Source organism: Hypanus sabinus, unplaced genomic scaffold, assembly GCF_030144855.1.
Source record: "Hypanus sabinus isolate sHypSab1 unplaced genomic scaffold, sHypSab1.hap1 scaffold_176, whole genome shotgun sequence".
Classification (NCBI taxonomy): domain Eukaryota; kingdom Metazoa; phylum Chordata; class Chondrichthyes; order Myliobatiformes; family Dasyatidae; genus Hypanus; species Hypanus sabinus.
In genome coordinates this window covers 468,189-540,277 of record NW_026779845.1, presented here as the reverse complement: position 1 = coordinate 540,277, position 72,089 = coordinate 468,189, and the positions used below count along the sequence as shown (strand labels likewise).

The following is a 72,089-nucleotide window of genomic DNA, read 5'->3' as shown; positions in this document are numbered from 1 at the left end:
CCATTGAGGTTTGCCTGAAGTGGATTTGTCAACATTGGAGATAAGGTAAGCACCTTATCCCCCACCTGGTAGTTTCTTTCGCAAGCCCACTTATCAAACCAACATTTCATTTTCTTTTGAGAAATCTTTAAGTTTTGGGCAGTACTGACCGGTTTCTGGGAGGAATCATCCCCACTCTGTGATAATAATACTCCCTCGGCAACCAGAAAGGTCCACACAGCAGCACAGGTACTCCAGATCTGGGGAAGACAAGGATTGAAGGGCATGGACATTCCAGGGTTCCAGCAAGCATTAATGACCATGAAGCAAAGCATACCCGAAATCCTTTTCTCTTCCCCAATAGGTTGATATATTCTGGGTCTGCAGACCCGGGAGCAGTTGGGACAGAGGGACAGCTGGGATGCTGGCGTTTGGGTAGTTGAATCCTTCTTGCATCTTCTCTTCTTTTCAGCAGTCGCTCTTCTGGGTTCCTCAAAATTCTTGGCTTTTCCCTGGATCAGCGGCTGCCGCTCGTTGACCTCCAAATTTGCCTGAGAGAGCTGCTGCTTAATTTGGTCCTTGTCCGTCTTGCGTGGGCACCACGATCTCTCTTGCCCAGAGAGAGTTCCCTGTAGAGTAAAGCTGAACTGTAGTCTAATAACATCATTCTCACATAAGCATCCCTCTTCTCCAGATGTTTAAGGAGGTGTGCAGAACAGTGACTATTGTGTCGTCTGTCAATCGGTTGTGGCTGTAGGTGAATTGTAGTTGGTCCAGTGTGGGTGGCAGCATGCGGCAGATGTAGTCCTTGACCCGCCTCTCAAAGCATTTGCTTATTATTGAGGTGAGAGCGACAGGACGCCAGACGTTCAGACATGTTGCCTTCGTAGTTTTAGGTACAGGGACAATGGTGGATGTTTTGAAGCAGGACGGCACCCTACACTTGGAGAGGGAGAGATTAAAAATATCCGTAAACTCACCTGCCATTTGCGCCGTGCACATCCTGAGTACCCGCCCTGGATGCCATCCGGTCCCGCAGGTTTGCAACTGTCCACTCGTTGGAAACACCTGCGAACTTCAGCCTCAGAGATGACCAATGTGCAGGTCGCTTTGTCAGCTCTCCTCGTGGGCTCAGTGTTGGCGATATCGAACCGAGCGTATAAAAGATTTGGCTCATCTGGGAGAGAGACGGCGATGCTGGCAGTACCACTGCGCTTGGCTTTGAAGTCCACGATGGTGTGCAGACCTTGCTCTAAGCTGTGTGTGTTGTTGGAGGAGAGTTGTGCCCTGAACCCTGTCTCGGTATTGACGTTTCGCTGTCTGGATGATAATCCACAAATCGGAGCTGCATTTCTTGAGCTCCTGCTGATTACCGGCAATGTAAGCTGTCAGTCATGCAATACATGCTGTTCGCATGGAACTGCTGATCAAAAGTTTCTGGCTTGGGCAGTCCTGACCGGTTTCTGTTGGAAAACATCTCCCTCTGTGATAATAGTGTGTGTGTGTGTGTGTGTGTGTGTGTGTGTGTGTGTGTGTGTGTGTGTGTGTGTGTGTGTGTGTATGTGTGCTGGATGTGTACTGGATGACGGCACGATCGTTGCTGACTATGGGGGCCAATGCTGGATCTGCACAGCCGGGAGCAGTTGGAACATAGATGTCGCTAGGAGTCGGGCATTTCGGTAGTTGGATCCTTCTTGCATTTCCTCTTTCCAGCAGTCGCTCTTCTGGGTTCCTCTGAATTCTTGGTTTTTCCGTGGACAACCTCCATATTTGCCTGAGGGAGCTGTTGCTTAATTTGGACCTTGTATCTCTTGCGTTGGACACCACCATCTCTCTTGCCCTGAGTGAGTTCTCCGTAGATACTGCTTTCGGTAACGTGGAATTGTCCATGCGAGGCAGGTGACCTGTCCAGTGGAGCAGGCTGAGCAGCAAAATGGCTTCAGGGCCTGTAGGTTGCGCATGTAGAGTTATGCATGACGGCGTAATTACATGAAATGTTAAATTAAATAAGTTGTACAGAAATGGAAATAAAAATAGTGATTTGTGAGGCACTACCGAGGGGTTGAATGTCCATTCGGAAACTTGCTGGCAGAAGTGAAGTTGTTCCTGAATCGTTGAGTGCGTGACTTACTTCGATCCTGTGCAGTGGTCCCCATGAACCAGACGGTGATGCAGCCAGTTCCAATGCTCTGCAAGTTACACCTGTAGAAATATTCGAGTGATTTTGGAAATTCCTGATAGCCACTGTTGTATCTTCTTTGTAGCTGTATTGATATATTGGCACCAGGTTTGATCCTCAGAGATATTGACAGCCAGCAATTTGAAATTGCTCACTCTTTCCACTTCTGATCCCTCTATGAGGATTGCTGTGTTGTGTACCTTCATCTTGCCTTTTCTTTAATGCACAATTAGCTCTAAGGATATATTTTCATCAACACAAGGAGGATTCAGCACTCCATACAAGCATAAGCAAATATGATCATGGGTAGACATTGCTGAATGGAAATGACAGGGTCAGGACATCCATGGTCGACTTTACAGACGGATGTCTCATAAGACAGCGCCCCACACCGCCACAGCAAGACTGATGAGTAGCAGTTGCCAAGACTTCACCGCCCTCTCCACATAAACAATGTACATCACTGAGACAGCCGCTTCTGGCTTCTTCCAATAACAGAGACTTAATCATTCCACCAATCCTCCATCACCGCGATTGAAAACTACCCATTTTCTTTCTTGTCATTCTGATGGGTTATCTATCCGCAATTTCACTGTGTTTCTCCCCCAGCCGCTGCCCGACTTGAGTATTTCCCGCATATTCTGCTCCCGTTGTGATGTAAGAGCAATGGACTCCCCAGTGTGCAGCTTTGCCAAAATGCGCAGTGTCCTGCTCTCCAAAGTTCAACATCAGATCAACATAAACATCGTCTGTTAATGAAGTAAACAGTGCTTTAAATATAGTGAAATGTTGTTGTAATGGGAGAGCACTCAGGATTGGAATAGGATATCAGGGGAATGTTCACTTTCACAAATAACTAGTACCTGAATATGAGTATTGGACATTTTCTGGGACATCCATCGCTGTCAATTCCAGTGTCTGTGAACAGAATTTTATTTTATGTCCTAATATCCATGGAAGCACTGAATTAATTCATGTAATCTCAAACACTGAATGTTGAAATGCAGTTATAATATTCTTTGTCAGTTGAGCTATTTAACATTTTGACTGTGTTCTCTGTTCCCATGGAAGATGTTCAACAGAAACACAAGGAGACTCTGCGGACACAGACTGAAACACTGAGAGTGAACACGATCCTGATGAGGGAGAAGGTGAAGGTTTTCCAGCTGGTTGATCGATACGCTGAGCTCACGGTCATTTCTACTGTTCGAGATCGGACACTGGTGGAACATGAGCTGCTGGCAAGAGGCTGAGACCACGAGGAGTGGAGACAGAAACATCTCCGCAGAGAGCTGGAAAAAATCCGGACTGATCAGTTACTCCAGAGCAGCTTTTCCCGGAGTAAATCCAAAACTGTGAGTTCGGCAGCAGTGGCCGGGGTCCCGGGGATCCGGAAAACAACAATGGTACAAAAGATTGTTTATGACTAGGCCACGGGGAAAATATACCAACAATTCCAGTTTGTCTTCAGTTTCAAATTCCGGGATTTAAACAGTATTAACTGTCGAATAAACCTGAGGGAACTGATTCTGGATCAGTATCCTTACTTCGGGAATATCCTGAGATAGGTCTGGAAGAACCCAAAGGGATTGCTGTTTATATTCGATGGTTTGAATGAATTCAAGTACAGAATCGATTTTGCTGACAGTCGTAGAGATACAGAACCCAAGCACCAGTGCCCAGATCCCGAGTGGTGGTGTGAAGTGTCTGACATTGTGTACAGTTTAATCCAGGGCAAGCTGCTCCCAGGGTGTTCAGTGCTGGTGACCACCCGTCCCACTGCGTTACATTTATTGGAAAAGGCAGAGATCAGTGTCTGGGCTGAAATCCTGGGATTGGTTGGTGAGGAAAGGAAGGAATATTTCATCAGGCATTTTGAAGATCAGACGGTGGCGGGAGCTGTTTTCAAACACGTGAAGCAGAACGAGATCCTGTACACCATGAGCTACAACCCCTCCTACTGCTGGATCCTCGCTCTGGCACTGGCCCCCTTCTTCACACAAAGAGTCAGGGACCCACAGCGAGTTCCCAAGACCATCACCCAACTGTACTCCTACTATATTTACAAAACCCTGAAAAACCACGGCCGTGAGATTGAGAACCCCCGTGATGTGTTACACAGGGTTGGTCAGATGGCCTTCAGAGGAGTGTCCGAGAAGAAGATTGTGTTTACAGATGGAGATTTGATCAAGTACAATCTGCAGCCTTCCCAGTTCCTGTCCGGGTTCCTGATGGAGCTCTTGGAGAGAGAGGATTCTGCCCGGAGCGTGGTGCACAACATTCCCACACCTCACCATCCAAGAGTTTGTAGCTGCTGTCACACAATTTTTTGAATCGGGAGCAAGTTACAGCTTGTGATTCAGCTGGGAGCTCAAAGAATTCGACCGTGCAGGTAGGATTTAAGCCGACCTGGTCAATACCTGTGGAGGAGGGGGAACTGCGCAGGCGCGAGTGATGTCAGCGTCGAGCCCGCACTTTAAGAGGCAGGACTTCTTTTCAGAGCGGGCAGCGGAGTCCGTGGAAGCAGAGTCCTGGGCTTTGGCTAAGTGGGCTTCGGCGTAAGGGGACTTCGGTAAGCCTGTGTGATTGCTCGCTGAGGGGAAGAAGGTAAGGTCGCTAGGTGCTTTTTAGACTTATTCTATTAATTCATTTCAGGAATGGGGGAGACAGTCAGAGCAGTGCTGTACTCCGTATGCAGGATGTGGGAAGTCAGGGTCAACACAGTTGTCCCTGATAACCACACCTGCAAGAGGTGCGTCCAGCTGCAGCTCCTATCAGCCCGAGTTAGGGAGTTGGAGCTGGAGCTGGATGAACTACGGATCATTCGGGAGGCAGAGGCAGAGATAGATAGGAGTTATCAGGAGGTAGTCACACCAAAAAACCAAGAAGTAGGCAGATGGGTGACGGTCCAGAGAGGCAGGGGAAGCATGCAGAGAGAGCAGAGCACCCCTGCGGCCATTCCCATTAACAATAAGTATACCGTACTGGATACTGATGATGGGGATGACCTACCAGGAATGAGTTGTAGTGGTCCTGCCTCTGGCACAGAGGTTGAACCCTCAACTAGAAAGGGGAGGAGGGAAGAGAAGAGAGCGATAGTTTTAGGGGATTCTATAGTCAGGGGGGCAGATAGGAGATTTTGTGGGGCAGATCGGGAGTCTCGGATGGTATGTTGCCTCCCTGGTGCCAGGGTCCAGGACATCTCAGATCGGGTGCAGGCTATTCTTGAGAACGCGGGCATGAACCCAGATGTAGTGGTCCATGTAGGGACCAACGATGTAGGTAAGGTGAGTGAGGGGGTCCTGCTTAGAGAGTTCAGGGTGAAGCTGAAAGGCAGGACCTCCAGGGTGACAATCTCGGGATTGCTACATGTGCCACGTGCGAGTGAGGCAAAGAATAGAATAATTATGCACATCAATACGAGGCTGAGAGCATGGTGCAGGAAGGAAGGGTTCAGGGATTTGGATAATTGGTCTTTGTTCCAGGGACATTGGGATCTGTTTCGAAGGGACGGTCTACATCTGAACCGGAGGGGTACCAACATTCTTGCAGGAGTGTTTGCCAGTGCTGCTCGGGGGGGTTTAAACTAGATGTGCAGGGGGCAGGGATCCAGATCCAGAGGGTTGGTCAGAAGGAGCATGGGGTTAAATGTGTAGAAGGTTTGGGTGATCTTGAGAAGGTCATCAAAATCCAAGGTGCAATTAGCCCGATGGAAGTTCAAGGAGCTGGGTTAGGTACAATAGACAGTGTTTTAAGCAAAGAGAGGAGGAATGGGCTAAGAATTCTATACTTGAATGCGCGTAGTGTCAGAAATAAGACAGATGAGCTTGAAGCTCAGATGAAAATGGGGAACTACGACATTGTTGGGATAACGGAGACATGGCTGCAAGGGGATCAGACCTGGGAATTGAGTGTACCAGGGTATACGTGCTATCGTAGAGCCAGAAATATGGGAAGAGGGGGTGGGGTGGCCCTGTTGGCGAGGAATGAGAGGTCCTTAGCAAGAGGTGACTTGGGAACAGGGGAAGTAGAGTCTGTGTGGATTGAGCTGAGGAACAGTAAGGGTAAAAAGTCCCTAATGGGTGTTGTGTACAGGCCCCCAAACAGTAGCGTGGATATTGGGTACAAGTTGATTAGGGAGTTAACATTGGCATGTGCTAAAGGTAATGCAGTCGTTATGGGAGATTTCAGCATGCAGGTGAACTGGGAGAATCAGGTAGGTGCTGGACCCCAGGATAGGGAGTTTGTGGAGTGTCTAAGGGATGTATTTTTGGAACAGCTTGTGCTTGAGCCAACCAGGAACGAGGCTATTTTGGACTTGGTGATGTGTAATGAACAGGAATTGATAAGTGATCTTGAAGTAAAGGAGCCATTAGGAAGTAGTGATCATAACATGATAAGTTTTTATCTACAATTTGAGAGGGATAGGGGCAGATCAGAGGTGTCAGTGTTGCAATTAAATAAAGTAGACTACGGAGCCATGAGGGAAGTGCTGGCCAAAGTTAAATGGGCGGATGCACTGGCAGGAAAGACAGTGGATCAGCAGTGGCAGATATTGTTGGGGATAATACAAAAGATGCAAAAGCAGTTCATTCCAATGAGAAGGAAGGATTCAAAGAGGGGGAAGGGGCCACAGTGGTTGACAAAGGAAGTCAGAGATTGTACAGCATTAAAGAAAAAGAAGTATGACAGGGCTAAGATGAGTGGGAATACAGATGATTGGAAAAGTTTTAAGGAACAGCAGATCTTAACTAAAAAAGCAATACGGAGAGAAAAAATCAGGTATGAGCTCAGTCTAGCCAGGAATATGAAAGGGGATAGCAAAAGCTTTTTTAGCTATGTGAAGAGAAAGAAGATAGTTAAGAACAATGTTGGACCCTTGAAGAATGAATTGGGAGAAACTGTTATGGGAAACAGGGAAATGGCAACGGAATTTAATGCGTACTTTAGATCTGTCTTCACCAGGGAGGACACAAGCAATCTCCCAGATGTATGGATTGGCCAGGGTCATAAGATATCAGAGGAATTGAGACAGATTGACATTAGGGAAGAAACTGTGATGAGTAGACTGGTAGCACTGAAGGCTAATAAATCCCCGGGTCCAGATGGTCTGCATCCGAGGGTTCTAAAAGAGGTGGCTCAGGAAATTGCGGATGCATTGGTAATCATTTTCCAATGTTCCTTAGATTCAGGATCAGTTCCTGAAGATTGGAGAGTGGCTAATGTTATCCCACTTTTCAAGAAGGGAGGGAAGGAGAAAACGGAGAACTATCGCCCTGTTAGCCTAACGTCAGCCGTGGGGAAGATGCTTGAGTCCATTATTAAGGACGAAATAGTGGCACATCTTGATGGCAGTAATAGGATCAGGCCGAGCCAGCATGGATTTACCAAGGGCAAATCATGCTTGACTAATCTCTTGGAGTTTTTTGAGGGTGTAACAAGGATGTTAGACGAGGGTAAGCCAGTGGATGTTGTGTACCTAGATTTTCAGAAGGCATTCGATAAGGTGCCACATAGGAGATTGGTGAGTAAAATCAGAGCTCATGGCATTGGGGGCAGGGTTTCAACATGGATAGAAAACTGGTTGGCAGATAGAAAGCAAAAGGTAGCAGTGAATGGGTGTTTCTCGGACTGGCTGGAGGTGACTAGTGGTGTACCACAAGGCTCTGTATTGGGACCACAGCTCTTTACGATTTATGACAACGATTTAGAAGAGGGCATTGAAAACTATATCAGCAAGTTTGCTGACGATACTAAACTGGGTGGCAATGTGACATGCGAAGAGGACGTTAGGAGAATACAGGGAGACTTGGATAGGCTGGGTGAGTGGGCAGATACTTGGCAGTTGTCATTCAATGCGAATAAATGTGAAGTTATCCAATTTGGAAGCAGGAACAAGAGGGTAGAGTATTGTCTGAACGGTGTAGAGTTAGGTAAGGGAGAAATGCAAAGAGACCTGGGAGTCCTAGTTCACCAGTCAATGAAGGTGAATGAGCAAGTGCAACAGGCAGTGAAGAGGGCAAATGGAATGTTGGCCTTTGTTACAAGAGGAATTGAGTACAAGAGCAAGATGTCCTTTTGCATTTGTTCAGGGCCCTGGTGAGACCACACTTGGAATATTGTGTACAGTTTTGTTCTCCAGGTTTAAGGAAGGACATTCTGGTAATTGAGGAAGTGCAGCGTAGATTCACTAGGTTGATTCCTGGGATGGCAGGGCTGTCTTACGCAGAGAGATTGGAGAGATTTGGCTTGTACACGCTGGAATTGAGGAGATTGAGAGGGGATCTGATTGAAACGTTTAAGATAATTAAAGGATTTGATAAGATTGAGGCAGGAAATATGTTCCAGATGTTGGGAGAGTCCAGTACCAGAGGGCATGGATTGAGAATAAGAGGTCAGTTATTTAAAACATAGTTGAGGAAGAGCTTCTTCTCCCAGAGAGTTGTGGAGGTGTGGAATGCACTGCCTCGGAAGACGGTGGAGGCCAATTCTCTGGATGCTTTCAAGAAGGAGCCAGATAGATATCTGATGGATAGGGGAATCAAGGGATATGGGGACAAGGCAGAGACTGGGTATTGATAGTGAATAATCAGCCATGATCTCAGAATGGCGGTGCAGACTCGAGGGGCCGAATGGTCTACTTCTGCACCTATTGTCTATTGTCTAATTCCTGAATCCACATCCCGGGGATATCCTGAGATTCTCAATGAAGCCCACAGCACGACAGATGGACGATTTGAGGTATTTCTCCGTTTTGTTGCTGGTCTCTCCTCCCCAATGACAGCTCGGGGCCTGGAAGAGTTTCTGGGTCCATTTCCTCATCAAACAACCTGCCGGGTGATTGACTGGGTGATGGAGGAGGTTAAACGTCAGAGTGGAAAAACGGGGAGTGAAGCTGGTATAAGGAGCCTCCTGAACACATTACGCTATCTGTTTGAGTCTCAGAATCGTGGACTGGCTCAGGCCGCACTGGAATCTATGGAAACACTTTCATTCAGTGGAATGACACTGACCCCGATTGACTGTGTGGTCCTGTCACATGTCATCGGACTGCGTGATACAATAAAACACCTCGACCTGGAGTACTGCTTCATTCAGACTGAAGGAATCCAGCGGCTGGGACCCGGGCTGCACAAGTGCCAGGAGTTGAGGTAACTTGATGTATTTCTCACTCTGAACTGTGAAACTGTTCTATTGTGTTGTTTCAATGTAAAGGGATTTAGTTAAAACTATATTAAATGAGGTTCTGAAGAATTGTGATAAACGCCCTGGTGATTGGCCACTAATTCCCCAAGTACAGGAGGTTTCTGTGATTCCTTGTTAGAGACTTTGTCAGATCAGAGAACACCGGCCTTTGGTTTAATGATAATAAATCACAGGAATGGCCGTGTTTTTCTCAGCCTGTGACACGTCCATTGACAATGTTCCTTCTCACTGTTACTGACACCCAGACCGACACTGACTGCATCAGGTGGGTCAGAGCTTCACACCCCCTTCCCGGTGAGGGACAAGAGACCGTCAGCAGACTGTCCCAGTGAGAAGGAAAGAAATGCCATTGTGAGATTGTCCTCCCCTGCCCGTCCCCTTGTGTGACTATCACCATCAGTCCACCTGTGTGACTGTGCTCACTACGAGATACCCAGACCACATGGGCACATCTCCTCTCCCGACTGTGGGTCTCAGTTCAAACCCACCTCTTCCGTGCCGTCTTTTTCTGCATCCTCTCGTCTTATAGGGTTAAATTTTCCCATCCTCCTTCCTCCTGTGGGATCTCTCTTCCCATCGAGTTTTCCTCAGGTGCGGGCTCTTCCACCATTCCCATCGACAGTCTCCCAATCATAAATTTTCCTCACTGTGGGACTTTCTTCCATCATTCATCCCTGCCCCTTCTGATGCTCTCAGGCCAATAACAGAAATGAGAAATGAGAAATGAGTCAGAAATGAGACAGAGTATGTGTATTTTACAGGATCACACCAACAGATTAAATTACTGATATTCGGTGAATACCCTGGAGCTGGGCAGAGAGGGACGTTGACAGTCATGGTAACACCGATCAGTGATTTACTGAAGGGTATAGTGGTTCCTGAAATACCTGATTGAGAGTAATTCCCTCAGACCCTCATCAATTCATCAATTTGTTCAGCAATCTGTCTGTTTGTGTTTAGACTTGCGGGGAATGACCTGGGAGATTCAGGAGTGAAACTGGTTTCTGCGGCTCTGAGGAACCCGGAGTGTAAAATACAGAAACTGGGGTAAGTACCAGTCTGTGGGAGATTGTGTTTACAGTCACTGGGTGTCTGACATTGAACATTAATGTGATCAGTAATTGAGATACAGGTAAACTCTGGGAATTTGTACTACCTCCTCTCTCAGTGTCCTTCACCTTCTCTCATCTCCAGGTTGGACAATGTCGATCTCACAGTTTCTGGCGCCGAGAATCTTGCCTCCGCTCTCGGAACAAACCGATCACTGATGGATCTGAACATGGATCGTAATAAACTGGGAGATTCAGGAGTGAAACTGGTGTCTGTGGCTCTGAGGAACCCAGAGTGTAAAATACAGAAACTGGGGTAAGTACCAGACTGTGGGAGATTGTGTTTACAGTCACTGGGTGTCTGACACTGAACATTAATGTGATCAGTAATTGTGTTACTGATAAACACTGGGGATTTGTACCGTCTCGTATCTCACTGTGTACTTCACCCTCACTCTCTGTCATCTGCAGGCTGAGAGATATCAGTCTCACAGATTCTGGTGTCGAGGATCTCGTCTCCGCTCTCTGTACAAACCCATCACTGATGGAGCTGGATCTGAGTGAAAATAAACTGGGAGATTCAGGAGTGAAACTGGTTTCCGCGGCTCTGAGGAACCCGGAGTGTAAAATACAGAAACTGCTGTAAGTACCAGACTGTGGGAGATTGTGTTTACAGTCACTGGGTGTCTGACACTGAACATTAATGTGATCAGTAATTGCGATACTGATAAACACTGGGGATTTGTACCATCTCCTGTCTCTCTGTGTCCTTCACCCTCACTCTCTCACATCTCCAGGCTGTACAATGTCGGTCTCAGGGATTCTGGCGCCGAGGATCTCGCCTCTGCTCTCATTACAAACCCATCACTGACGGAGCTGGACCTGGGATTAAACTCACTGACAGACCGATCTGTCCCCGCTCTCCGCCGCCTCATACTGACCCTCCCGGGTCTGGAGCGGATCTGGTGAGTGTTTGTGTTAATGTTCAATGTGATGAATTATCAGCGGATCCGTGGGTTTTCTGGTGATATTTATCTGTGAGTGTTGTTGAAACATTAACCCCGGTCCCTGTTACTGACACTGTTGTGTAATCAGTTTATTTCATCTTTATTCTCCCATCTGTTTCAGGCTGCACTGGAATCGGTTCAGTCCAACAGGAGAGAGGGAACTGAGATCTCTGCAGGAACCCAGACCAGGACTGAGAGTGGAGTTGTGAAGATCTGAATGTGTGAACATCCCTGCTCGCTGGATGAGGACATGTTGGCCGATTTCCTGCAATACACGTTTACTTTCTAACTGTTCTAACAGATCCTAGCTTCAGCCGAGCTCTCTGTGATCTCAGAGGCGGTGCCGCAGTGACGTGATTCCGCGTCCTATCCAGTTCACACATTCCTTAATTTGCATTTGTCATGATGAAATCAATAAACCGCTGTAACTTCCTGCGTTGCTGTCGGACCTGAATCTCACTAGAGGAGAAACAGTGACCTGGGGTTACTGCTGCCCCCGCACTCGGTGAACTGCAATAATGGTTCTGAGCTCCTCACACTGGTACAGCAGCGTCTCAGAGACGCGGCGCCCACAGACAGTTAACATCTAGTGTAATGTCAGACGTGATTTCACTGAGGTCCCAAGTTCGAATAGGATGCGGGATGGAATACCGGCATTCAGCACAGGGTGAAGTTCCAACCGCATCGTCCCATCACACGCTCCGGTGGTCAGATACAAAGTGAATCTCCCTCAACATCATCCCATCACACACTGCCGGAGACAGACACAGAGTGAAGCTCCCTCCACACCGTCCCATCACACACTCCCACGGTCAGATACAGAGTGAATCTCCCTCTACACTGTCCCATCACACACTCCTGTGGTCAGACTCAGAGTGAAGCTCCTTCCACACCCTCCATCACACACTCCTGGGGACAGACATGGGGAGAAAACACGTCTCTGCAGTGTGAGATATACCAAAAGAGTTCTTGAGTTGAAACAGATTACAAACGAAAGTCTCATTGCGTTCATCTTGGAGCAGTAGCACAGGGAACCACACACACAGACGCACACAGGGAACCACACGCACACACACACACACACACACACACACACACACACACACACACACACACACACACACACACACACACACACACACACACAATGAAGTGGTACAGCTGCGCCTCAGTTCCAGGCTGAGATTGTCCAGTCCCCAGGATCTCTTCAGACCCCATCCCCATCAAGGCTGACCACCGCTTCCTCGCACCCGAGATACGCCCACATTCCGGACCCCAACCTTCCCCTACACCTCGTCCCATTACACACTCACAGGGTCAGACATTGAGAGAAACTCTGTCCACACCATGAAATCACCCACTACCGGGGTCAGACACTGAGAGAATTCCCTCCGCACTGTATAATAACACTATCGCAGGTCAGACATTGAGAAAATCTCCTTCCAGACTGTCCCATCGCAAAATTCCTCTGTCAGACACAGCGTGAGGCTCCCTACAGATCACCCATCACACACTCCCGGGGTCAGACACACAGTGAATCTCCCTCCACATCACCCATCACACACTCCCAGTGTCAGTCACAGAGTGAAACTCACTCCACATCATTCAAACACACTCCCGGGGTCAGACACAGAGTGAATCTCCCTCCACACCGTCCCATCTCACACTCCCAGGGTCAGACACAGAGTGAATCGCCCTCCACACCGTCCCATCACACACACCCAGGGTCAGACAGAGTGAATCTTCCTACGCACCGTCCCATCTCACACTCCCGGGGTCAGACACAGAGTGAATCTCCCACCACACCGTCCCATCACACGCTCCCGGGGTCAGACACAGAGTGAATCTCCTTCCGCACCGTCCCATCTCCCATTCCCGGGGTCAGACACAGAGTGAATCTCCCTCCACACAGTACCATCTCACACTGCCGGGGTCAGACACAGAGTGAATCTCACCCCACACCGTCCCATCACACACTCCCGGGGTCAGACACAGAGTGTATGCCCCTCCGCAGGGCCCCATCACACTCTCCACGGAACAGATAAACAGTGAAGATCCCTCTTCAATATCGCATCACACAGTCTCTGGGTCAGACGCAGAGTGAAGCTCCCTCCGCATCGTACCATCACACAATCTCTGTGTCAGACAGAGAGTGTGGTTTACTCCACATCGTTCCATCAGAACCCTCCAGGGTCAGACATTGAGTGAAGCTCCTTTTATATCGTCCCATTACATACACGTGGGGGTCAGAAACACAGTAAATCTCCCTCTCCACCATCCCATCACACATTCCAGGGTTCTAAGACAGAGCGGTTCTCTCTGCACCATCGCATCGCACACTACCGGTGTAAGACACAGAGTGAACCTACCTACACCTCGTCCCATTACACACTCACAGGGTCAGACATTGAGAGAAACTCTGTCCACACCATGAAATCACCCACTACCGGGGTCAGACACTGAGAGAATTCCCTCCGCACTGTATAATAACACAATCGCAGGTCAGACATTGAGAAAATCTCCCTCCAGACTGTCCCATCACACACTCCCGGGGTCAGACACAGAGTGAATCTCCCTCCACACCGTCCCATCACACACTCCCGGGGTCAGACACAGAGTGAATCTCCCTCCACACCGTCCAATCTCACACTCCCAGGGTCAGACACAGAGTGAATCTCCCTCCACATCATCCAAACGCACTCCTGGGGTCAGACACAGAGTGAATCTCCCTCCACATCATCCAAACACACTCCCGGGGTCAACACAATGTGAATCTCCATCCACACCGTCCCATCTCACACTCCCAGGGTCAGACACAGAGTGAATCTCCCTCCACATCATCCAAACACACTTCCGGGATCAGACACAGAGTGAATCTCCCTCCACACCGTCCCATCACACACTCCCGGCGTCAGACACAGAGTGAATCTCCCTCCACACCGTCCCATCTCACACTCCCGGGGTCAGACACAGAGTGAATCTCCCACCACTCCGTCCCATCTCACACTCCCAGGATCAGACACAGCGTGAATCTCCATCCACACCGTCCCATCACACACTCCCGGGGTCACACACAGAGTGAATCTCCCTCCACACCGTCCCATCACACACTCCCAGGGTCAGACACAGAGTGAATCTCCCTCCACACCGTCCAATCACACACTCTCACGGTCAGACACAGCGTGAATCTCTCTCCACACCGTCCCATCTCACACTCCCGGGGTCAGACACAGAGTGAATCTCCCTCCACACCGTCCCATCTCACACTCCCGGGGTCAGACACAGAGTGAATCTCCCACCACTCCGTCCCATCTCACACTCCCAGGGTCAGACAAAGAGTGAATCTCCCTCCACACCGTCCCATCTCACACTCCCAGGGTCAGACACAGAGTGAATCTCCCTCCACACCGTCCCATCACACACTCTCAGGGTCAGACACGGAGTGATTCTCCCTCCACACCGTACCATCTCACACTCCCGGGGTCAGATACAGAGTGATTCTCCCTCCACACCGTCCCATCTCACACTCCCGGGGTCAGACACAGAGTGATTCTCCCTCCACACCGTCCCATCACACACTCCCGGGGTCAGACACAGAGTGAACCTCCCTCCACACCGTCCCATCACACACTCCCGGGGTCAGACACAGAGTGAATCTCCCTCCACACCGTCCCATCTCACACTCCCGGGGTCAGACACAACGTGAATCTCCCTCCACACCGTCCCATCTCACACTCCCGGGGTCAGACACAGAGTGAATCTCCCTCCACACCGTCCCATCTCACACTCCCGGGGTCAGACACAGAGTGAATCTCCCACCACTCCGTCCCATCTCACACTCCCAGGGTCAGACAAAGAGTGAATCTCCCTCCACACCGTCCCATCTCACACTCCCAGGGTCAGACACAGAGTGAATCTCCCTCCACACCGTCCCATCACACACTCTCAGGGTCAGACACGGAGTGATTCTCCCTCCACACCGTACCATCTCACACTCCCGGGGTCAGATACAGAGTGATTCTCCCTCCACACCGTCCCATCACACACTCCCGGGGTCAGACACAGAGTGAACCTCCCTCCACACCGTCCCATCACACACTCCCGGGGTCAGACACAGAGTGAATCTCCCTCCGCACCGTCCCATCACACAGTCCCGGGGTCAGACACAGAGTGAATCTCCCTCCACACCGTCCCATCTCACACTCCCGGGGTCAGACACAACGTGAATCTCCCTCCACACCGTCCCATCTCACACTCCCGGGGTCAGACACAGAGTGAATCTCCCTCCACACCGTCCCATCTCACACTCCCGGGGTCAGACACAGAGTGATTCTCCCTCCACACCGTCCCATCACACACTCCCGGGGTCAGACACAACGTGAATCTCCCTCCACACCGTCCCATCTCACACTCCCGGGGTCAGACACAGAGTGAATCTCCCTCCACACCGTCCCATCTCACACTCCCGGGGTCAGACACAGAGTGATTCTCCCTCCACACCGTCCCATCACACACTCCCGGGGTCAGACACAGAGTGAATCTCCCTCCACACCATCCCATCACACACTCCCGGGGACAGACACAGAGTGAATCTCCCTCCACACCGTCCCATCACACACTCCCGGGGTCAGACACAGAGTGAATCTCCCTCCACACCGTCCCATCTCACACTCCCGGGGTCAGACACAGAGTGAATCTCCCTCCACACCGTCCCATCTCACACTCCCGGGGTCAGACACAGAGTGATTCTCCCTCCACACCGTCCCATCACACACTCCCGGGGTCAGACACAGAGTGAATCTCCCTCCACACCATCCCATCACACACTCCCGGGGACAGACACAGAGTGAATCTCCCTCCACACCGTCCCATCTCACACTCCCGGGGTCAGACACAGAGTGAATCTCCCTCCACACCGTACCATCACACTCTCCACGGAACAGATAAACAGTGAAGATCCCTCTTCAATATCGCATCACACAGTCTCTGGGTCAGACGCAGAGTGAAGCTCCCTCCGCATCGTACCATCACACAATCTCTGTGTCAGACAGAGAGTGTGGTTTACTCCACATCGTTCCATCAGAACCCTCCAGGGTCAGACATTGAGTGAAGCTCCTTTTATATCGTCCCATTACATACACGTGGGGGTCAGAAACACAGTAAATCTCCCTCTCCACCATCCCATCACACATTCCAGGGTTCTAAGACAGAGCGGTTCTCTCTGCACCATCGCATCGCACACTACCGGTGTAAGACACAGAGTGAACCTACCTACACCTCGTCCCATTACACACTCACAGGGTCAGACATTGAGAGAAACTCTGTCCACACCATGAAATCACCCACTACCGGGGTCAGACACTGAGAGAATTCCCTCCGCACTGTATAATAACACAATCGCAGGTCAGACATTGAGAAAATCTCCCTCCAGACTGTCCCATCGCAAAATTCCTGTGTCAGACACAGAGTGAGGCTCCCTCCACATCACCCATCACACACTCCCGGGGTCAGACACACAGTGAATCTCCCTCCATATCACCCATCACACACTCCCAGTGTCAGTCACAGAGTGAATCTCACTCCACATAATCCAAACACACTCCCGGGGTCAGACACAGAGTGAATCTCCCTCCACACCGTCCCATCTCACACTCCCAGGGTCAGACACAGAGTGAATCTCCCTCCACATCATCCAAACGCACTCCTGGGGTCAGACACAGAGTGAATCTCCCTCCACATCATCCAAACACACTCCCGGGGTCAGACACAATGTGAATCTCCATCCACACCGTCCCATCTCACACTCCCAGGGTCAGACACAGAGTGAATCTCCCTCCACATCATCCAAACACACTCCCGGGGTCAGACACAGAGTGAATCTCCCTCCACACCGTCCCATCACACACTCCCGGGGTCAGACACAGAGTGAATCTCCCTCCACACCGTCCCATCTCACACTCCCGGGGTCAGACACAGAGTGAATCTCCCACCACTCCGTCCCATCTCACACTCCCAGGATCAGACACAGCGTGAATCTCCATCCACACCGTCCCATCACACACTCCCAGGGTCAGACATAGATTGAAACTCCCTCCACACTGTCCCATCACACACTCCCGGGGTCAGACACAGAGTGAATCTCCCTCCACATCAACCATCACATACTCCCAGGGTCAGACACAGCGTGAATCTCCCTCCACACCGTCCCATCACACACTCCCGGGGTCACACACAGAGAGAATCTCCCTCCACACCGTCCCATCACACAATCCCAGGGTCAGACACAGAGTGAATCTCCCTCCACACCGTCCTATCACACACTCTCACGGTCAGACACAGCGTGAATCTCTATCCAGACCGTCCCATCTCACACTCCCAGGGTCAGACACAGAGTGAATCTCCCTCCACACCGTCCCATCACACACTCCCGGGGTCAGACACAGAGTGAAGCTCCCTCCACACCTTCCCATCACACAATCCCAGGGTCAGACACAGAGTGAATCGCCCTCCACACCGTCCCATCACACACACCCAGGGTCAGACAGAGTGAATCTCCCTCCACATCATCCAAACACACTCCCGGGGTCAGACACAGAGTGAATCTCCCTCCACACCGTCCCATCTCACACTCCCAGGGTCAGACACAGAGTGAATCTCCCTCCACATCATCCAAACGCACTCCTGGGGTCAGACACAGAGTGAATCTCCCTCCACATCATCCAAACACACTCCCGGGTTCAGACACAATGTGAATCTCCATCCACACCGTCCCATCTCACACTCCCAGGGTCAGACACAGAGTGAATCTCCCTCCACATCATCCAAACACACTCCCGGGGTCAGACACAGAGTGAATCTCCCTCCACACCGTCCCATCACACACTCCCGGGGTCAGACACAGAGTGAATCTCCCACCACTCCGTCCCATCTCACACTCCCAGGATCAGACACAGCGTGAATCTACATCCACACCGTCCCATCACACACTCCCAGGGTCAGACACAGATTGAAACTCCCTCCACACTGTCCCATCACACACTCCCGGGGTCAGACACAGAGTGAATCTCCCTCCACATCAACCATCACATACTCCCAGGGTCAGACACAGCGGGAATCTCCCTCCACACCGTCCTATCACACACTCTCACGGTCAGACACAGCGTGAATCTCTCTCCACACCGTCCCATCTCACACTCCCAGGGTCAGACACAGAGTGAATCTCCCTCCACACCGTCCCATCACACACTCCCGGGGTCAGACACAGAGTGAAGCTCCCTCCACACCTTCCCATCACACAATCCCAGGGTCAGACACAGAGTGAATCGCCCTCCACACCGTCCCATCACACACACCCAGGGTCAGACAGAGTGAATCTCCCTCCACATCATCCAAACACACTCCCGGGGTCAGACACAGAGTGAATCTCCCTCCACACCGTCCCATCTCACACTCCCAGGGTCAGACACAGAGTGAATCTCCCTCCACATCATCCAAACGCACTCCTGGGGTCAGACACAGAGTGAATCTCCCTCCACATCATCCAAACACACTCCCGGGTTCAGACACAATGTGAATCTCCATCCACACCGTCCCATCTCACACTCCCAGGGTCAGACACAGAGTGAATCTCCCTCCACATCATCCAAACACACTCCCGGGGTCAGACACAGAGTGAATCTCCCTCCACACCGTCCCATCACACACTCCCGGGGTCAGACACAGAGTGAATCTCCCACCACTCCGTCCCATCTCACACTCCCAGGATCAGACACAGCGCGAATCTACATCCACACCGTCCCATCACACACTCCCAGGGTCAGACACAGATTGAAACTCCCTCCACACTGTCCCATCACACACTCCCGGGGTCAGACACAGAGTGAATCTCCCTCCACATCAACCATCACATACTCCCAGGGTCAGACACAGCGGGAATCTCCCTCCACACCGTCCTATCACACACTCTCACGGTCAGACACAGCGTGAATCTCTCTCCACACCGTCCCATCTCACACTCCCAGGTTCAGACACAGAGTGAATCTCCCTCCACACCGTCCCATCACACACTCCCGGGGTCAGACACAGAGTGAAGCTCCCTCCACACCTTCCCATCACACAATCCCAGGGTCAGACACAGAGTGAATCGCCCTCCACACCGTCCCATCACACACTCCCGGGTTCAGACACAATGTGAATCTCCCTCCACATCATCCAAACACACTCCAGGGGTCAGACACAGAGTGAATCTCCCTCCACACCGTCCCATCACACACTCCAGGGGTCAGACACAGAGTGAATCTCCCTCCACACCGTCCCATCTCACACTCCCGTGGTCAGACACAGAGTGAATCTCCCACCACTCCGTCCGATCTCACACTCCCAGGATCAGACACAGCGTGAATCTCCATCCACACCGTCCCATCACACGCTCACAGGGTCAGACACAGAGTGAAACTCCCTCCACACTGTCCAATCACACACTCCCGGGGTCAGACACAGAGTGAATCTCCCTCCACATCAACCATCACATACTCCCAGGGTCAGACACAGCCTGAATCTCCCTCCACACCGTCCCATCACACACTCCCAGGGTCAGACACAGAGTGAATCTCCCTCCACACCGTACCATCACACACTCCCAGGGTCAGACACAGGGTGAATCTCCGTCCACACCGTCCCATCACACACTCCAAGGGTCAGACACAGAGTGAATCTCCCTCCACACCGTCCCATCACACACTCCCAGGGTCAGACACAGGGTGAATCTCCCACCACTCCGTCCCATCTCACACTCCCAGGATCAGACACAGCGTGAATCTACATCCACACCGTCCCATCACACACTCCCAGGGTCAGACACAGATTGAAACTCCCTCCACACTGTCCCATCACACACTCCCGGGGTCAGACACAGAGTGAATCTCCCTCCACATCAACCATCACATACTCCCAGGGTCAGACACAGCGTGAATCTCCCTCCACACCGTCCCATCACACACTCCCGGGGTCACACACAGAGTGAATCTCCCTCCACACCGTCCCATCACACACTCCCAGGGTCAGACACAGCGGGAATCTCCCTCCACACCGTCCTATCACACACTCTCACGGTCAGACACAGCGTGAATCTCTCTCCACACCGTCCCATCTCACACTCCCAGGTTCAGACACTGAATCTCCCTCCACACCGTCCCATCACACACTCCCGGGGTCAGACACAGAGTGAAGCTCCCTCCACACCTTCCCATCACACAATCCCAGGGTCAGACACAGAGTGAATCGCCCTCCACACCGTCCCATCACACACACCCAGGGTCAGACAGAGTGAATCTCCCTCCACATCATCCAAACACACTCCAGGGGTCAGACACAGAGTGAATCTCCCTCCACACCGTCCCATCACACACTCCAGGGGTCAGACACAGAGTGAATCTCCCTCCACACCGTCCCATCTCACACTCCCGTGGTCAGACACAGAGTGAATCTCCCACCACTCCGTCCGATCTCACACTCCCAGGATCAGACACAGCGTGAATCTCCATCCACACCGTCCCATCACACGCTCACAGGGTCAGACACAGAGTGAAACTCCCTCCACACTGTCCAATCACACACTCCCGGGGTCAGACACAGAGTGAATCTCCCTCCACATCAACCATCACATACTCCCAGGGTCAGACACAGCCTGAATCTCCCTCCACACCGTCCCATCACACACTCCCAGGGTCAGACACAGAGTGAATCTCCCTCCACACCGTACCATCACACACTCCCAGGGTCAGACACAGGGTGAATCTCCCTCCACACCGTCCCATCACACACTCCAAGGGTCAGACACAGAGTGAATCTCCCTCCACACCGTCCCATCACACACTCCCAGGGTCAGACACAGGGTGAATCTCCCTCCACACCGTCCCATCACACACTCCAAGGGTCAGACACAGAGTGAATCTCCCTCCACACCGTCGCATCTCACACTCCCAGGATCAGACACAGCGTGAATCTCCGTCCACATCACCCATCTCACACTCCCGGGTTCAGACACAGAGTGAATCGCCCTCGACACCGTCCCATCACACACACCCAGGGTCAGACAGAGTGAATCTCCCTCCGCACCGTCCCATCTCACACTCCCGGGGTCAGACACAGAGTGAATCTCCCACCACACCGTCCCATCACACGCTCCCGGGGTCAGACACAGAGTGAATCTCCTTCCGCACCGTCCCATCTCACATTCCCGGGGTCAGACACAGAGTGAATCTCCCTCCACAAAGTCCCATCTCACACTGCCGGGGTCAGACACAGAGTGAAGCTCCCTCCACACCGTCCCATCACACACTCCCGGGGTCAGACACAGAGAGAATTTCCCTCCACACCGTCCCATCACACACTCCGGGGGTCAGACACAGAGTGAATCTCCCTCCACACCGTCCCATCACACACTCCCGGTGTCCGACACAGAGTGAATCTCCATCCACACCGTCACATCACACACTCCCGGGGTCAGACACAGAGTGAATCTCCCTCCACACAGTTCCATCACACACTCTCAGGGTCAGACACAGAGTGAATCTCCGTCCACACCGTCCCATCTCACACTCCCGGAGTCAGACACAGAGTGAATCTCCCTCCACACCGTCCTATCTCACACTCCCGGGGTCAGACACAACGTGAATCTCTCTCCACATCACCCATCTCACACTCCCGGTGTCAGACACAGAGTGAATCTCCCTCCACACCGTCCCATCACACACTCTCAGGGTCAGACACGGAGTGAATCTCCCTCCACACCTTCCCATCTCACACTCCCGGGGTCAGACACAGAGTGATTCTCCCTCCACACCGTACCATCACACTCACCCAGGGTCAGACACAGGGTTAATCTCCCTCCACACCGACCCATCACACACTCCAAGGGTCAGACACAGAGTGAACCTCCCTCCACACCGTCCCATCTCACACTCCCAGGATCAGACACAGCGTGAATCTCCGTCTTATTACCCATCACACACTCCCGGGGTCAGACACAGAGTGAATCTCCCTCCACACCGTCCCATCACACACTCCCGGGGTCAGACACAGAGTGAAGGTCCCTCCACACCTCCCATCACACACTCCCGGGGTCAGACACAGAGTGATTCTCCCTCCGCATCGTCCCATCTCACACTCCCGGGTTCAGACACAGAGTGAATCTCCCTCCACACCGTCCCATCACACGCTCCCGGGGTCAGACACAGAGTGAATCTCCTTCCGCACCGTCCCATCACACAGTCCCGGGGTCCGACACAGAGTGAATCTCCCTCCACACCGTCCCATCACACACTCCCGGGGTCAGACACAGAGTGAATCTCCCTCCACACCGTCCCATCTCACATTCCCGGGGTCAGACACAGAGTGAATCTCCCTCCACACAGTCCCATCTCACACTGCCGGGGTCAGACACAGAGTGAAGCTACCTCCACACCGTCCCATCACACACTCCCGGGGTCAGACACAGAGTGAATCTCCCTCCTCACCGTCCCATCACACACTCCCGGGGTCAGACACAGAGTGAAGCTCCCTCCACACCGCCCCATCACACACTCCCGGGGTCAGACACAGAGTGAATCTCCCTCCACACCGTCCCATCACACACTCCCGGGGTCAGACACAGAGTGAATCTCCCTCCACACCGTCCCATCACACACTCCCGGGGTCAGACACAGAGTGTATGCCCCTCCGCAGGGCCCCATCACGCTCTCCACGGAACAGATAAACAGTGAAGATCCCTCTTCAATATCGCATCACACAGTCTCTGGGTCAGACGCAGAGTGAAGCTCCCTCCGCATCGTACCATCACACAATCTCTGTGTCAGACAGAGAGTGTGGTTTACTCCACATCGTTCCATCAGAACCCTCCAGGGTCAGACATTGAGTGAAGCTCCTTTTATATCGTCCCATTACATACACGTGGGGGTGAGAAACACAGTAAATCTCCCTCTCCACCATCCCATCACACATTCCACGGTTCTAAGACAGAGCGGTTCTCTCTGCACCATCGCATCGCACACTACCGGTGTAAGACACAGAGTGAACCTACCTACACCTCGTCCCATTACACACTCACAGGGTCAGACATTGAGAGAACCTCTGTCCACACCATGAAATCACCCACTACCGGGGTCAGACACTGAGAGAATTCCCTCCGCACTGTATAATAACACTATCGCAGGTCAGACATTGAGAAAATCTCCCTCCAGACTGTCCCATCGCAAAATTCCTGTGTCAGACACAGAGTGAGGCTCCCTACAGATCACCCATCACACACTCAAAGGGTCAGTCACAGCGTGAGGCTCCGGCCACATCACCCATCACACACTCCCGGGGTCAGACACACAGTGAATCTCCCTCCACATCACCCATCACACACTCCCAGTGTCAGTCACAGAGTGAATCTCACTCCACATAATCCAAACACACTCCCGGGGTCAGACACAGAGTGAATCTCCCTCCACACCGTCCCATCTCACACTCCCAGGGTCAGACACAGAGTGAATCTCCCTCCACATCATCCAAACGCACTCCTGGGGTCAGACACAGAGTGAATCTCCCTCCACATCATCCAAACACACTCCCGGGGTCAGACACAATGTGAATCTCCATCCACACCGTCCCATCTCACACTCCCAGGGTCAGACACAGAGTGAATCTCCCTCCACATCATCCAAACACACTCCCGGGGTCAGACACAGAGTGAATCTCCCTCCACACCGTCGCATCTCACACTCACAGGATCAGACACAGCGTGAATCTCCGTCCACACCGACCCATCACACACTCCCGGGGTCAGACACAGAGTGAAGCTCCCTCCACACCTTCCCATCACACACTCCCGGGGTCAGACACAGAGAGAATTTCCCTCCACACCGTCCCAGCACTCACTCCGGGGGTCAGACACAGAGTGAATCTCCCTCCACACCGTCCCATCACACACTCCCGGTGTCCGACACAGAGTGAATCTCCATCCACACCGTCACATCACACACTCCCGGGGTCAGACACAACGTGAATCTCTCTCCACATCACCCATCTCACACTCCCGGTGTCAGACACAGAGTGAATCTCCCTCCACACCGTCCCATCACACACTCTCAGGGTCAGACACGGAGTGAATCTCCCTCCACACCTTCCCATCTCACACTCCCGGGGTCAGACACAGGGTTAATCTCCCTCCACACCGTCCCATCACACACTCCAAGGGTCAGACACAGAGTGAACCTCCCTCCACACCGTCCCATCTCACACTCCCAGGATCAGACACAGCGTGAATCTCCGTCTTATTACCCATCACACACTCCCGGGGTCAGACACAGAGTGAATCTCCCTCCACACCGTCCCATCACACACTCCCGGGGTCAGACACAGAGTGAAGGTCCCTCCACACCTCCCATCACACACTCCCGGGGTCAGACACAGAGTGATTCTCCCTCCGCATCGTCCCATCTCACACTCCCGGGGTCAGACACAGAGTGAATCTCCCTCCACACCGTCCCATCACACGCTCCCGGGGTCAGACACAGAGTGAATCTCCTTCCGCACCGTCCCATCACACAGTCCCGGGGTCCGACACAGAGTGAATCTCCCTCCACACCGTCCCATCACACACTCCCGGGGTCAGACACAGAGTGAATCTCCCTCCACACCGTCCCATCTCACATTCCCGGGGTCAGACACAGAGTGAATCTCCCTCCACACAGTCCCATCTCACACTGCCGGGGTCAGACACAGAGTGAAGCTCCCTCCACACCGTCCCATCACACACTCCCGGGGTCAGACACAGAGAGAATCTCCCTCCACACCGTCCCATCACACACTCCCGGGGTCAGACACAGAATGAATCTCCCTCCGCACCGTCCCATCACACACTCCCGGTGTCCGACACAGAGTGAATCTCCCTCCACACCGTCCCATCTCACACTCCCAGGGTCAGACACAGGGTGAATCTCCCTCCACACCGTCCCATCACACACTCCAAGGGTCAGACACAGAGTGAATCTCCCTCCACACCGTCCCATCACACACTCCCGGGGTCAGACACAGAGTGAATCTCCCTCCACACCGTCCCATCTCACACTCCCGGGGTCAGACACAACGTGAATCTCCCTCCACACCGTCCCATCTCACACTCCCAGGATCAGACACAGCGTGAATCTCCCTCCACACCGTCCCATCACACACTCTCAGGGTCAGACACGGAGTGTATCTCCCTCCACACCATCCCAACTCACACTCCCGGGGTCAGACACAAAGTGAATCTCCCTCCACACCTTCCCATCACACACTCCCGGGGTCAGACACAGAGTGAAGCTCCCTCCACACCGTCCCATCACACACTCCCGGGGTCAGACACAGAGAGAATCTCCCTCCACACCGTCCCATCACACACTCCCGGGGTCAGACACAGAATGAATCTCCCTCCGCACCGTCCCATCACACACTCCCGGTGTCCGACACAGAGTGAATCTCCCTCCACACCGTCCCATCTCACACTCCCAGGGTCAGACACAGGGTGAATCTCCCTCCACACCGTCCCATCACACACTCCAAGGGTCAGACACAGAGTGAATCTCCCTCCACACCGTCCCATCACACACTCCCGGGGTCAGACACAGAGTGAATCTCCCTCCACACCGTCGCATCTCACACTCCCGGGGTCAGACACAACGTGAATCTCCCTCCACACCGTCCCATCTCACACTCCCAGGATCAGACACAGCGTGAATCTCCCTCCACACCGTCCCATCACACACTCTCAGGGTCAGACACGGAGTGTATCTCCCTCCACACCGTCCCAACTCACACTCCCGGGGTCAGACACAGAGTGAATCTCCCTCCACACCTTCCCATCACACACTCCCGGGGTCAGACACAGAGTGAATCTCCCTCCGCATCGTCCCATCTCACACTCCCGGGGTCAGACACAGAGTGAATCTCCCTCCACACCGTCCCATCACACGCTCCCGGGGTCAGACACAGAGTGAATCTCCTTCCGCACCGTCCCATCACACACTCCCGGTGTCAGACACAGAGTGAATCTCCCTCCACACCGTCCCATCTCACACTCCCGGGGTCAGACACAGAGTGAATCTCCCTCCGCACCGTCCCATCACACACTCCCGGTGTCCGACACAGAGTGAATCTCCCTCCACACCGTCCCATCTCACACTCCCAGGGTCAGACACAGCGTGAATCTCCCTCCACACCGTCCCATCACACACTCCAAGGTTCAGACACAGAGTGAATCTCCCTCCACACTATCCCATCACACTCTCCCGGGGTCAGACACAGAGTGAATCTCCCCCCACACCATCCCATCACACACTCCCGGGGTCAGACACATAGTGAATCTCCCTCCACACCGTCCTATCACACACTCCCGGGGTCAGACACAGAGTGAATCTCCCTCCACACCGTCCCGTCACACACTCCCGGGGTCAGACACAGAGTGAATCTCCCTCCACACCGTCCCGTCACACACTCCCGGGGTCAGACACAGAGTGAATCTCCCTCCACACCGTCCCATCGCACACTCCCGTGGTCAGACACAGAGTGAATCTCCCTCCACACCGTCCCATCGCACACTCCCGGGGTCAGACACAGAGTGAATCTCCCTCCACACCGTCCCATCACACACTCCCGGGTTCAGACACAGAGTGAATCTGCCGCCACACCGTCCCATCACACACTCCCGGGGTCAGACACAGAGTGAATCACCCTCCACACCGTCCCATCACACACTCCCGGGGTCAGACACAGAGTGAATCTCCCTCCACACTATCCCATCACACACTCCCGGGGTCAGACACAGAGTGAATCTCCCTCCACACCGTCCCATCACACACTCCCGGGGTCAGACACAGAGTGAATCTCCCTCCACATCACCCATCTCACACTCTCAGGGTCAGCCACAGCGTGCAGCTGTTCTGAATGAGCTGGGAAAAATCGAGGAAAATCTGCTGTATAAGTTCGTGAGAAACTTTGGAGATGTTTCGAATTGTCTCTTGGACATATAAGTGAGCGGCTGTTTTAGCGTGGAAGCTTCGTTTGGCGTTTTTCTGCCAGTTTGGACTGGGTTCGTTGACGCCTCCCAGCTGCAGCTGCTGGCAATTCGCCAGGAGACCGGTTTGTTCCAAACAACGGAGACAAACGCCATTGCTCCCCCACTGACATCGGGACAACGTCCCTCCTCTTTTGTCGTCGTGATTCTCGTTCGGTGTAGGAGCCGGACCATCTGTTGAGAAGTCTGGACCTCTCACGCCCTGGAAGTTCTGCAGGATCGACGGAGCCTTTCCTGGCGCTGGAATTTCTGGCGCCGAGCCTGCAAGGTACTGTCGAGTACAATCTTTTCCGGCCAGTCACTCAACTCGTTCCAGAACTTATAACCGACAGATCCATATATCTCTAGATTTGGACATAGTGTCACCATGCCGGGCCGTTCTCCACGGAGTTGCAGGCCTTCGGGGAGTTGGATAAAGACGGCTGCATCTCCAGCCTCGGACAACGCCTTGTTTTGGTCGGTGAAAGGAGAACGCGAGTGCACTGTATTTTGAATACATTGAATACATTGAAACCGCACTGCAAAATATATGTGGCGGCTCTAGAGGACTTGTTTGGGAAAGGTGGTATTTTGGCCACAGACAATGAGTTCGGGGAGGCAGTGTTTTATCTAGAGAATGATGAGTTAGTACACTGGGATCTTAGTTGGGGGGATCACGGTGGAAAACATCCTTTTAAAGATGGAGCTGGTGACATTTCCACGCAGCGAATTTTCTTCGGACACGTTAAGCGTTTAATCACCAACGAGGTCCCGCACTAGACAGCTTGGGACAGGTAAGGTCAGGGATAACTGACATCAGACACCAATTTAAGAGACGCACCCTCCGTAACGTAATCTCTTTCCGGCGTCAGGTGTTCATGCAGCTGGAAATGGAGGACGACGTTGAGGGCCGGTTTACTGTCCGGCCCGAGGGGGTCGACTATCAGGTGTATTAGAACTCTGAGCGCCCACGGTACCATGCGTGCGGGGTGGTGGGGCACTTTCGGAGGGACTGTCCTAGCACTCGAAAACCCAAGGAGTCCACTTCGGGAACCAGTGCCCCAGCTAACTCTGCCCCTGATCCCATCCCTGTTCCTACACCTGTGCCGGCCCCTGCTCCTGCCCCTGACCCTGTCTCTAACCCTGTCCCTGTTCCTACGTCTGTTTCAGTCCCTGCTCCTGCCCCGTAGTTCAGGTGGGGCACTTTCGGAGGGACTGTCCTAACACCCGAAACATTAGGGTGTCCGCTTGAGGCACCAGAGCCCCAGCTACCTCTGCCCCGATCCTATTCCTGTGCCTGCACCTGACCCGGCTCCTGCTTCCTGCTCCTATTCCTACGTCTGTTTCAGTCCCTGCTCCTGCCCCGTGGTTCAGGTGGGAGATCTTGAGGCTACGTACAAGGAGGTTCAGGCGAGGGACGGGGAGGAGCTTGTGCTGAGAAAGAAAGCAAAGAAGAAATTCAAACACACTAAGAAGTCGGCCCCCGAGACCGCAGAGCTCCCGCCTATTTGCCCTGAAGTGGAGCGGGAGGCTCGGGAAAGTGCGGAGTTGGAAGCGGAGAGTACCGCGCCATTGGTGAATCCGGCACCTGTGTGCGCCTCAGAAGAGAAGGGTATCTTCCCCCAAGAGGGTAGGGAATGTAGATACGGGGATTTCCCAGGAAAGGGTGGGAATCCGGGTAGAGTTTGTGTCTAACCCTGAATCTCCAGATGTAGCCACTAGTCCTGTGGTAGGTGGTGTGATTGTGTAGAAAGTTAGTGCTAGCCCTGTTTGCACAATCGCGACAGCCCTGAAGCCCTCCACCCAGGACTTAGTAGTAAGCGATTCCCTGGGGGCAAGTGCATTAAACAGTAAGAGCGGAGAGGAGACCAAGCTCTCTCACTCTCATAATCGGGCTGCCGGTGGATCCCTAGGATCTGAGCTGCTGAGACCCAACTCATACCTGCCTCCTGGGGAGGGTGATGTACTCTGCATGCCGACCCCATCAAATAACGACTAGCAGGGAGACCCTGGGGATGATCCCTCCATTGTCGTAACTGTGGATAAGACTGATGCGACGGTGCAGCGGAAAGGTATGAGGGAGGTACCCGCTGCGCAGTGTGGGCTTTAAGTGCAGCCGTCTGTTCGAACACACGGGGATGAAGACGGGGGAATCTATCTGTAGTGAGGCGGTGGAGTGAGACAATGGACATCCTCACCCCTCCAGAGAAATCCCCATTGATACCTGTGGAGGAAATGAGAGAGTTCATTCTCACCTCTGAGGGTGCAAAGCATCGGCCTAAGCTAGCCTCGCTTCGCTGGTCTGGCACGCCGAGGCTGATGAAGTCCCTGCGAGTCATCCTTAGACGGAAGGTGAAGGGGAAGAGGAATGCTGTGTCTGGGAATGTCAGGCGGCAGCTGAAATCCTTTCCGGATGACCTGGTGAGGGACATCAGAGTGGGAATCCTTCGGGAGACGGTGGGTCACAGGTGAGTGGCGTTGGCACCACTGGGGCCCGGAAAGCAAAGAGAATTCTTGTTTTTTTTTTCTCTCGGGCTAGTGTGGTTGAGGGCGCCTCCGCTCTCACCGGGAAGGGTGCAGGTGCTGAGTCCTAGTAAACTCCTTACATGAAGCTCACTGTAGCTGGTCTAAATTTTAATGGTAGCAGGGGTTCTCTCGGCAGATAAAAGAATCTCTCAGTCCTTTGGGATGGGTGATATAAGGTGAGGTTCCTGTAGGGAACCCATACCACCGCGGGGGACGAGTCCGCTTGGCTCCTGCAGCGGCAATTAGGGGTCTACATGAGCCTCCTCAGCTCCAACTCTAGCGTGGTGACGATCCTGTTGGCCTCGACCTTCCAGCCGGAAATGGTAAAAGCTCAGGATGTCGAGCCCGGCCGCCTGCCCCATCTGGCTGTGCGCCTGGATGATGAACCTCTGCATTTCATCAACGGGTATGCCCTGAGGGGCGGGTGATGCAGACGCGCCTATTCCCTATTCCGTCAGCTGTCCACTCTACTGAGCTCCATCGATCCTGGGGCTGGGGACTTCAAATGTACCTTCGAGGTGGGGAACCTCTGCAGTCTCCAGCGCGACACAGCATCGGGAAAGAAGCTAAAGGAGTTAGTCGGCTCCTTTGACTTGGTGGACGCCTGGCGGGATCTACATCCTGACTCTGGAGCCTTCTCGAGAAGGTCTAGAGGGAGAGATTCCCGAATAGATCGCCTCTATGTCTGTCAAGCATACAGCTCCCTGCGATGGCAACCTGAATGTGGCAAATGCCGTCCTCGAACCATCACCTTGTGTGGATGGAATTTGCCCCTCGGCACTCTGAGGCGGGGCCGACTGGTGACATCGTGGCATCAGCGCCGGACTCCGGAGCGAAGGGTCCCGAGCAAGGCCAGCCGGCTCCCTTGCACGCTTTCCATCCGTGCTGGGTTGAGCGTCGAGCTGGCAACTCGACCTCGTAAAGATAAAACTGGAGAATGCCGCAGAAACGCCATGAGCAATCACCAGAAAGATCGGTGCAAAAACTTGTCATGACGGCGCCCGATGACTCCACCAGGAGTTAAGGACATTCTTCTTCTTCTACTCTGAGCTGGGATCCAGGCACATGCGCTGTCAGAACCAGCTGCTGGAGGAAAGCCGACTCCGAGCGTTCTTGGTCGCCTGGAGGGAAAGACAGGGTTAATTGTTTTTATGTCGGGAGTACACAGAGACTGAGCGGTTTGAGAGAACATTGCCTAACGCAGTGTATCGGAGGGGTCGTGACTGTCACGTGACATCACTGCCCACTACCCGGTCGGAAGGCACGTCACCTGCCAATCAAGGTTTGACCCCTCCTCGCCCATCAATGCTCTGTTACGGACCCGCAGGTTTCGTTCACTGTGGACTGTCACTTTAACAGAGCGCTTCAGTGAGGCAGGACTATGATGTTGTTCACTGACCGACTCGCAGCTTGTTTACCTTTAAAACAAGGACGCAGACAGTCACGGTCAGGAGTCGGAAGAAGAGACAGAGAGAGAGGAGCGAACCTGGAAAAGGCAGCAGTTCCAGTTTGTCGAGGCTGGGGATTTGGAACTCTGCTACACCCACAAGGGTGGTGTGATCATCGATCCGGTGCACTTCGGATGTGTGGCTGTAACTCCGTATAATCCAAAGGAGTGGATCTGGGAATGTCCTGTGGGGCCACTCGAAGTTACCCCCTGCCTGGGTGTGTGATGTGGTAACCCCTTGAAGACGGCATCCCTGTGACAGATCACTCTGGTGGTAATTCGGGTGTGGCTTTGGAACGGCTCGACGGAGGATCTTCCACCATTGATATTTATTAATTACCACCGCGGAACCCGTGGAATTCGGCGTGATTGCCTTCTCTCTACGTTTTACCTCTCGTTATCATCGCTGTGTGTATGTTATGCTCTGCTTGCCAGACCATTCCGAGCACGTCTGCCTTTCTTTAGTTCTGGACAGTCACATACAGCGTTAACCTTAGAAATAGTTAAGTGTAAGACTTCCATTAAGATATATCACTTTCCTTCTCACTCTGTTACATGTAATGCTTGGCGAGTGGCGTGGATCCGAGGGGTAGACTGTATTGGAGGGGTCGTGACTTTCACCTGACAAACCTACCCACTACCTGGTCAAGGCACACCACCTGCCAAATACACACCTCACCATTGGCCCCTTTAATTAGCCTTGTACTTGGCCTCGAGCAATCGGCCTTTCTAATCGGCTTAACTCTGCTGGCACGGAGCCTTTGGCCGCTCTATAAATTACCTGGGCTGGACTCTCCATCCCTGAGCACTATAAAGGGTGCCGCGTGTGCTTTCCCTTTGCCATCTCCGAGAGACACCCTGCTTCACTCCAGGCTGAGAACCGTGGAACGGCGCTGGAGAAATTGTTAGTGAGCTGTGCATTGAATAGGGTTGGGAGCGTTGATTACTCTCTTTAATAACACAGAGCTGTGCCTGCACAGGGTCAAGGGCTGGCGGATATCGTATAGAATTTTCCTTTGTGTGTTTGCGTGTGTGTGCGGGTGTTATGCGCGTGCACTTTGTTCCCAGGCGATATTCCCACGTTCGTTAGTAATTGTCCGTGTGTGTTTTATTGCCGAACCGACTTTCCCCACGACTGCTGTAAATTGTGCGTGTTGCTTCTGTTGCCGTTTTCCCACGATTGCCTTCTGTAAATAAAATCATTTTCTGTCCAAAGTCCTTGCTTCTGAGACATATCGAATCTGTTTCCCCACTTACAACACTTGCTCAGCCAATTTACATTTTTCTACGTTCATGTAATATGGGTGTTGTTTAATCGGTTTGGCTTGAACAATATCTACATCATGTACTGCAACCGCGGTTTGCTTGGGAACATTGGGAAATAAATCCTTAAAATTCAGAATTAATTCTTTCAGCTGTTGTTGTTGCTTTGGCTGCAGATGAGCCAACCTGTTATCAATGTTTTCCAGAACAACCGAGTTCATTAGCCTAACTGGGACCACGTTTGACTTGTGAAAAGTCTCAGATGAGTCAATTGTTTCATTCTCAGGGTTACCAGATTCATATGTTTTGACAACAACACTCACAGACGGTGCCTGCTTGTCAAAATTAGGCTTTTTCATATTTATATGTACCACCTGTGTTAGTTTACGTCAGTCGGGCGTTTTAATAACATAATTCACATCATTAATTTGAGAGACTATTTCATACGGTCTGTTGAATTTCGCCTGAAGTGGATTTGTCAACATTGGAGATAAGGCAAGCACCTTATCCCCCACCTGGTATTTTCGTTTGCAAGCCCGCTTATCAAACCAACACTTCATCCTGTTTTGAGAAATCTTTAGGTTTTGTCTCAATAGACTACAGGCTTGATGTAGTTTATTTCTGAACTTCAAAACATAGTCTAACAAGTTAACATGTACATCCCCATCAATCCACTGTTCCTTTAACAAGGTCAAAGGTCCCCTCACTCTCTGACCAAATACAAGTTCAAATGGACTAAAGCCCAGTGATCTCTGTACCGACTCTCTTACTGCAAACAAAAATAAATGTATACCTTCATCCCAGTCTTTTCCATTTTCAACATTTTAATATCATAATCATTGTTTTGAGGGTGGAATGAAATTTTTCTAAAGCCCCTTGTGATTCTGGATGGTATTCAGATGATGTAATTTGTTCAGCTCCCAGTTCATAAACTACCTGCTGGAATAATCCAGATGTAAAATCATGTCCTTGATCAGACTGGATTTCTTTACGCAAACCAGAAAATGTAGAAAACTTGGTAAGAGCCTTCGCCACAGTTTTAGCTTTAACATTTCTGAGAGGTATTGCCTCTGGGAATCCGGATGCAGTACACATAATAGTTAGCAGATATTGATGGCCAGCTTTAGTCTTTGGCAATGGGTCAACACAATCCACTATAAATTTTGAAAAGGGTTCACCGAATGCAGGTATAGATCACAGTGGGGCACTGGGGTGACCTAATTAGGTTTACCCACAACTTGACAAGTGTGACAGGTTCTGCAAAAGCTCGTAACATCTTTCCACAGATTAGGCCAGTAGAATTATTTCGTAATCCTGTTTACCGTTTTACTCACTCCAAAATGGCCATCTAAGGGTATACTGTGGGCCAAAGTTAAAATTTCAGCCCTATAAACTTAAGGAACTATAACTTGGTGAACAATTTCCCATTCCTCACTCGCTGGTATAGCAGGTGGCCTCCACTTCCTCATTAACACACCATCCTTGAAGTAACACCCTGCTGGCACTTTCTTAGTCTCATCATCTGAGAGGGCTGTTTCTTTTAAAGCTTCAATCTCAGGGTCTAGGTTCTGTTCTGCTGTAAGCTCTCCCGCATCGGCAGACATTTTAGCCATACTTCGAGTTCCTGTGCAGGAAGGATAAATGTTAAAATCCATCTGTGGCTCGTCAGTGGTTGGGTTAGTTGTCAACTGCACTGCAGGAACAACTTTACAATCTGCCAGGTCATTCCCTAACAGCAAACTAACATCTTCCACCAGTAAACTGGAGCATAATCTGATCTTAACAGGTCCTGAAACGAACCCTGACAGTAAAGTTACCTTGTGCAATGGCACGGAAACCATGTCGCCCCGAATGACTTTAATAAGATTTACCTCACCAATGTTAGAATCATCACCAAACTTTAGAACACTGTCTGATATAAGTGACTGAGAAGCCCCAGTAACTCAAAAAATGTTCACTGTTACCGGGGTTGACCCTTCCTTTACTAATACAAACCCATCTGACATAACCCTTCTTAACTCGGTCAGACCTCTCAGACCTTAACTGAGCCTCAATAGAATGTTCAGGACCCTACGGATTTATAGGTGCTTCAACATACTGACCACGGGCATTTGGGACTGCCTCATTTTCCTTTTTCATCTTCAGGACTGAACAATCAGCCATCACATGTCCAGCTTTCTTACAATAGTAACAAGTAAGACCAGAATATTTCTCCTTCAACTGTTTCCCAGACTCCTGCAAAGTGGCAGCATCCTTTTCTTCTAAATATCTCTTTATGTCATCAGGGACGCACCTTTTGAATTCTTCAATTAAAGCCAACTCTTTCAAGCTGTTAAAATCATCATTCACATTTTTATATGTGCACCAGCGGTCAAAACACACTATCTTCTCATAAGCAAATTCCATAAAAGTCTGGTTCACGGATTTCCTCAAATTTCTAAACTTTTGCCTGTATGATTCTGGGACAAACTCGTAGCTTTGAGCACAGCCTGTTTCACTATGTCATAATCAGCTGCTTCATCAACTGTCAAAGCAGAATAGGCTTGCTGAGCCTTCCCCTTAATTACACTTTGTAAGAGAATAAGCCAAACCCCTTCTGGCCACTTTAAACTCTGAGCAACCTTCTCAAAATGCTGAAAGTATTTATCAATCTCTGCCTCGTCAAATGGAGGGACCAATTTAACTTCCCAACTGGCCTCAAATTTATCACCAGAGAAAAACGCTGGACTCCTTTGCTGCAACCTCTTTATCTTTTCCAGCTCAAACAGCCTCTGTCTTTCTGTTTCCTCCCTCTATTTTTCTGCCTCTTCTCTGTTTTTTTCTGCTTCTCTAGCCTCAAACTGCCTCTGCCTTTCCGCAGCCTCCAGTTTAATTTTTCTCACTTGTACTGGAGCTCAAGCTCACTAGGTTTACTTTCAGGAAACACCTCCAACTCCTCCACTTTAAACACACCCTCAGATACATAATGTTCAGCTATTATCCTCTGCATCTGTGCCCTCCTCATTGTCAATTTCACCTTAGCAAGTTTTAACCTTCTAGCAAGTCTCAACAACTCAATCCTTCTGGCATCCTCTAATGCCTCAGAGGTTGGTCAGCATCCATTGCTGCTGATTTTCCACACACCAATAAATGAAAAGGGATGAAATTGATAATTAATGAATACGCCCCCAAATCTGTTCATATACTGGATGCAGGCCCCAATTTTGTTACGAATCATAACGTTTTAGAAATGAACCAGCAGCAATAGACTATACCTGGAGTCTGTTTTTAATGTTAAAACTATCTTTATTAGAATCTACTTGTAATATAGTAACTTATGCAAGATAAACAAAAGTTAACAATGTTATGTGTATATATGTGTTTAAATAAAACTCCCAAACTATTGAGCTCTGGAGAAACAAGGCTTGGATTCTTGAGATAGCAAAGTATGAAAGTTCAGGTGATGAGAGAGATATTTGTAATCCAGGGTAAATGTTGAGAGAAGGCAATTATGTTGAATTCCACAGGTTCCATGGTGGTAAAACCACACAACAGTCGCTATCGATTTTATTTGTCGTCATTCCAAACCCTCATAAGATTTATCACCGAAAGTGACTTGTCACAAGCGGTATCATCTTCAAGTGAATTACCACACCACACCCAGGGAAGGGTTAACACATCTGTGGTCTTCATAGGACACCACAAATCAGATCCACTCCTATGGATCAAACGCGGTGACAACTACACATACGATGTATGGTGAATCGATAATTAACCCACCCTTGTGGGCATAGGAAAGTTCCAAACAGTGACCCTTGGCCTCTAGTTCCCTGGTTTCGATCCTTCCATTTTTCCTCCTTCGTCTCCGTCTGACTCTGATTGTCTGTGTCCTTGGTTAAAAGGAAACAAGCTGCGAGCAATGTAAACAAGCTGCAAGTCGGACTGATTCACCTTCTTAATCTCTCTCGCTCTCTCTTAAAATGACAGCCCACAGCAAACGAAACCCGGGGATTCATAACTATGGCCACTCCCCATTGTGAATTGACTGGTGAGCCAGTAGTTGGGACGACTGAGTGAATCCTTTCCCACAGACTGAGCAAGTGAACGGCTTCTCCCCAGTGTGAACTTGCTGATGTCTCTGTAGGTTGGATGATCCAGCGAATCTCTTCCCACATTTTGAGCAGGCGAACGGCCTTTCCCCTGTGTGAACTCGCTGGTGTTTCAGTAGTTGGAATGACAGAGTGAATTGTTTCCCACAGACTGAGCAAGTGAATGGCTTCTCCCCAGTGTGAATTCGCTGGTGTGCCTGTAGGGTGGAAGATTGAGTGAATCTCTTCCCACATTCTGAGCATTTGAATGGCTTCTCCCCAGTGTGAACTCGCTGATGTCTCTGCAGGTGGGATGACTGAGTGAATCCCTTCCCACATTCTGAGCAGGTGAACGGCTTCTCCCTAGTGTGAACTCGCTGATGTACCAGTAGGCAGGATGAATCCGTGAATCCCTTCCCACATTCTGAGCAGGTGAACGACTTCTCCCCAGTGTGAACTCGCTGATGTTTCTGCCGGGTGGATGAATCAGTGAATCCCTTTCCACAGACTGAGCAGATGAATGGCTTCTCCCCAGTGTGAACTCGCTGATGAACCTTCAGATGGGATGACTGAGTGAATCCCTTACCACATTCTGAGCAGGTGAAGGGCCTCTCCCCAGTGTGAACTCGCTGATGACTCAGTAGGCTGGATGACTGAGTAAATCCCTTCCCACATTCTGAGCAGGTGAATGGCCTCTCCCCAGTGTGAACTGGCTGATGATTCTGTAGGTTGCATAAGTGAGTGAAGCTCTTCCCACAGTCTGAGCAGGTGAACGGCTTCTCCCCAGTGTGAACTCGCTGGTGTCTCTGCAGGTGGGATGACTGAGTGAATCCCTTCCCACATTCTGAGCAGGTGAATGGCTTCTCCCCAGTGTGAACTCGCTGATGATTCTGTAGGTTGGATAACTCAGAGAATCCCTTCCCACATTCTGAGCAGGTGAACGGCTTCTCCCCAGTGTGAACTCGCTGATGACTCAGCAGGTGGGATGATTTAATGAATCTCTTCCCACAGACTGAGCAAGTGAATGGCCGCTCCCTGATGTGAACTCCCTGGTGAGCCATTAAGACTGAGTGAATCCTTTCCCAGAAATTCAGCAGATGACCAGCTTCTGCCTGGTGTGAACTGACTGGTGTGTCCACAGGTGGGAAAACTGAGTGAATCCTTTCTCACCCACAGAACAGGTGAATGCCCTTGCCCAGTGTGAACTTGCTAATGTACCTTCAGTTGAAATGACCGAGTGAATCCATTCCCACTGTCTGAGAAGGTGAATGGCCTTTCTCCTGTGTAAAATGACGGACATGCCAGTTGGTCAGTTAACCGAGTGAATCTGTCCCCACTTTCTGAGCATGAAGAATGGTCAATTGAATCCCTTGCTCCACTTCTTAAATATCTAGACAGAGACAGCAAAACTGGCATGTCATGTTTGAGCTTCCTGGAGACAAATTCCTTCTTGTATTTAACCTGTAAAAAGATTTGCAAAATCCATCAATGGGTGTAGGACAACATTTCAGATGAGATTACTTGAGTTGCCAAGGTTTGATCTGGTATCACACTGTTACAGTGAGGTTCAAAACAAGCTGGACAGAGATATCATCTCCTGACTGGGCAGAGTGCTGGTATCTGGAATGACCATCAATTCTCTGATGCTCTTCCTGTCTCTATAAGAATGGGGCTTTTGGCCATCTCCAATTTGAACCCTCGCTCAGTTTGACTCTCTCCATTGGTATTATTACCTCCTCCTGCTGAGCTGCATGGGTGCCTGGCCCCACAGTAACTGAAACAGTCTCTCACATATAGTCTTTCTTGACGTGCAACTGTGATTTTCTTTTATGTATTATTAACTTAACATGCCACAGTTTTAACACCATATAAAAAATTCCTGCTGAGATGAATGGTTGGTCCGCACATCTGTTAAAAAGGATTTAGAGTGAATTTTTGTATTATTTCAGGTTTTTGTCACAGTCATTGAAAATTACAACACAGAAACAGGCACTTTGGGCCATCTAGTTTATGCCGAACTATTTAAATTGCCCACTCCCATACCCTTACCATCCAGGTACCTACACAAACCTCTTAAATGTTGAAATGGATCTCGCATGCACCAGTCGTGCTGGATGCTCATTCCACACCCAGATGACTGTCTATGTGAAGAAGTTTCCCCTCATGTTCCACATAACATTTCACCTTTCACCCTTAACCCTTGGCCTCTGGTTGTAGTCCCACCCAATCTCAGTGGAGAAAGCCAGCTTGCATTTACACTATCTATGCTCTCTATCACAATCAAATCTCACCTCAATCTTCTACATTCCAAGGAATAAAGTCTGGACCTGTTCAATCTTTCCTTATAACCCAAGTCCTCCAGACCTGGCAACTTTATTGTGAATTTTCTCTGAACTCTCTGAACCTCTTTTACAGCTTTCCTGTAGGCAGGTGACCAAAACTACACACAATACTCTAAATTAGGCCTCAACAATGTCTTCTACAAGTGAACATAAAATCCATCTATTGTTGTCAGTACTTTGGTTCATGAAGGCCATTGGGCTGAAATCTTTTTTTCTGTCTCTATCTGACTGTGATACAAATTTCAGTTAATTAAGGACCTGTACTCCCAGGTCCCTTTCTTCTACAACACTCCTCCGTGCCCAACCAGTAACTGTGAAAGACCTCCCTTGGTAGGTCATACCAAAGTGCAATAACTCACACTGGTCTGCATTAAATTCCATTTTCCCTTTTTCAAACCATTTTCCCAGCTGGTCCAGATCACACTGCAAGCCATGATAGTCTTCCTCACTGTCCACTACACCACCAATCTTGGGTGTCATCCACAAATCTGATGATCCAGTTAACCACACTATCATCCAGATTACTGATATAGATGACAAACAACATCAGATCCAGCACTGATCCCTGTGGCAACCACTAGTCGCAGGTTCCAGTCAGAGAGGCAACCATCTGCTACCACACTCTGGCTTCTCCCAAAGATGGTGTCTCATCCAATTTACTGTCTCATCTTGAACGCTGAGTGACCGAACCTTCTTGACAAACCTCCCATATGAGACTTTGTCAAGTGCCTTGCTAAAGTCCATGTGGACAACATCTGCTGCTTTGCCTTCATCCATTTCCCTGATAACTTCCTCGAGAGACTCTATAAGATTGGTTAGACATGACCTACCATGCACGCTGTTTATCCTTAATCAGTCCACATCGATCCAAATACTTATATATCGGGTTCCTGCACATAACATTCCAAGACCTTTCCCACTACTGATGTCAAGCTCACCAATGTGCAATTTCTCAGTTTATTTTTAGAACCTTCCTTGAACAGCAGAACAATATTGGCTGTCCTCCGATCCTCCAGTACCTCACCTGCCACTTAAGATTATTTAAATATCTGTCCTTGTGCCCGTACAGTTTTGGCACTTGTCCTCCGCAGGATCCTAGCGAACAACTTGTCAGGCCCTGGGGATTGATCCACACTAATTTACCTGAAGACAGCAAACCCCTCCACCTCTGTAATCTGTACAGGGTCCATGAAGTTGATGCTGCTTTGCCTCACTTCTACAGACTCTGTGTCCATCTCCTGAGTCAATACGGATGCAAAATAAATCTCCCACATCTATTTTGTCTCCTCATATGGATTATCATTCTGATCCTGCAGACGATTAATTTTTTTTCCCTTGCAATCTTTTTGCTACTAACATATCTGCAGAATCCCTAAGGATTCTCCTTCACCTTGTCTGCTGGGGCAACCTGATGCCTTCTTTTATTTCTTTCATAAGTGTTCACTTGAATTTCCTGTATTTCATAAGTACTCCATTTGTTCCTATCTGCCTGTACCTCCTTTTTATCGATCTGGGAGCAGAAAGCCAAAGGGCTGATAGAGCTGCATGCTGGGAGGTGAGGATAAGGATGGTTAAACCAAAGTTGGAATGGGAGCCTGAATAACAGAACAGGTAGTGGAGAGGTTGTGGAGACAGATGTTGTTCAGTCCTCAAAGACAGGAATGAAAAAGTTGAGCATGGTGCGGTGAATATGCTGAGCCCTGTATATTTCAATACAAGGAGCAGCATAGGAAAGGTGGATGTGTTCAGGACATGGATCCACACCTGGAATCAACACTAGGATCTGGCAACTGTGGATTGGGACAGGCTGCTTTATGGCAAAGGTGTGCTTGGTAAATGGGAGGCCTTCAAAGCGAAATTTTGAAAGTACAAAGCGGGTATCTCCTTGCCAGAATAAAAGGTAAAGATAGAAAATGTAGGGAACTTTGGTTTGCAAGAGATATTGAGACCCTGGTGAAGCACAAAATGGAATTGCATAACAGGGATCAACAGGCAGTTTCTTATGGAGTATAAGAAATGCAAGAGAACACATAAGAGATAAATCAGGATGGCTAAAAGAAGGCATGAGGTTGCTGTCACAGAAAAGATGAAGGATAATCCTCAGCGATTCTAGAGATAGATTAAGAGCAAAAGCATTGCAAGGCACAAAGTTGGTCCTCTGGAAGACCGGAATGGCAAATCCACGTGTGGAACCAAAGCAGATGGGGGAGATCTTAAATAATTTTTCATCTCTATTTATTAGGAGATGGACAAAGATTCTATGGGAGTGTGGAAAAGCCGCATTAAAATCATGGACCCTGCACAGGTTAAAGAAGAGAAGTTAATTGGTTGTTCAACATAGAAATCTACAGCATATTCCAGGCCATTCAGCCTAAGATGTTGTGACAGCCATGTAACTTTCTCTAGAATCTGCCTAGAATTCCCCTCTAGTGTTCTGTGCTATAAGAAATAAATCAGGATGGCTAAAAGAAGATGCCGAGCGCATCATTGGAGCCTCCCTGCCCTCTATTGTGGACCTGTACTCTTCCAGGTTGAAGAAGAGGGCGGGGAACATCATAAAGGACTCCTCCCATCCTGCGCATGGACTGTTTGAACTGCTTCCGTCTGGTAGGCACTTCAGATCCCTCCAGACTAAGACTAATAAGCACTGGAGAAGTTTTCTCCTTACTGCGGTCACTTTGCTGAACAGTTGACTGCCAGTTAACTGTCAGCTAACTATTACTTGGATTGCACTACCTGTATGTATAATCTATATTTTCATTTATATTTATCATTATTATTGTTATGAGCAGAGAGGCAACATCTGCTGGAAGTAAATTCCTTGTGTGTGTACAGGTACTTGGCGATTAAAGTCTGATTCTGATTCTGAGGTTGCCCTCACAGAAAAGATGAAGGATAATCCTAAGGGATTCTAGAGATAGATTAAGAGCAAAAGTATTGCAAGGGAGAAAGTTGGTCCTCTGGAAGACCAGCGTGGCAATCCATGTGTGGAAACAAAGCAGAGAGGGAGCTCCTTATTTTCTTTCATCTCTGTTTCCTCAGCAAATGGGAGACAAAGTCAATGGAAGTGTGGAAAAGCAGCATTAACATTGTGGACCCTGTACACACTAAAGTAGAGGAGGTGGTTCCCATCCTGAGGCAGATTAGGGTGGATAAATCTCCAGGGTATGGCAAGGAGCTCCCTCAGACCCTGTGGGAGGCAAGAGCAGAAATTGTAGGGGCCCTAGCAGAGATAATTAAGTAAGAACAGAGATATCTACAGCACACTACAGGCTCGTAGGCCCACAATCCTGTGCCGACCATGTAACCTACTCAAGAAACTGCCTAGAATTTCCCTCGCACACAGCCCTCTATTTTTCTATGCTCCAAGTACCTATCCAAGAGGCTGTTAAAAGACCCCATTGTATCTGCTTTGACAACCACTGCTGGCTTACATTCCACGCACCCACCACTATCTGTGTAAAAAAAAACCTTACCCCTGACATTGCCTCGGTATCTATTTCCAAGCACCTTAAAACTATGCCCCTCGTGTTAACCATTTCAGCCCTGGGAAAAAAACCTCTGGTTATCCACACGATCAATGCCCCTCATCATCATATGCACCTAAAAAAGGCTCCAAACGTACACAAAGAAATTATACATTGGACGGACGACTTGTTAGAAGTACAGAATACCATGAGAGTATAGATAGGGCAAATGCAAGCAAGAGCTGAGTGATCAATATATCCCAAAGAACTGTAAACATTGAGGACACAACAGTGGCTGGAATGAGAAGCCAGAGCCAACATAAAAGTCAAACAGAGGGCAAACAAAGGAGCAAAAACTATTCAGAAGCTTTTAGAACCTAACAGAAGACGACAACAAAAAAGTCAGATGAGCTCAGTGTGTGGAATTGTGATTTGTAGTCATTAATGGATCTCAGTAGCACCCAACATTCTGAGGCTTTTAGAGGAACAAAATATCCGGGACTTCAATTTCTCTTGAAAATCAAGGTTCCCTAGACCAGTCACCTTTCAACTTTTACTTTGGCTGGCACATGCAAGCTCTATATCCTCAAAATTTCACTTCTGAAGGCCTCCCACTTACAAATACTCCGTTGCCAGGAAACAGCCTGTCCCAAACCACACTTGTCAGATCCTTTCTGATACCATCAAAATTGACCGTTCTCCAATTTAGAATCTCAACCCGTGGTCCAGACCCCTCTTTTTCCATCTTTACGTTGAATCTCATGGTACGATGTTTACTAAATTCTGTCAGCAGCCCTGGATCATTTCCTAACAGCTTATTGCACACTTCTACGTCGGGAATTCTACGTACTAAGGGCACATTTGACAAACTTTACTCCATCTAGTCCTTTTACAGTATGGGAGTCCCAGTCAATATATGGAAACTTAAAATCACTTACTGAATTATCCTTTGTTCCTTGGCATGGTCTGTGATCTCTCTACAAATTTGTTCCTCTAAATTCCTCAGACTGTTGGGTGTAAACAAGTCCCAATAATGGCTACAATATCACAATTCCCTGTCCTGAGCTCATCTGGCTTTCTTACGAGGCTTCTTGCATTGTGATATACACAGCTCAGCACATTCATTGCACCATGCTCAACCATTTGATTGCTGACTCTGCCAGCAATTATTCTGACTGGTGTCAAGAAAACAAACTCTCCCGCACTGTCACCAAAACAAAGGAGCTGATTGTGGATGACAGGAGGAATGGAGACAGGCTGATATCATTGGATCTGGGGTTGAGAAGGTGAACAGCTTTAAGTTCCTCAGCATAAACGTCACCAGGCATCTCAGGTTGTCTGTACATACCGGCTGTGTTGTGAAAAGAGCACAGCAGCACCTCTTCCACCTCAGATGGCTGAAGAAGTTCCGGATGGGGCGAAATCCTAGGAATTTTCTACAGGGAAACAATTGAGAGCACCCTGACTGGCTGCATCCCTGCCTGGTATGGGAACTGTACTTCCCTTAATCACAGGAACCTGCAGAGAGTGGTGTGGACAGCCCAGCGCATCCGTAGTTCTGAACTTTCTGCCATTCAATACATTTACACAGACACGTGTGTAAAAAGGGCCCAAAGGATATTGGGAGCCAAGTTCACCACAACCACAAACTGTTCGTGCTGCTACCATCCAGGAAACGGTATCACAGCAAAAGGACCAACAGGCCCTGGGACGTCATCTTCCACCAGGTCATCAAACTGATTAATTCATGCAGATACAATTGCATTTCGATGTTATATTGACTGTCTATGTACAAACTATCTATTATAAATTACTATAAATTACACATTGCAGATTTAGAAGGAGATGTAATGTAGTTTTCTCCATCTCATGTTTATGAAGTATTTATGTAATAAAGTCAATTCAATTCGATTCACCCTCTCCACTATCTGTTCTGTCATTCTGGCTCTCATTCCCCCTACAACTTATTTTAATCATATTGCCCCCCGACACCACGCTACATCTAGCAAGCCTAAGATATTAGTCGCCTTTTGTTCTGTCCCCATAACTAACGAATCCCCTATCACCCCTTTGATTTTCCTCTGCCAGTTAATTCTCCCCACAACACTTTCTAAAGTGGTCTACCTGTTGTTGTGGGGGATGGCCACAAGATTATTCAATGATGACCATTTAACCGCATTCCCCTTCCTGACTCTCACACAGTTTCCTGTGCCCTGCACCTTAGGTGCAACTCACCTCACTTCATGTCACATCCATCACCACATCCAACTGCCGGATGATGTGGAATTCATCTGCCTCAAGTTCCAACACCTTAAAGTGCAGGGTTACAAGCTGCAGCTGGATGTACATCTTGTCAGTGAAGGCATCAGGGACACTGGATGTCTCCCCTCCTTCCCTCTAATATCTCCTCTAATTTGGAATAACCAGTGTGCACATAAATCTTGTACTGTGCATTTTGTTGCCAGTGACAATGTGCACAGTGAGTTTTATACAGAGAGGTGTTCATCTTATGAGCTAGCAAATCACTGTCAATAGGAACTTTGATCTCCTCTGGGTTCAGTCCAGTTCATCTGCACTCTCACACGATCTATGTAGCAGGCTTGTAACCGAACATGAAGGATTTTCTCAACAAAGCTTTTGCATACTGTCCATATGTGGTTTGCTTGCTAAATTATGTTTAAAAAGTCAGATTTCCAAATATAACTCCACTTCTTCCAACTTGCAAATTCTCCAGCAACTTTTCATCACCAACAATGCACACAGGTATCACCAGTTTCTGTATTCTACATAAATATTTTCCCTGAAGTCTCCCCCAAGTGACTTACAGTGATGGCAATGCCAATGAATATGAAGGGAAGGGCAGTAGTCTGTCTCATTGGAGTCCGGCACATTTGTGATGTGAAAGTTACTTGTTGCCCAGGACAAAGGTGTTTGATATCATTATGTACCCAAAGAGAATGGGACAAAACATATTCTCACCGGTAGAAAAGTCCAGAACAAGAACACACACAAAATGCTGGAGGAACTCAGCAGGTCTGGCAGCATCTGTGGAAAAGTTCATCCAGCAATTTGTGTTGCTTGGATTTCCAGCATCTGCAGATGTTCTCTTGCTTGTGATTGAGGAAAGAACAAAGGTGATCTTCTCAACTGCTGATGTAAAAGATTTTGTTCCCTTTCTCCGAGTTCCTAATCCTTGCATTTAGATAGCTGGAGCTCAGCTCTGTCTGAGAGATCCATCGGTTCCCATTCCCTCATCAGCCGGAAGCTCCCCGGGGCCCGTGTACGGATCGTGGGGCTGAGAGAGAGGAGATTGAGCAGGACAGTCCAGGGATTGCGGGTAACGGTGTCCGGATTTCACAGGAATCGTCCCTCAGTCGCTGTTTATTTAAAAAAGTAGAGAATCGCTCTTAGCTGCACCCGGTATTTGCAAGGCCTTCTGTGTACTGTGCGCATGCGTGATACTTGGGGACGTCATCAACCCTGACGCTTGCGCATTTGTTCGGTGCTTCAGAGTAAGCGAAATTTTAAATACACTGCCATTAAAGATTTCTGCAGGCACTGTTTCAATATACATACCTCATTTTTTTCGTGTGTATAGAAAAATCTGCAGCTGTTTTAACGCAGAAAGCGGCTCCCATAAACAATATACTCAATATCAACGTGTATCATATGCCAAAGTAAAATGCAGTTATAAAACACAGGAGATTCTGCAGTTGCTGGGAATACAGCGACGCACACACACACAATGCTGGAGGAATTCTGTAGTTCAAGCAGCAACTAAGCAGCGGAGTACACAGCCTGAGCGTGCAAAAGGGGCTCGGCCTAAACGATGTCCATTTATTCCTCTCCACATTTGCTTCCGGATCTGTTGATTTCCACCAGAGTTTTGCAGAAATTAACCACATTTTTTTAGGTCAACCAGTTTCCAAATGTTTCTGATCTTTCTTTTGTAGCCACATCCTGCTGGTTTGATTCCTCCTCCTCTTAAACTCTAGACCCCATCTCTCTCTCTGGAGTCCCAAAGCCCCGACTCAGGCTGGCAACTCTTTGGTTTCTGACTCGAAGTTTCACTCGCTAGTCTGCTGTCAGAATTTAGTGGAGCATTGTGTTGCGAGACCGCAGATCCGTTCACTGTGAATGTCGCTTTAAGTGCCTGAGTGAGGCGGGACTGTGACGTCAGTCACACACTGCGGCAGCCTGAGAGAGAGAGAGAGAGAGAGAGAGAGAGAGAGAGAGGAGAGACAGACAGACACACACAAGCTGTTGGACCTTCAGCTTGCCACTTCTAAGGTTGGAGCTCTTCCACGCCCAGAAGATCGGGTTGATTATCGGCACGCGGTGCACAACGGATGTGTGACTGTCACTTCGTATCATCCATATGTGTGGATTTGCTGGAGTATCCTGTGGTATCACTTTTGTTGGCCCCTACCTGGAATCCGAGTGTTCTGTAGTAACCACTTGGAAACGATATTCCTGTCACTGTCACCTGGTGATATTTCTAAGTTGATTTCGGAACTAATCGACGGATAAGATCATCGGCGACTGTTATTTCGTTCACCCAGCGTGGAATGTGTGTGGAATTCTTCGTAATTGCCTTCTCTCTACATGATCGTGTGGATTTACAAATCTCTCCTTTCACTCACTTATTCCGTGGATTACTAAACTTTTCCACGTTACCATCTGGAGACATTAAGCATTGTTTCCCAAGCTTGATAGTTTGGGAGCTATATATACGCATTACACTGTTAACTTCTGTTCATTTCGTTTAATCTTTTATATTTGGAGTAGATACTAATAAAGATAGTGGTTTTCACATCGAAACCAGACTCCATTAGTGATCTATTGCTGCTGGTACGTAACAATTGCAACAACCCAGCTGTCTGAGGCACAGTCCTTTAAAATTGGTGAAAATGACCCAAAACGTTGAAAAGAGCGCCGAAGAAGGAGTTTAATCAACTTCGTCCGGAGCCCTGAACAACGTCACAACCACAGTGAGCTCATCGTCTTGTTCAGCCCGGAGACAATCATGCAGGGAATTCATGCTGGTGTATAAGATGATGAGAGGCATTGGTCGTGTGGATAGTCAGAGGCTTTTTCCCAGTCTGAAACAGCTAACACGAGGGGGCATAGATTTAAGCTGCTTGGAAGTAGGTACAGAGGAGATGTCAGAGCTAATTTTTTTAAGCAGTGGTGTGTGGGTGGAATGCACTGCCAGCGACGGTGGTAGAGGCGGATACAATAGGATCTTTTAAGAGACTTTTAGATAGGTACATGGAGCTTAGGAAAATAGGTGGCTATGCGGTAGGGTAATTCTAGGCTGCTTCTGGAGTAAATTACATGGTCGGCACAACATTCTGGGCCTAAGCATCGGTAATATGTTATATATTTCTGTGATTTTATGAAATTCAAGGGAAATCTCCTATCCCACAGAGTGGTGACTAGTTGCAACCTGTAATCTCAGGGAGAGTGAAAGGGGAACGGCATATACTGATATGGAAATGAAACTTGGGCAGGGACCAGATGGGCCGAGTGGCCTTCCTAGTATACAGTGTGAGTGTGGTGGAGACAGTAAGTACCTGAGACGCGGGATTTGATACAGAACTGATTTACCTTTCACAGATCCACAATATTAAACGCCAGTCTAGTTTAAGGCTAACATCAGCAGAACAGACTCCTCCAATGCTCAGTGACCAGGGTTCAGTCCTGGGTACATGAGCAGCCGCAAGAACTGCAGAATCTGACAGTAACAGTCCCTCATGAACCTGCAGCTGCCTTCAGTCACCGTGATGGTTAAACATTTAACACGGAGCTGATTTGAACTTCCTCCCTGATGTGAAGTTGTTGGTGTTGCAGCAGCTGGGATGATTGAGTGAAACTCATTGCTCACTCCGGACAGAAATGTGGCCTCTTTTTATTGTAAACACACCGGAGCGTCACAAGGTGGGTTAACTGAATGAGTCTCTTCCCACACACGGAGCAGGTGAACGACCGCTTCCCAGTGCGATAGCTGTTGGTGTATCTGTGATGGCCGACTGAATCCCTTCAAAAATGAGAGCCAGTGATTGACGTCACAGTGCTCGGAACGTCATGGCGATGTATCCAATCAGATCACGGACATGGTCACGTGTTCGGGCTCTCCTTGTAGCGAGTGAGGCGCTGTCTTCTCCAGCATCTTCGCCTCCACATTCAAGAATCGGCGGCATTCAAGCGCTGGTGAACTGACAGATACAGCGGAACTAACGTGTTGTTGTGTTTGAAATTCCCATACACAAATCCTTTGCCTTTTCTACACTGTTAAAAGTTTACAAAGCACGTCAGTGGGTGAAGGACAACATTTCAACTCAAATAACTTTAGCGTCCATGGTGCCTTCGTATAAATAAAACATTTTCACAGTTCAAAACAAGTTGGAGGAACAAGACTTCTAACTGGCCACAGTTCCGGCATCAGGCACAACATCAAACTCTCTGCTTCCCTCTCTGTATCAAAATGGATCATTCCTCCCCTTCATCAGTCTGTGACTTGGCTCAGTCTGTCTGTCTCCTTCGCATTCTGAGCATGCGCCACACACCTACTGAGATCACATTGTATTTACACGGCTGCGACTGGAGACTTTCTGATTATTATGTCCCTCGCGGCATTTGACGGTGGTAAACTCAGAGACAGCAATGGTATTGAACATCGGGAATAGGTGATTAGGCTTTTTCGTTGGAGATCGATAAACTGCCAGTAGTGTGTGTCTGGATGAGTGGGTCGTTTTCAGACTGGAAGGAGGTAGCGTTTGGAGTACCCCACAGAGCAGTCCCTGACCATAGTTGTTCACAGTTTAATATCCTGGCGGAGGCAGCGAGATGTGTGATGCCTCAGTCTGCTGGTGAGGCAGAAAGAGTGTTGGGGGAGGGGAGGCTATTCACATGCAATTTCGTAGCTTTGCAATCAGTACATAGTGCACTGTGGGTCTGCAGTGGCGGGTTCCAATCTGCTAATTAGATTTGCTGACCACAGAACATTGATCGACCGAATCCCAAATAATAACGAGGCAGCCGACAGAGAAGAAGTCATCACCCCGACACAGTGGTGTCAAGAAAACAACCTCTCTCTCATTGTGACAAAAACACAGGAGCTGGTTGTGGATTACAGGAGGAATGGAGACAGAGACCAAATTCAACATTTCCAAGTCTGTTATTGACACAAATGCACATTTTAGTATTGATCATGACACAATGTATTTTAAATATCGTTAATGACATAAAACATATTTATAAACTGTTACTGACAGAGAATCGTATAATTTGTGTTCCGCGTGTTATCTGAATGTACTTGCCTGTGATGCTGCCACAAGTCAGTGTTTCTCTGTACCTGTACCTTCCCGTACTTGAGCACTTGGCAATAAATTCAACAGGACCTGAGAAATCTCAGTGGGATTTGATTAGTGATGATCATCTTGGCAGCTCGGTAGGTCGAATGTATGAGACAGAACACTGTTAAATGTAAAACCCTGAACAGTGTTGATGATCAGAGGGATCTTAGACTCCAAGTTCATCGCTCCCTGAAAGAGTCTGCACAGATTGATCGGGTGGTTAAGAAGGCAAATGGCATGGTTGTCTTTATTAGTTGAAGCATTGAGTTCAAAAGTCGGGAAGTTGTGTTGCGGCTGTTACGAGCCTGCGGTCGTACTGTGACTGTTTCTTTAAGAGCGCCGGCGTGAGGAGGCGGGACTATGACGTCAGTCACAGGCTGACAGCGCTGACTGTGGACTGAACCATCAGAGAGAGAGAGAGGGAGAGAGAGAGGAGAGGGAGGGGGAGGGAGAGGGAGAGAGAGAGACTGGAAAAGCTGATCGCTTCAGTTAGTCGCAGCTGAGGCTTGGAACTCTCCTATGCCCACAGGAGTGGGTTGATCATCGGTACACGGAACCACAACGAATGTGTGTGGCTGTCACTTCGTATAATCCATAGGAGTAGGTTTTGGAATATCTTGTGTTAACCCTTGCCTGGGAATGTTGTGTGGTAACCCCTGGAAGACGGTATTCCTGTGACAGTTCACTTTCGCTGATAACTCGTCGGTGGACGGATTCAGCGGATAAGAACTTCGACGGTGGTTGTTTTGAGGTAACGGCCTTTTCTCTACGTTTCACCCTGGATTACAAATATCTCTCTCCCATCATTTATTCTGTGTGTTACTGAACTTTCCTACTTTACCATCTCAAGACTCTGAGCATTGTTCCCTCACGCTCGATAGTCTGGGAGTTATATTTACACATATATACACATAACACTGGTAACTTTCCTTTATTTCGTTAAGTTACTATATTATCAGTCGATACTACTAAAGATAATGGTTTTAACATCAAAACCAGACTCCAGTGTGAACTCTATTGCTGCTGGTTTGTTTCTAAAACGCTACAGTTTGTAACACAATTTTATAAAACTAGTTAGCCCACATCTGGAGTGTTTCATACAGTTCTGGTTGCCCCCATTCTTGGAAGGATGTCGGGGCTTTGGAGAAGGCGCAGAAGAGGTTTACCAGGACCCTGCCTGGATTAGAGGGCATGAGCTATAACGAGAGGCTGGACAAACTTGTGTTGTTTTCTCCAGAGCGGCGCAGGCTGGGGTGAGACTGGATGGACGTTTATAAGATTACGAGAGGAATAGATCGAGTGGACAGACGATATATTTTTCCTGGAGGTTGAAATGTCTAATACAGTTAAGGTGAGTGGAGATATGAGTGGCGTTTGCATCTTTCCACAGAGTAGTGGGTAAACGGACATCTGTCTGGGGGTGAGAGACCGAAGCGGCCATGTGATCCCGTTTCCTGTTCACGTTTCTCTGCAGATCTGCAGCATCTGCGGGTCACTGCTCTACCTATACGTGGAGCTTCATCTTTCCCCGTTCAGACAAGGCAGTGAGATCCGGATCTGTCACGTCCTCTCGTTGTGGTGGACAATATGGTTTTTTTCGGCAATATTTTCAGCATGTTTCATTCCACTGTTTTTACCTGCTGAAGTGCTGCCGATGTTTCTGGGTGTCTGACCCACTTATGTGAGAATTTAGCTTTTTATAATTATCTGAGCTTCTCATCATTGTGTAAAGTTCAGTTAAGCTTCACTCCACTACTTCCAAAGCAACAACCCAGTCAGTCAAACAGTCGGCACAGTTAAAATAGTTTATTATATCTTTTTTTCATTTTGTACTATTTATATAATTTAACGATGTGATATTTATATTCTTATATTAAATCACAATTGTTAAAATCTATGGTTAAAAATTAGGTTCTACTTCTGAACGAATTTCATGACATATGCCGGTGCTATTAAACCTGATTCTGATATTGATATGGGAGACCCACCACCAGTCACCTGATCCCACTTACCGCAGATCGTAATGAGAGATTAACGCCTTTTCTATTCATTTGCGTTCCTCAGAAAGAGAACTGTTCAGTTTCCTTCTGTGGTTCCAGAGCAGAAGCTCAGTCTGTCTAATATTTGCACACAATTAAAATGGGGAATTTGTTTATTATCATCATGTACTGAACGACAGTTCAAATCTTCCCTGACGTACCATCCACACAGATCGATACATAACAACGGTACATCGGTCTGATATACGATAAAACAATAACTGTAACAAAGCATTATGGCTGCAGAGAAAGTGCAGTGCAGATAGACACATGGTGCAGGGTCACGTCGAGTTACATTGTGAGGTCGAGTCCATTTAATCATTCATTTGGCTTATAACTGCAGACAGGAAGCCGTCCTTCAGCCTGGTGTTACGCACTTTAAGGCTTTTGTATCTCCTCCCCGATGGGGGAGCGGGTTTGCAGCGAGAATGTCCAGGTTGTGAGGATCTTTGAGTACATGGCCTGGTTCTCCGAGGGAGTGGAAGTGTAGGGAGAGTCCATGGAGTGGAGGCTTGTTTCTCTGATGTTCTCTGCTCTCCAAAGTTCTCTGCAGTTCCTTACAGTCATGGGCAGAGCAGTAGCCATACGAAGGCGTGAAGTATCGACAAGAAGCTCAGAGACCTCGGCCTTCACCCTGCCTTGTGTAGCTGGATCCTGGACTTCCTGTCAGATCGCCGGCAGGTGGTAAGAGTGGGCTCCATCTCCTGTCTCTCTGACCCTCAGCACTCATACCCCACAGTGTTGTCTCTTTGGCCCTCTCCTTTACTCTCTGTGCACCCATGACTTGTGTTGCCACCCACAGCTCCAACCTGCTAATGAAATTGGCTGACAGCACTACATTGATTGGCCTAACCTCAAATAATAACTTTCAATCGATCAAATGCCTCCCGACAAGGTTCGGTCCAAACATACTTTTCACGCTTCTTCAGGAGATTAGTCAGAGAAAGAGCGATAGCAGCAAAGTTCTTACAGAACTTACGATAATATCCATCCATTCCCAGAAACCTTCTAAGAGCCTTCTTAGCAGTCAGAATAGGAACTTGAGAAATTGCCTGGACTTTTGCCCCAACAGGAGCCAACTTGCTTTGACCAACAACATAGCCAAGACAGGTCACAGTGGCATGGCCAAATTCACTCTTAGCTAACTGTAAGGTTGTCCTGGGAAAGCCTGTCAAACGGCTTCTCTACTGCAGAGATATGCTTTTCCCAAGTGCCACTCCCTGTGGCTAAGTCATCAATATAGGCATCTGTATGTTCTAACCCTCGAATTAGAGAATCAATCATTCTCTGGAATGATCCTGGACCATTTTTCCTTCCAAAAGAGAAAATATTGCATTCACACAACCCAGAAGGTGTCACAAATGCAGAAATTTCTCTACATCTGTCCGTCAATGAAACACACCAATACCCTTTCAACAGATCAATCTTTGTAAGAAATTTAGCTTTTCCAACCTTATTGATGCAATCATCCTCCCTAGGGATAGGACAGGATTCTGTTTTTGTTAATGAATTTACCTTCCCATAATCAGTGCAATATCTAACACCACCATCAGGTTAAGGCACAATAATGCAGGGTGAGCTCCAATCTGATGCTGAAGGACTCATAATACCATTTTCATCATATATTCAATTCCTTGCTCAGCCAATTTACATTTTTCAACGTTCATACAATATGGATGTTGTTTAATCGGTTTGGCTTGACCAATATCTACATCATGTACTGCGACCGTGGTTTGCTTGGGAACATCGGGAAATAAATCTTTAAACATCAGGATTACTTCCTTCAGCTGTTGTTGTTGCTTTGGCTGCAGATGAGCCGACTTGTTAACAATGTTTTCTGGAACAACCGAGTTGATTAGCCTAACTGCGACCATGTTTGGCTTGTGAAAATTCTCAGACGAGTCAATTGCTTCATTCTCAGGGTTACCAGATTCATTTGTTTTGACAACAACACTCACAGATGGAGCCTGCTTGTCAAAATAAGGCTTTATCATATTTATGTGTACCACCTGTGTTAGTTTACGTTGGTCAGGTGTTTTAATAGCATTATTCAGATCATTAATTTGAGAGACTATTTCATGCGGTCTATTGAACTTAGCCTGAAGTGGATTCATCAATATTGGAGATAAGGCAAGCACCTTATCCCCCACCTGGTATTTTCTTTCCAAAGCCAACTTATCAAACCAACACTTCATTTTGTTTTGAGAAATCTTTAAGTTTTGTCTCACTGGACTACAGACTTGTAGTTTATTCTTGAACTTCTACACAAAGTCTAACAAGTTAAGATGTATATCCCCATCAATCCACTGTTCCTTTAACAAGGACAAAGGTCCCCTCACTATAAATTTTAAAAAGGGTTCACCGAATGCAGGTATAGGGCAGAGTGATTCAGTTTACCCACAACTTGACAAGTGTGACAGATTCTGCAAAAGGTCACAACATCTTTCCTCAAATTAGGCCAGTAGAATTATTTCATAACTGTTTACAGTTTTATTCACTCCAAAATGTCGACCTGATGGCAGACTGCAGGCCAAAGTTAAAATTTCAGCCATATAACTTTAGGAACTACAACTTGGTGAACAATTGCCCATTCCTCACTTGCTGGAATAGCAGGTGGCCTCCACTTCCTCATTGACGCTCCATCCTTGAGATAATACCCTACTGGCACTTTCTTAATCTCATCATCTGAGAAAGTTGTTTCTTTTAAAGCTTCAATCTCAGGGTCTCGGTTCTGTTCTGCTATAAACTCCTTCCGACACAGGGATAAATTTTTCTCATCAGACTTACGACCTGAATCCTGTTGAAACAATGAAGGCAGAAATTCCCTGACATCATAACCTGAATCCCGATGTTGGCTATCATGGATATCAGAATCATGCTGCACAGAACCGTCTGCATCGGCAGACTTCTTAGCCATACTTTGAGTTACTGCGCAGGAAGGATAAATGTTAAAATCCATCTGTGGGTCGTCAGTGGTTGTCTTAGTTGTCAATAGCACTGCAGGAACAATTTTAGGTCATTCCCGAACAGCAAACCAACATCTTCCAATGGTAAAATGGAGTATAATCCGATTTTAACAGGTCCTGAAACCAACCCTGACAGTAAAGTTACCTTGTACAACGGCACAATGCCTTTAATAAGATTTACCTCACCAGTGTTAAATCTCATCACCAAACTTTAGAATGCTGTCTAATATAAGTGACTGAGAATCGCCAGTAACTTGAAGAATTTTCACTGGTTCTTGGGTTCACCCTTCCTTTACTAATACAAACCCATTTGACATAAAATGATCAAAAGCCTTCTTAATTCGGTCAGAACTCTCAGTCCATAACTGAGCCTCAACAGAATGTTCAGAACCCTGTGGGTTGATAGGTGCTTCAACATACTGATCACAGGTATTCGGGACTGACACCTTTTCCTTTTTCTTCTTCAGGACAGAACAATTAGCCATCATATGACCAGCTTTCTTACAATAGTAACAAGCAAGACCAGAATATTTCTCTTTCAACTGCTTCCCTTCATCCTTACACTTGTCACTAGTCCCAGCTATAATTTCGCGTTTACCCTGGTGATCCCTGCTACTCTTTTGGAAGCTCTTATTCTGGGTAAACTTAAACTTATGAGTTAAAGCAAACTCATCTGCTAATCTAGCAGACTCCTGCAAAGTGGCAGCATCCTTTTCATCTAAATATGTTTTTGTGTCATCAGGGACACACTTTTTGAATTCTTCAATTAAAACTAACTCTTTCAAGCTATTAAAATCATCATATATTTATCATCATCATATATATCATCATATATGTGCACCAGCAATCAAAACACACAGACTTCTCATAAGCAAATTACATATGTCCGGTTCACAGATTTCCACAAATTTCTAAACTTTTGCCTGTATGATTCTGGGACCAACTCATAAGCTTTGAGCACAGCCTGTTTCACTATGTCATAATCAGCTGCTTCATCAACTGTCAAAGCAGAATAGGCTTGCTAAGCCTCCCCCTTTGTAAGAGAACCAACCCTCTTTTGGCCACTTTAAATTCTAAGCAACCTTCTCAAAATGCTGTAAGTATTTAGCAACCTCTGTCTCATCAAATGGAGGTACCAATTTAATTTCCTGACTGGCCTCAAACTCATCACCAGAGTCTAACGCTAGACCCCTTTGCTGCAACCACTGTATCTTTTCCAGCTCGAATAGCCTCTGTCCTTCTGCTTCCTCCCTCTGTTTTTCTGCCTCCTCTCTGATTTTCTGCCTCGATAGCCTCAAACTGCCTCTGCCTTTCCGCAGCCTCCATCTTTAATTTTTCTCACTCATACTGGAGCTCAAGCTCACTAGATTTACTTTCAGGAAACACCTCCAACTCCTCCACTTTAAACACACTCTCAGAAACATAATGTTCAGCTGTTATCCTCTGCAACTGTGCCCTCCTCATTGTCAATTTCAACATAACAAGTTTTACCCTTCTAACAAGACTCAACAACTCAATCCTTCTGGCATCCTCTAATGCCTCAGAGGTTGCTGCTTCCAAACAATAATCAGCATCCGCTGCTGATTTTCCACACACAAATAAATCAAAAGGGACTTCCCCAATGAAATCGATAATTAATGACGACGCCCCCATAGATGTTCATATCCCGGATGCAGGCCCCAATTTTGTTATGAATTGTAAAGCTTTTGAAACAAATCAGCACCAATAGACTACACCTGAAACAACACTCACACAAAATGCTGGTGGAACACAGCAGGCCAGGCAGCATCTGTAAGGAGAAGCACTGTCGACGTTTCAAGCCAAGACCCTTCGTCAGGACTGCCTGAGACTGCCTGACGAAGGGTCTCGGCCTGAAACATTGACAGTGCTTCTCCTTATAGATGCTGCCTGGCCTGCTGTGTTCCACCAGCATTTTGTGTGTGTTTGAATTTCCAACATCTGCAGATTTCCTCGTGGAGACTACAGCAGGAATCTGTTTTTGATGTTAAAACTACCTTTATTAGAATGTACTTATAATATAGTAACTTAAGCAAAATAAACAAAAGTTAACAGTGTTATGTTTATATATGTGTGTAAGTATAAATCCAAAACTATTGAGCATGGGGGAACCAAGGTCTGGAGTCTTGAGATGGTAAATTATGAAAGTTCAGTTCAGCCACGGAATAACTGATGAAAGAGATATTTGTAATCCAGGGTAAATGTAAAGGGAAGGCAATTATGTCGAATTCCACAGGTTGCATGGTGGTAAAACAAGAGAACAGTCACTGCAGATTTTATCTGTCATCCTTCCAAATCCACATACTAATTATCACCCAAAGTGACTTGTCACAAGGGGTATCGTCTTCAAATGAATTACCACACCACACACAGGCAAGGGTTAACACATCAGTGGTCTTCATAGGATACCCCAAATCAGATCCACTCATACGGATCAAACGACGTGACAACCACACATTTGTGTACGCTGAATCGATAATTAACCCACTTTTGTGGGCATAGGGAAATTCCAAACAGTGACCCTTGGCACCTATTTCCCTTGTATAGATCCTTCCATTTTTTCTCCTTCATCTCCTGACTCTGAGTGTCTGTGTCCTCAGCTAAAACTAAACAAGCTGGGAGTGATGTAAACAAGCTGCAAATCAGACTGATTCACCTTCTTAATCTCTCTCTCTTAAAATGACAGTCCACAGCAAACAAAACCTAGGGATTCATAACAACTGACTGGAGTGCCAGTAGTTGGGATGACTGAGTGAATCCTTGCCCACATTCTCAGCAGGTAAATGGCTGCTCGCCAGGGTGAACTCGCTGATGTCTCTGTAGTGTGGAAGAGCGAGTGAATCTCTTCCCACATTCTGAGCAGGTGAATGGCCTCTCTCCAGTGTGAACTCGCTGATGTTCCAGTAATCTGGATGACTCAGTGAATCTCTTCCCACAGACGAAGCAGATGAACGGCTTCTCCCCAGTGTGAACTCGCTGATGTCTCTGTAGGCTGGATAAATGAGTGAATCTGCTCCCACAGTCTGAGCAGGTGAATGGCCTCTCTCCAGTGTGAACTCGCTGATGACTCTGTAGGTGGGATGACTGAGTGAATCTCTTCCCACATTCTGAGCAGGGGAACGGCATCTCCCCAGTGTGAACTCGCTGGTGTTCCAGAAGGTGGGATGACAGAGTGAACCGTTTCCCACATTCTGTGCAATTGAACGGCTTCTCACCGGTGTGAACACGCTCATGTCTCAGTAGGGTGGAAGATTGAGTGAATCCCTTCCCACATTCTGAGCAGGTGAACGGCTTCTCCCTAGTGTGAACTCGCTGATGACTCTGTAGATGGGATGACTGAGTAAATCTCTTCCCACATTCTGAACAGGTGAACGGCTTCTCCCCAGTGTGAACTCGATGATGACTCTGTAGGCTGGATGGATCAGTGAATCTCTTCCCACAGACTGAGCAGGTGAATGGCTTCTCCCCAGTGTGAACTCGCTGATGGCTCAATAGGTGGGATGACTCTGTGAATCTCTTCCCACAGACTGAACAGATGAACGGCTTCTCCCCAGTGTGAGCTCGCTGGTGTCGCTGTAGGGTGGATGAATGAGTGAATCTCTTCCCACAGACTGAGCAGGTGAACGGCTTCTCCCCAGTGTGAACTCGCTTATGACTCTGTAGTTGGGATGACTGAGTAAATCTCTTCCCACATTCTGAACAGGTGAACGGCTTCTCCCCAGTGTGAACTCGATGATGACTCTGCAGGTTGGAAGGATCAGTGAATCCCTTCCCACAGACTGAGCAGGTGAATGGCTTCTCCCCAGTGTGAACTCGCTGATGACTCTGTAGGTGGGATAACTGAATGAATCCCTTTCCACATTCTGAGCAGATGAATGACTTCTCCCCAGTGTGAACTCGCTGATGTCTCTGTAGGCTGGATAAATGAGTGAATCTGCTCCCACAGTCTGAGCAGGTGAATGGCCTCTCCCCAGTGTGAACTCGCAGATGACTCTGTACTTGGGATAACTGAGTAAAACTCTTCCCACATTCTGAACAGGTGTACGGCTTCTCCCCAGTGTGAAGTCGCTGATGACTCTGTAGGGTGGATGAATCAGTAAATCCTTTCCCACATTCTGAGCAGGTAAATGGCTTTTCCCCAGTGTGAACTCGACGATGTCTCAGTAGGCTGGATAACTCACGGAATCCTTTCCCACATTCTGAGCAGGTGAACGGCTTCTCCCCAGTGTGAACTCGCCGATGTCTCAGTAGGCTGGATAACTCACGGAATCCTTTCCCACATTCTGAGCAGGTGAACGGCTTCTCCCCAGTGTGAACTCGCTGATGTACCAGTAGGTTGGATAACTCACTGAATCCTTTCCCACATTCTGAGCAGGTGAATGGCTTCTCCCCAGTATGAACTCGCTGATGTCTCCGTAGGTTGGATGTCTGAGTGAATCCCTTCCCACAGACTGAACAGGTGAATGGCTTCTCCCCAGTGTGAACTCGCTGATGTCTCCGTAGGTTGGATGCCTGAGTGAATCCCTTCCCACAGACTGAACAGGTGAACGGCTTCTCCCCAGTGTGAACTTGCTGGTGAGCCATTAGGTCAAATGACTGAGTGAATCCTTTCCCAGAAATTCAACAGATGACCAGCCTCCGCCCGGTGTGGTGTGAACTGACTGGTGTGTCCACAGGCGGGAAGACCAACTGAATCCTTTTTCACACACAGAACAGGTGAATGGCCCTGCCCAGTGTGAACTTGCTGATGTACCTTCAGTTGAGATGACCGAATAAATCCCTCCCCACAGTCTGAGCAGGAAGGATGGTTGATTGAATATCCTTGCTCGACTTCTTAAATATCCAGACAGAGACAGCAAAACTGGCGGACTGTGTTTGAGATTCCCGGTGACAAATTCCTTCTCATTTTTATCCTGTGAAAAGATTTACAAAATCCATCAATGGATTTAGGACCACATTTCAGATGAGAATTCTTGAGTTGCCAAGGTTTGATCTGGTATCACACTGTTACAGTGATGTTCAACCCAAGTTGGACAGAGAAATCATCTCCTGACTGGGCAGAGTGCTGGAACCTGGAATGACCATCAATTCCCTGATACTCTTCCTGTCTCTATAACAATGGGGCATTTCTGCCGCCTCCAATCTGTGACCTGGCTCATTTTGACTCTCTCCGTTGGTATTATTCCCTGTTCCTGTTGAGCAGTATGGGTGCCTGGCCCCACAGTAACTGAAACAGTCTCATGCAAATTGTCTTTGTGGATGTGCACCTGGGATTTTCTTTTATGTATTATTAACTTAAACTGCCACAGTTTTAACACCATATAAAAAAAACTCGTGCTGAGATGAATGGTTGGTCCGCACAGCGGTTAAAAGGGGTTAGAGTGAATTTTTGTAATATTTCAGGTTCTTTTAGAAAATTACAACACAGAAACAGGTCCTTTGGGCCATCTAGTCTGTGCTGAACTATTTAAACTGCCACTCCCACACCCCTACCATCCAGGTACCTACACGAACCTCTTAAATGTTGAAATCGAGCTCGCATGCACCACTCGGGATGGCTGCTCATTCCAAACCTAGATGACCATCTGTGTGAAGAAGATTCCCCTCATGTTCCCCTCAACATTTCACCTTTCACCCTTGACCCCTGGCCTCTGGTTGAAGTCCCACCCAATCTCAGTGGAGAAAGCCAGCTTGCATTTACACTATCTGTGCCCCTCTACCACAATCAAATCTCACCTCGATCTTCCACATTCCAAGGAATGAAGTCCTGACCTGTTCAATCTTTCCTTATAACCAAGTACTCCAAACTTGGCAACATCCTTGTGAATTTCCTCTGAAATCTCTGAAACTCTTTTAAATCTTTCCTGTAGGTAGGTGACCAAAACATCACACAACACTCCAAATTAGGCCTCTTTTACAAGTCAACATAATATCCATCTTTTGTCAGTATTTGGTTCATGAAAGCCAATGGGCTAAAATCTTTCTTTCCATCACTATCTAACTGTGATACCACTTTCAGTGAATTAAGGACTTATATTCCCAGGTCCCTTTCTTCTACAACACTCCTCCGTGCCCAACCAGTCACTGTGAAAGACCTCTGTTGGTAGGTCAGTCCAAAGTGCAACAACTCACACTTGTCTGCATTAAATTCCATTTTCCATTTCTCAAACCATTTTCCCAGGGGGTCCAGATTGCACTGCAAGCCATGATAGTCTTCCTCGCTGTCCACTACACCACCAGTCATAAATCTGCTAATCCAGTTAACCACACTATCATCCAGATTACTGATCCAGATGACAAACCACAACAGATTCAGCACTGATCCCTGTGGCAACCACTAGTCACAGGCCTCCAGTCAGAGAGGCAACCATCTGCTACCATACTCTGGCTTCTGCCAAAGACAGTGTCTCATCCAATTTACTATCTCATCTTGAATGCTGAGTGACTGAATCTTCTTGACCAACCTCCCATATGAGACTGTGTCAAGCGCCTTGCTAAAGTCCATGTAGACGACATCCACTGCCTTGTCTTCATCCACTTTCCTGATAACTTCCTCGAGTAGCTCCATGAGATTGGTTAGACATGACCTACCATGCACAAAGCCGTGCTGCCTATACTTAATCAGTTCACATCTATCCAAATACTTATATTTCCGGTTCCTGAACATACGTTCCAGTAACTTTCCCACTATTCACGACTAGTCACCACTCCGTGGGTTTGGAGATTTCCCTTGAATTTCATAGAATCATAGAAATCTATAGCACATTACAGACCCTTTGGCCCACAGTGCTGTGCCGACTATGTAACTTACTCTAGAAGCTGCCTGGAGTTTCCCTAGCGCATAGTCCTCTATTTTTCTGAGCTCCATGTAACTATCTAAGAGAGTGTTAAAAGTCCCTGTTGTATCCGCCTCGACAACCGCTGCTGGCAGTGCATTCGACACATCCAACACTCTCTGTGTAAAAAACCTACCCCTGACATCCCCTCCGCATATATTTCCAAGCACCTTAAAACTATGCCCCCTCCTGTTAGCCATCTTAACGCTGGGGAAAAATCCTCTGGCTATCCACACACTCAATGCCCCTCATCATCTTATACACCTAAAAAAGGCTCCAAACATAAACAAGGAAATTATACATTGCTCTGAGGATTTGTCAGAAGTAAACACAATTATGAGGGTATAGATAGGGTAAATGCAAGCAGCTTTTTCCACTGAGGTTGGGTGGGATGACAACCAGAGGTCATGGGTAAGTGGGGAAGGTGAAAGTTTAATGGGAACATTTGGAAAAGTTCTTTGCTGAAATGGTCGTGAGAGTGCAGAATGAGATGTCAGCACTAGTGGAGAATATGAGCTCGATTTCACCATTAAGAGAAGTTTGACAGGTACCTGGATGGTAGGGGTACAGAGCGTGATGATCCCGGTGCAGGTAGTTGCATTAGAGAGATTAAATGTTTTTGGCATTGACTAGATGGGCCAAATAGCCTGTTTCTGTACTGAACTTCTCCATGTTTCTGTGACAGAGAAGCTGGCCAAACTTGTTTGGAAGGGAAAAGGTAGGAGTGACAATGGAGCAGCAATGGCTGGAGTTTCTGGGAGCAATTCGAGAGCTGAGTAATCGATACATCCCAAAGACGTGGAAGCATTGGAAAGGCAGCAGGGCACAACCGTGGGTTAAATGAGAATCCAAAACCAACATAAAATCAGAGGAGAGGGCAAACAAAAGAGCAAAAGACCATTAGGAAGCTTTTAGAATCCAACAGAAGACAACTAAAGGAAAGTCAGATGAGCTCGGGAGTGGAATTATGAAATGGCTGTCATTAATGAGTTTTGGTTGCACCCAGTAGTCTGCGGCATTTAGAGGAACAAGTTATCCAGGGCCTCAATATCTCTTGAAAACCAAGATTCCCTGCACTAGTTACCATTCAACTTTTATTTTGTCAGACACATACAAACTCTACACCCTTAAAATTTCACTTCTGAAGAACTCCCACTTACCAAGTACTCCTTTGCTAAAAAAACATCCTGTCCCAACTAACGCTTGTCAAATCCTTGCAAATATCATAAAAATTGGCCTTTCTCCAATTTAGAATCTCAAGAGAGGTCTAGGCCTCTGCTTTTCTGTATTTACTTGGAATCTCATGATCAGTAGATACAAAGTGTTCCCATACACTAATTTCTGTCACTAGCCCTAGATCACTTCCCAATAGCTTATTGCACACTTCTACATAGGGAATTTTACATACTGATTAAGGTAGATTTGATAAGCTCTACCCCATCTAGTCCTTTTACAGCCTAGGATTCCAGTCAATAAACGGAAAGTTAAAATCATTCACTTTATCAACCTTGTTTCTTGGCACAGTCCGCAATCTCTCTACAGATTTGTTCCTTGAAATCCCTCAGACTGTTGGGTGCAAGCAAGTCCAAGTAATGGCTACAATATCATAATTTCATGTCCTGAGGTCTGAATGACATCTGTTTGGTGTCAAAAATGAACCTTGCCCTCAATGTCACTGAAACAAAGGAGCTGGCTGCAGACTACAGGAGAAATGGAGACAGGCTGACCCAGGATCTGGGGTTGAGAGGGTGAACAGCTTTAAGTTCCCTGGCACACACGACACCGAGGATCTCACCTGGTCTGTACATACTGGCTGTGTGGTGAAAAAGGAACAACAGCACCACTTTCACCGCAGGCGGTTCAGGAAGTGTGGGATGGGGCCCCAAATACTAACAATTTTCTACAGGGGCACAATTGAGAGCATCCTGACGGGCTGCATCACTGCCTGGTATGGGTGCTGTACTTCACTCAGTTGCAGGACTCTGCAGAGAGTGGTGCGGACAGCCCAGCGCATATGTAGATGTGAACTTCTCACTATTTAGGACATTGACAAAAACAGGTGTGTAAAAAGGGCCACTGTGTAAAAAGGATCATTGGGGACCAGAGTCACCCCAACCACAAACTGTTCCAGCTGCTACCATCTGGGAAACGGTACCACAGCCAGAAAGCCCGGACCAACAGGCCCAGGGACAGCTTCTTCCACCAGGCCCTCTGATTGATTAATTCATGCTGATACAATTGTACTTTTATTTATCCGGACTGTCCTGTTGTACATACTATTTATTATAAACTATTATAAATTTCACATTGCACATTTAGACAGAGACGTAACATAAAGATTTCTACAACTCGTGTATGAAGAATGTAAGTAATAAAGTCAATTCGATTCAATTCACCCTCTCTACTATCTGTTCTGTCATTCTGGCTCCGATCCTCCCTGCAACTTTAGTTTAACCACCCACCCCACAGGGGAGCACCAGCAAGCCTTGCCACTAGGATACTCATCCCTTTCTAGTTCTGTTCCACTAACTAACAAATCCCCTATCACCCCTTTGACTTTCCTCTGCCAGGTAATTCCCCCCAACAGTTTCTAAAGTGTCCACCTGTTGTTGTGTGGGATAGCAACAACGGTACTCGGCGATGGCTATTTAACCTCATTCCCCTTCCTGACTCTCATCCAGTTTCCTGTGTCCTGCACCCTGGGTACAACTCACCTCTCTGCACATCATACCTATCACACCCTCTGACGCTTGGATGATGCGGAATTCATCCATTACCTACTCCAACTCCTTAAAGTGCAGCTGGATATACGTGAGGACGTCAGGGACACTGGAGGTCTCCCCGCCTTCCCACCAATATCCCCTCTAATTTGTAATGACCAGTGTGTGCAAAAACCTTGTACTGTACAATTTTTACCCAGTGACAACAACATGTGCAAACTGAATTTTATATAGAGAGGTATTCATTTCAACAGCGAGCAAATCACTGTCAGTAAGAACTTTAATCTCCTCTGGTTGAGTCTTGATTGAGTTCATCAGCACTCTCACACAACCTAACAGGTTAATGAAGGATTTACTCGCCACAGCTTTTGCAAACCACCTATTTGTGATTTTCTTGCTAAATGATGCTTTCAATTTCAGATTTCCAAATATCACTCCTCTTCTTCCCACTTGAAAATTCTCCAGCAACTCTTGCATCACCACAATACACACAGTATTGTACATAAGTATTTCCCCTGAAGTCTCACCCAGGTGACTGAAAGTGGTGAACTCAGTGATGGTAATGCCAAGGAATACTGCCTTTAAGGGCAGTAGTCTGTCTCCCTGGAGTCCGGCACATTTGTGATGTGAAAGCTACTTGTTGGCCAGGGCAAAGGTGTTTGATATCATTATGTAGCCAGACAGAATTGGTGGAAGCATGTTTTCACTGGTAGAAAAGTGCAGACCGAGAGGAGGTAGAACAAGAAACACAAACAAAATGCTGGAGGAACTCAGCAGGCCAGGCAGTATCTATGGAAAAGAGTACTAATGCTGAATTCCTCCAGCAATTTGTGTGTGTAGCTTGGATTTCCAGCATCTGCAGATTTCCTCTTTGTGATTGGAGGTACAACAAAGATGATTTTCTCAACTGGTGATGTAAAAGATTTTAGAGCCATAGAATAGAACATTACAGCACAGTACAAGCCCTTCAGCCCTCCATGTTGTGCCAACCCATATAAACCTTAAAAAAAAGAACTAAACCCACACTACCCCGTAACCCTCCATTTTTCTTTCATCCATGTGCCTGTCCAAGAGGATGTTAAATACCCCTAATGTTTTAGCCTCCACCACCATCCCTGGCAAGTCATTCCAGTCACTCACAACCCTCTGTGAAAAAAAAAACTTACCCCTGATGTCTCCCCTAAACTTCCCTCCCTTAATTTTATACATATGCCCTCTGGTGTTTGCTATTGGTGCCCTGGGAAACGGGTACTGACTATCCACCCTGTCTATGCCTCTCGTAATCTTTTAGCCCTCTATCAAGTTCTTGACCAGGCATGGTCAAACTACGGCCCACGGGCCATATGCGGCCCGTTAAGTTTTTTAATCCGGCCCGCAGAACTTGATGAAATTATATTAATAAACCATGTTAACGTATTTTCCCTGCAATTCTGGCATTTTCCCAATAGATGACGCACTCTATACACATTGACCTTTGTTGAGGTGCAGCGTATTACTCCACATTTGCTCTTTACTCTTTGTTCGGCTCGACCTATTTGTGTGAACAGGCGTTCAGCGTCATGAACATCAACAAAGCCAGCCACAGATCCAAGTTAACTGACCAACCCCTCAGATCCATCCTGAGAATCGCCACAACAAAACTAAATCCAGACTTTGATGCGCTGGCTAAAAAGGGAGACCAACAACACTGTTCCCACTGAAATTAAAAATAAGTTTCTTCGTTGTGTTATGTAAAAAATGCATTTGAAAATATTTTTTTCAATAAGCCTTACATGTTACATGTCATTGCTGTTAAGTGATGGACACGAGTAGTGCGCAGGTGCACGTACGTTCTCAAAATAAAAAATGCACTCCAGATCAATAACGCGCTCCGCATACTGGCACGCTGGCATTGTTCTGTCTTTGTGCTGGTCGTTGTTGAGTTTTGGCACAGGGGACTATTGAATAAGAAGGAGGAGGACAAGTAGACCTGCATCTCCTACCGGTTTTGAAATAAAGACAGTCAGGAGGAGAGTGATGATGATAATATCTTGAAGGATAACAGAATTTTCAGTGCTTTAAAATAATAACTGTTACTATTTAAAAAAGCTGTATTTTATTCATTTAATTTTCAGTGTTTTAAAAGTCATTTCAATAAATAGCTAAATACCATGGGACTTCAAAGACAGATATTTTGTTGTAATGCATTTGTTCATTTTCAATTGAAATTAAAGCACATGTTTTCTACATATCCCATGATATTTTATTTTCTGTTATGAGGTGTATTACCAAAACACTCCGTCCATCTGCTCCTGGTCTGGCCCCCCTGTCAAATTTTAGAACCCTTTGTGGCCCACATGTCAAAAAGTTTGCCCACCCCTGTTCTAGACCTTTCATATTATTTCACATTTCATAAAGATTGAAACAGAATAGGCTGAAACACACTGTTCAAAAGTGCTGGCGTTCAATCCACTTGGTGCATTGACTCATTACATTTTTTGGGTGTATGTTTGTCAGAAACACATCCAACAGATTTCCCATCAGAAGTGCAGGTAAATTCTGGACCTAATTTCAAATGAGCCACTGAGCACTCTGAAAAAAAGGTGCGGCAGAGGCCAATTTCTCCCTTGTGCTTTTATTTTTAGTGTGAACTATGTAACATTGATGGTGATTAATGATCATTACTTTCAGGCGACAGCCCTCCAAACATGTGACGAACCACAGTAAAACTTAGTGAACCTGCCATGGTTGGGTCTTGGGTGTCGGACCAGCAGATTTTCTGTATTATTAGATGTTCTCTTATTAATACATCATACCTCACTTCCAAATCACTGTTTTTAGACATCACATTATAGAATGATGCGTTCCACATAACCTGCAAGTTTAAAAGAAGCTCAGAAAATAAGGTCAAAGTAAGTTTCAAAGGCATCTGGGAAACAGAAACGTGCAAGTATAAAGGGAGCAGAGATACCTGACTGACCTGCATGAGGTGTTGAGCTACCTAAAATGCATTCTTGAACGTATAATGTAGATTTAAAGCAATAATTGGATTTAAATTATTTTATTAAATTAACATTATCTTGGATCTCTTAATCGTAATTCACATTTAATGTAGGATTAACCTTTCTGCATTTGGATAACTACAATTTTTGTTCTTTTCTTTCGAAAAATGCAGTCACATCATAACACTATTCAAACTTCAGACCAAAAGTCTTCTTTTTCCCCCTTCTATTTTTTCCCAGGAAAAAAATACTGTAAACTTTTTGCTATTTAAAATTGGTAACATTTATCAATTCATGCTGTTGTTTAAAATTAAATTGCTTAACTCCATGAAGCAAACTTGCAAGTTCACTAGCTAATAAAGAATTGAACAAAGAGGATTGTATATTTTACGCACAAAGCAGCATAATATCAATGCTCCTACATCATAAATTGGGAGACAAATGTACACATCCCAACCTTATTAGGTATTTGTACTCAATTTTTCCCACAGATGGTGAACTGCTAATCTTGGCTGGTTCATCAGGCACAGCATGGAGTAGATCTGAAGGGAGCTGGAGTGGTTTGTGTATTTGCAGCAGTGCTGGGAGGAAAAATCAGCATGAATGATGAATGTCTTTAATGTCCCTTCCTATAAAATGCTCGACAGATGGTTCACACTTATTTGACCTTGAGCTTTTTTTTAAAAACCATATTACAATTTAGTCAGGATTACTTAGAATTTCAACATCTCTCTTCCAGTGAAAATAATAAGTGGGAAGGGGTATAATTTAAAGATCCTATATATTCAGTTTAATCCACCCCGTTCTAATGAAATGTTTATTCAGTTATTTATGCTATTGACAAGGCTCTGAATAAAGCAAATGAGGACCAATAGGTGTGATCCATTCTTACAACCAGTTCAATGGCATAATTTTAAACTCACTTCCCCAAGTTTTCACATTTAGGAGCAGAATCACAAGAAGAGCTGGCAAATGACCAGGGAAAGCTTCACACAGAATCACAGAATAATTATTATAAAATTATTGTTGGCATGAAAGGAGATCATCAACCAGAACTATCCTTTCAACAACAATCCTTTTCTCTTGCCCTGCATCACTGCAAAAATTCACTCTCATTTCCTTTCCAATTCTATTTGAAAGTACTGTCTTAGTCTTCGACAGTACTGTCCTGTGGATATCCAGTAACTGTGCTCTGGAAGTCCAATCCAAAGTAGAATCTTTGCTAATCTACAATGCTAGCAATGTACCTCACCATACTTTATGTCCAGTAATTTAACCAAGATTCCGATTTTCTAATCACAGGAAAGACTAAGTACTGATTTAAAGCAAAGGCTAAGGTTTCAACTTTCATCTTATGGTGATGATCATCTAATGTTATACTGCTTTTCCATATACATATATATATACACACACACACACATCTATATATATGTAAATAAATAGATAGATAGATAAATAAATAAATAAGGAATGACAGATAAGTTTGTGGCCTAAGGTAGAAGAAGTCAATTTTAGAAAATCCAGCACATCTATTTTTCAACATAGTCCACTCCTACATTTACACACTTAGTCCAGCGGTCGTGTAACATACGAATCTTAGACCTCCAGAGAGTGTCCACAGATGGGTGATGTAAAAGATTTTGTTCCCTCTCTCCGAGTTCCTAATCCTTGCATTTAGATAGCTGGAGCTCAGCTCTGTCTGAGAGATCCATCGGTTCCCATTCCCTCATCAGCCGGAAGCTCCCCGGGGCCCGTGTACGGATCGTGGGGCTGAGAGAGAGGGATGAGAACAGGACTGTCCCGGGGTTGCTGCCAACGGTGTCCGAAATTCAGAGGAATTATCCCGAAGTTGCTGTTTAAGATAAAAACACGGAGAATCGCTCTTACCTGCAACCGACATTTTCAAGGCCTCGTGTGCTGCGCGCATGCGTGATACTCGGGGGATGTCATCAGCCTGACGCTTGCGCAGTTCATCAGTGCTTCAGCACCTGATAAGATTTATTCGCGCAGGGCCTTTTGGGTAATACCGGTGCCATTAAACAGTTCTTGAAGTACCGGTTCAATGTCCATATCTCATTTTTTTTCGGGTATATAGAAAAAGTCTGCAGCTTTTTTAACGCAGGAAGCGGCTCACATGAACAATATACTCAATATCAACGTGTATTTAATGCCAAAGTAAAATGTGGATATAAAACACAAGAGATTCTGCAGTGGCTGGACATACAGAGACGCGCACACACACAAAATGCTGGAGGAGCTCTGCAGTTCAGGTAGCAACTAAGCAGCGGAGTCCACAGTCTAGGCATGCTGAAGAGGCTCGGTCTAAAAGTTGTTTATTTATTCCTTTCCACAATTGCCGCCTGATCTTTTGATTCCCACTAGTATTTTGCAGAAACTAACCATCTTTTTTTTCGGTCAACCAGTTTCCAAATTTTTCTGATCTTCCCTTTGTAGCCATATCCTGCTGGTCTGATTCCTCCTCCTCCTCGTAAACTCCAGACCCCATCTCTGTCTGGAGCCCCAAAGCCTGACTCAGGCTGGCAACTCTTTGGTTTCTGACTCTGCTCCATCGAAGATTCACTCGCTAGTCTGCTGTCAGACTTCAGAGGTGCATTGTGTTACGAGACCGCAGATTCGTTTACTGTGAGTGTCGCTTTGAGTGCCTGAGTGAAGCGGGTCTGTGACGTCACACAGGCGCTGCAGCAGAGACAGAGAGACAGAGGGGGGAGGAGAGGGAGGGGAGAGAGAGAGATAGAGGGAGAGGAAGAGTGAGAGAGACTTCAGCTTGTCACTGCTATGCCCAAAAGATTGGGTTGATCATCGGCACGCAGTGCACAACGGATGTGTGACTGTCACTTCGTATAATCCATATGTGTGGATTTCCCTTACCCGGAATCGGGGTGTTTTGTGGTAACCACCCGAAGACGATATTCTTGTGACTGTCACCTGGTGATATTTCTAAGTGTATTTCGGAACTAATCGACGGATAAGATCTTCGGCGACTGTTATTCCGTTCACCCAGCGTGGAATGTGTGTGGAATTCTTCGTAGTTGCCTTCTCTCTACATCTTCGTGTGGATTTACAAATCTCTCCTCTCACTCACTTGTTCCGTAGATTACTGAACTTTTCCACTTTACCATCTTAAGACTTTAAGCATTGTTTCCCAAGTTTGATAGTTTGGAATACGTACAACACCGTTAATTGCTGTTTATTTCGTTCAATCTTTTATATTTGGAGTAGATACTAATGAAGAGGGTGGTTTTAACATCGAAACCTGACTCCGTTAGTGATCTATTGCTGCTGGTACGTAAAAATTGCAACAACCCAGCTGTCTGAGGCACAGTCCTTTAAAATAGGTGAAAATGACACAAAACATTGAAAAGAGCGGAGAAGAAGGAGTTTAACCAACTTCGTCCGGAGCCCTGAACAACGTCACAACCACAGTGAGCTCATCGTCTTGTTCAGCCCGGAGAAAATCATGCAGGAAATTCATGCAGGTGTATAAGATGATGAGAGGCATTGGTCGTTTGGATAGCCAGGGGCTTTTTTCCCCAGGGCAGAAACGGCTAACACGAGGGGGAATAGGTTTAAGCTGCTTGGAAGTAGGTACAGAGGAGATGTCAGAGCTAAGGTTTTAAAGCAAAGAGTGGTGTTTGTGTGGAATGCATTGCCAGCGATGGTGGCAGAAGCGAATACAATAGAGTATTTTAAGAGTCTCTTAGATAGGTACACGGAGCTTAGGAAAATAGGTGGCTATGCGGTAGGGTAATTTTAAAGCAGTTTCTAGTGTAAGTTACATGGTCGGCGCAACATTGTGGGCCAAAGCGTCTGTAATGTGTTGTAGATTTCTATGATTCTCTGAAATTCAAGAGAAATCTCCTATCCCACGGAGCGGTGACTAGTTGTAACCTGTCATCACAGGGAGAGTGAGAGGGGGAACGGCAGGGGTAGATTTTAATATACTGATATGGAACAGAAACATGGGCAGGGACCAGATGGACAGAGTGGCCACTCTAGTGTACATTGTGAGTGTGTTAGAGACGATAAGAACCTGAGACACGGGATTTGATACAGAGCTGATTTATCTTTCACAGATCCACAATATTAAACACCAGTCTAGTTTAAGGCAAACATCAGCAGAACAGACTCCTCCAATGCTCAGTGACCAGGGTTCAGTCCTGGGTGCGATGAGCAGCCGCAAGAACTGCAGAATCTGACAGTGACAGTCCCTCATGAACCTGCAGCTGCCTTCAGTCACCGTGATGGTTAAACATTTAACACGGAGCTGATTTGAACTTCCTCCCTGATGTGAAGTTGCTGGTGTTGCAGCAGCTGGGATGATTGAGTAAAACTCTTTGCTCACTCCGGACAGAAATGTGGCCTCTATTTATTGTGAACACACCGGAGCATCACAAGGTGGGTGAACTGAATGAGTCTCTTCGCACACACGGAGCAGGTGAACGGCCGCTTCCCAGCGCGAAGCTATTGGTGTATCTGCGATGGCCGACTGAATCCCTTCCAAAATGAGATCCAGGGAATGATATCTCACTGCTCGGAACGTCAT

At 47.6% G+C, this 72,089-nt stretch overlaps 1 protein-coding gene across 6 annotated transcripts; it reads right to left on the bottom strand.

The window, feature by feature from the left end:
* Positions 1 to 34,810: 34,810 nt before the first annotated feature.
* Positions 34,811 to 59,984, bottom strand: LOC132387354 (zinc finger protein 235-like). 6 transcript variants are annotated; one of them, XM_059959718.1, is made up of 2 exons: positions 57,794 to 59,984; positions 34,811 to 37,847 (listed from the first exon to the last, which is right to left on the bottom strand). In XM_059959718.1, exons 1-2 carry the CDS (start codon positions 59,570 to 59,572, stop codon positions 36,729 to 36,731), a joined length of 2,898 nt encoding a protein of 965 aa, XP_059815701.1. In that variant the 5' UTR covers positions 59,573 to 59,984; the 3' UTR covers positions 34,811 to 36,728. The 6 variants fall into 6 exon arrangements, with proteins under 6 accessions (XP_059815701.1, XP_059815697.1, XP_059815698.1 ...); XM_059959714.1 differs by lacking the exon at positions 57,794 to 59,984 and adding an exon at positions 45,587 to 46,059 and having other exon boundaries at positions 34,811 to 38,706; XM_059959715.1 differs by lacking the exon at positions 57,794 to 59,984 and adding an exon at positions 45,587 to 46,059 and having other exon boundaries at positions 34,811 to 38,259.
* Between the last annotated feature and the right edge of the window lie 12,105 nt (positions 59,985 to 72,089).

Bases quoted from the DNA above. Each gene is read 5' to 3' on its own strand.
- LOC132387354 (XM_059959718.1), bottom strand. From the start codon at position 59,572: ATGGCTCACCAGCAAGTTCACACTGGGGAGAAGCCGTTCACCTGTTCA. The intron at 37,848-57,793 runs GTTCACCCTGGC...ATGGCTCACCAG, and splicing joins CACTACAGAGACATCAGCGA to GGAGTTCACATCAGGGAGCG.